General features: G+C 47.3%; 1 protein-coding gene across 1 annotated transcript; it reads right to left on the minus strand.

Moving 5' to 3' along the window:
• Positions 1 to 1,326: 1,326 nt before the first annotated feature.
• ADRA1D (adrenoceptor alpha 1D) lies at positions 1,327 to 40,326 on the minus strand. The gene is made up of 2 exons (XM_063401388.1): positions 39,054 to 40,326; positions 1,327 to 5,853 (listed from the first exon to the last, which is right to left on the minus strand). Exons 1-2 carry the CDS (start codon positions 40,018 to 40,020, stop codon positions 5,285 to 5,287), a joined length of 1,536 nt encoding a protein of 511 aa, XP_063257458.1. The 5' UTR covers positions 40,021 to 40,326; the 3' UTR covers positions 1,327 to 5,284.
• Positions 40,327 to 71,534: the final 31,208 nt, after the last annotated feature.

Genomic DNA, 71,534 nt, shown 5'->3' on the forward strand with positions numbered 1-71,534 from the left:
CTCCAGGGAGGGACCCTTAGAGGTCTGAAAGTGGAAAAAAAACCTGGAAACCTTGGCACAGGGTGGCTGAAGTTTTTTGGGAAACCTCTAGGGCAACTCCCAGTCCCAGCTACAATCCCTGTCCTGCGAAAAGATTGTAAAAGTCAGTTTATTGAGGGGGACGGTTTTCAATTTCTGAGTGGCAAAAGAAATTTCCCAGCGGGAACTGGCACACAGAGATGGCAAAATCCTTCATGTAATTTGGAACCAAACTTGACTTTTCCATTTTTTTCCCCTCATTTTTGCCCATGGGCAGGGAAGTGCAGGGTGCAGCTGCCACTGTGCAGAGGGGAGGGACACAGGGAGAGCCTGGATCATTCTGAGTCCCCTCGCTGACCATGGGAAATTCAGCAGGAATAGAAGGATGGGAAAAGTGCAATATCCCTTGAAATATCCTCCCAGCTGACAGCAATTGCTGCCTCAGGGATTTCTCAGCTCAGAGATTATACAAACGTTTTCAGCTTCCCTTGATGGGTTTATCTGTCACCAGGGCACCTAATTTCTGTTCTAACCCCCACAGACAGATGCAATATTAGTGGTGATAATTTCCACCCTTCAAAAATGAGCCAGGTGAAGAATTACCTCGCTGGGTTCATTTGGATAATTGGGCTTGATGTCACTTAGTTCTTGTACCGTGAGAGGCAGTGAACACTCATTCACTGCTTGTCTTCCCCCCAGCACTCCTGGTTTTATGGACCTCAATTCTCAGTCCTCAGAGTGCTACTTGATTTAAATGTTCCTTGGATGGAAACCATCCTGTAACTTTGGCCCTTTCTAAGTCTGTTCTACCCTTTTTGAACTGAATAATCACAAAAGCAAACAGGAGTCAAATTACACATATTCAGAAGTGCCTTTTCAAGGTAATTCTCAATCTCTTCCATTCTCCCTTTCTTCCCCCAAATTCCCCGAAGTAATTTTCACCTCTGACTGCTATCAAATATTGATCCAGTGCTTTCATGTTAGATCTCCTCTTGATTTTCCCTTTTGCCTCTTCCTTTCCAGTCTCAGATATGCATCATATAGATAAGAAACCCAGAATGGTTTGGGTTGGAGGGGATCATAAAGCCCATCCCATCCCACCCCCTGCCATGGGCAGGGACACCTTCCACTGTCCCAGGTTGCTCCAAGCCCTGTCCAGCCTGGCCTTGGGCACTTCCAGGGATCCAGGGGCAGCCACAGCTTCTCTGGGTACCCTGTGCCAGGGCCCCCTCACCCTCACAGGGAAGGATTTTTTCCTAGTATCCCATCTAAACCTGCTCTCTAGATGTAGCTGGTGCAATCCCTTTATGTCTGTGTGTCAAGAAACAGAAGAGTGTGTCCTCTTCTGACTTGCTTTTATAATTAATTCTTCCAAGTGGGACAGATTATCCTCGTGAAATGGCAAAAAAGTCTTAGAAAAATAAGCAAGAGTGGATAATTTTCATGTTTTTCTTCCTCCCTTCTTCACCCCCTATAACCCTTGTTGTAAAAATGAGACACAGCAACAATTCACAGCAACGTTTTAGACAGGTTTGTGCATGTATTTGGTACAAACAAACAAAAATATGTGCATTCTGATTCATAGAGCTTACATCAATCTGGCAGAACCCGAAACACAAAACAGAAATACTCCGGCTAATAAATACATCTGGGGATGAAAAATAAAAATCTATACATAAAAAAATTCCAATGTTCTGCTAAAGAAAATGTACACTTATATACACACTGTAAACAATAGTAATGCAACCCAGCTGCAGCCCAGCTCAGGCTGACAGGGACCTGCCTGCCCTCATGGACTTGGGAGAGTCCAGTGACACAAAAATTCCTTTTTCCACCCTCAGCTCTTAGTTCCTTGAAGCAGCAAGGTCTGACAATGCAATTGTGACATGGAGCCAGTGCAGTGAGGCGGGATCTGACGGATAACTGAGGTGCAGGGGCGTTGGGAAATGGCCTGCCTGGAAAAACTGCTGGAACAGGGCCATTCCCTCACACCCTCGTGGATCCAGGGAAATCTGTGGGATCGGGATGAATTTACCTCCTGAAAGTCAGAGCCTGTTTTTCCAAACTTGGGAGACCTTGGAAATTGAGGGATTCATGGAGAAATGCTCAATTCCAGACTCTCAGGTCATATTTCACACAAGATTTTCTTTCCTCCCTGCCAGCAAAGGGCCCTGTCTCCTCTAAAGGAAGCTCTGCATGAGCAGCCTCAGAGTCCAGTCCTGGCACTGCTTCTGATGCAAGATGCCAAATGAAAGCAGGATGAAAACCAAGCATTTTGCCTGAATGCAGCACAGCAGAGCTCAAGGCTTTCCTACAGCACCTTCCAGAGCATCTCTTGGGGCCAGATCAAATACAGTGAGGAACTGAGCCAGAATCTGGGCATTTATGTGTGTGTGTGTAAAGTGTGTGCTTAAACAGACTTTATTTTCTCCCCTCTAGGTCTGTAAAGACTTGGGATGGAGAGGCAGCAAACCTCCAGACTAATCCATTTTTCCTTCTCGAAAAGCTTTCAAGGGGCTGGAGGCTGTAAATATAAATATTTCAATACTGGAAAAAAGAAATATATAGAAAGATCAGGGAGTAGTGTAAGCAGTAATACCAGCTCATTTATGGGAATGCACTGCTTGCCAGCATTTGCTAAATCTTCATTTATAGAGGGATGTTTGCCCATTTGTAGGAGAATGCCTGGCATTTTGGGAGTGACACATTTCCATAAACACAGTGAAAGGTGTCTGTCTGTCTGTCTGGTCACGGATGCACCCATGGACTGTCCTCTCCCTGGTCCCTTCTCTGCCACATCCCCAGTGCCTCCCATCAGGATCCCAAAAACACCCAGGAAACCAACGGCAGCTGCAGTCTTCACACTACAAAATGACTTTTTGTGTCACCCCATCATCACTGTAAGGTCTCACTTCCCTTCAGAGCCAAATAAACAGGGGGAAAAAAAAAGTATTTCCCCACAGAAGTTCCCATGGGGTGTTGGGAAGTTCCCTGCTTTGGTAGGGCAGAGCTGGCAGCCTCAGGCTGGTTTTGCAGATGCTGGAGAACATGCAGGTGGTTGTGAGTCTGAGTTCAGTGTGAGGGCTGGGATTTGCTGCTGGGAGGAAGATATCTGGACAAAATCTGCTGGTATTAGTGCAACAATTGGTCCAGTTTGTCCTGCATCAAGTAAAGTGTGTTGAGACAGGGCCAACTCCAGATATCTTGTCTCAATATGCACTGCACAAAAGAGTAAAAAAATAAAAAAAGTCCATCTTCCCTCCTGTTTTGTTTTCCTTTAATCAGGAACATCAACAAATCAGAACATCAGAAAGAAAAGTGACATTCTCCTTGCTGTGCCTGGGAGCCTTTCATCTCTCTTCCTTTGGCAGCCACCCTTAGGGGGATGAGCTGGATGTGCTGCAGGCACTTCCATGAAAGGCTCCTCGTGGTTTCGAGGGGCAGTGCTGATGTGGAGCAGTTTCCACCCAGGACACGTTCAGTGCCATCTTTCCACCCCTCAGGATTTCACTTTCCTGTTCTTTAGTTCCCTGGCTTGAGGCATTTCACCTCAGATCCATCATCTGCCTCCATCTCACGTGTCTCCTGCTCATGGCTTAACCTGATAGTCGCTCTTTGGGGCTCTGTCTGAAATTTGATTAAACCACTCTGGATTTTCAAACCAGTGCCTGCAATCCATGGCCAGGTGGAGTTTGGGTGACCATTTCCTGAGCTGCCAGGTCAAGGTGGGCTGGCCATGGCTTCAGCTCCTTGAGTTTCCTGGAGGAGGCCGTGGTGCCCTCCTGAGGGGTGCTCACACTCTGGGACTGTGAGCAGCGAAAAAACCCCACTTTAATTGTCATTACTTTTGATACAACCAAGGCCATTGTTGGCAGCCACCAAAAGTTTGATGTGTCAAGCATGAGGGAAGTCCCTTGGGAGAAGGATCATGAGTGTGACCCTGACTGGGGAGAAGATCCCTCTGCTTGAGGGAGCTCCAGCTGCACCTCAGCTCCCCTTTGGACTCTGTGGGCAGTAGAAATGCAAACTTCCAAACTCACCATCCTACCTTTACTGAGCCACAGCACAGGCTGGCTGAGGACCCACACTACAGAATCACAGAACCATTAAGGCTGGAAAAGACCTCTTGGATCATGGAATCCAACCATTAACCCAGCACCACCCCATTCACCATTAAACCATCTCCTCAGGTGCCACATTCGCATGACTTCTGAACACTTCCAGGGATGGTGACTCCACCACTGCCCTGGGAAGCCTGGTCCAGTGCCTGACCACCTTTTGAGCGAAGAAATTCTTCCTAACATCCAGTCTAAATCTTCCCTAGCACAACTTGAGACCATTTCCTGTTGTCCCTAGTGAAGCCCCATGAATGCATTTTTATCCTGCGATTTTTGAGAAAAACTACGAGAGCAAAGAAGAGGACAGGGAAGTTTGGGGACAACTGACACCAAAAGGAGCTGGTTTCTCTGTGTCACAGGTGGATGTTCACTGAAGCAAGGTGGGTTGCAAAGGTTTCACTGGAAAGTGAAATGCGAAATGCTTCACAGGATGGACTTAGAGGAGAGAGACCTGCACACCCCTTGGCAACAGGGCACACATCTGGAATACTCCTCTGGCCTAAAACCAGGTGATGTGGAAGGGCCAACACTGTGGCCACTGCAGAGATGATGACTGAGAGCCGGGATCCCTCCACCTTGCTTGGGAATACCCCACTCTGCTCTCCCTCCAAAGCCAAGCCCTTGTCTGGATGTCCTGTTCAGGACCTACAAGCTCCCAACCCACCCACGTGAAGGATCAGCTGCCAGCTACTGCTTGGCAGTGTCCTTCCTGGATGCTGCCTCTGGATGGAGACATGACCACGTGTACTAAGGCAGGTTGGCAACTTTGGGGAATCAATCTTTCCATTAGATTTCACTGTGGTGTTTTTAAGGCAAAGGAGACATCCTGGTTTCCTTTAATTGCACAGCTTCCAAAGCCAAAGACAACCATCCACCAGAGGAGACAGCTCTTGCCCTAAGGTTGTATCCACACCTTCTCCTCCTGCTGTGGCTTGTTAGAATGGGATATGCCATTGGCTCGAATCTGAGGAACCCATAATCCCACAGAAGGGGCTGAGCTCCGCGTGGGGGATGCTTGGATAACCTTTAGGCAACTGCATTTAATACCTGATTGCTGCTTCCAGCCTGCCTGACAGACCACAGGTGGTATCCCTCCATGTTTCTGCTGGATACCTCTAAAGAAACCATCGACAGCTGCCCCAGAGGCTTCAAATATCTGTTTCTCTCAGCCCACAGCAGTCTGTTAAGTCATGGGTTTGGTAGTCGATGGTTTCCGTGAAATCGTGAGGGATCCCGATCGAGACAGACTCCACCTCTGTCTTGTAGGTGGCTGTCACCCCCCCTTTGCTGGAGCCACCCCGTATTTTGTTAGAAAGGCTGTTCATCTTCTCCTTCAGCTGGGTGGATGCTGGTTTCTGGAAAGGCGTGAGCATTTTCCAGCCCTTGAAGCTGAGCGTTCGCCTCTTACTGGCTCTCTCCTGGAAGGAGGAGTTAAATATGAAGGAGCTGTTCAGGGTGTTAATCCGGGGCCGTAGGTCTGTCTCTGAGTCCTGCACCGAGCTGTTGATGGAGGCTCCTCTCCAGTGGTGGTCGTAGACCCTCCAGATGGGCCGGCGCCGCCGGTGGCACTGGCACTTGAGCAGCCGGATGAACGCGCGCTTGAACTCCTTGCTGGAGCACGGGTAGATGATGGGGTTCACGCAGCTGTTGAAGTACCCCAGCCAGAAGATGATCTTGAAGACGATTTCGGAGGGCTTCAGAGAGGGGAAGAAAGAACCTTGGGAGAGATGGGAAGGAATATGGTTAGAGTAAGGTGATAGGGGTGGTGTGGAGACATTTGAACCCCTCAGGGGAATCCCCAGGGCTTCACCCTGGACGAATACACCAGAGATTCTCCCCACCTGGGCTGAAAGAAAAGATTTCCCCCATGGTGCCTGGCAACATGATGTGATCTACTGTCACAGATGACACGAAAAGAACCACACGAGGACACGCAGGTGTGCAGAGCAGGAAAATGGCCGAGTTTATTACAAAACTCAATTTTGTACATTTCTAATGGGGCCTGTGGATTGGAGGATGGAATTCCACCTCTCAAACCGTATTGGTCAAGCCAACTGTCAATCAACTTTCTCTTCCTACCTAAAAATATGTAAACAGTGAAAGACAGCAAAATATGGCCATTGTTTATAGTGCAAACTGTGAGAAAGTAAGAATTCTGACTCCAATATAAAGAACATTACAGAAGGCTTGGAAAAGTCTTCAAAACCAGTGACAATCGACTTCATCTTTTCTTTGCCCATATGTCCCTAATTCCCATGGTTTCCCCTTTCCCTGTTTCCCCACTGGTTGTGGTATCCCTGGTGGCCTGCCCCGTGTCCCCTGTAGGGCACTGCCCTTTGCCCTGCCCTTGTAACTCTCCTTGCTCTCAGACCGCTGGTTCCTGATCCCACACTTAACCCTGGGCACAATTTTGATCCTGGTTTTTTGTCCCTGATCCCTTCAGCGTGGTGAATAAACCCTGTCTGGAATTCATCACACAGAAGGCCCTTCCTGTCTCTGCTGCGCTCTCTGTGGGGTGTGTGTGTGTGCACACTGGAAATGGCTGCTCCTGTGGCCTACCCCAGCGGCTTCTGAAGGAGACACTTCGAGAAGGTTCCAGCATTTCTCCATCCTGCCTCGCTGCTGCAGGGTGCTGTCAATCCAGTCTGGAAGAGGTGAGATGTGTAGAAAAGGCTGATGGTGTGGGGGTGGTGGTGAGACCCTGGACCTTGTTTCTTAGATAAATTGTGTCTCCTCACTCCTGGAACTGTCCCAGGCCAGCTTGGATGGGATGTGGAGCAACCCGGGATAGTGGAATGTGACTTTCAGGTAATTTACTGCCTACAGACTTACAGAATTCAGCATAAAAGTATGGCCACAGCCCTGTCAGCTGCACTGAGAGAAGAGCAACACCCCTTCACCTCCTCCTCTTGTGTATTTTGGGTCATCAGTGTCACACCCCCTTTGTTCAGATTCTGTGGTGATGCTGAGGGCGCTGTTAAAGTGGGCTCAGATAATATCCACTGCCCCAAAGCTTGCCCGTGATACTTTAAAACACTTTTGTCCATCCAGTCCCTCCTTAGGGTTTTGCAGTTTCCCAGTGGCTTTCTTGGTGAAAAAGCTGGAGAGATTTTTTTTTTGAGCCAGAAGATGTCAGTGTTGCTCCCACATGGCCTCAGAACAGCATTCCCCACTTGGATCTGAAATAACTTTCTGACTCAGCCTTAATTTCTTTTAATTTTAGCTCCAGATGACAAATCATGCCACCATGTGACTGAGTGTTAATTTGTATTTTAGTAAATAACATTAGCTCCAGATATCATTATTATTTTCCCCTGCGCTCCTAAGCCTGGTGTCAAAACAGTAAAACAGGTGCCAGGAGCCAGAAATCCCTGACTGAAACTACCTAAAATCTCCTTAGGCTGTTTGCTGAAGGAAAACCACCCTTCAGGAAACTCAGAGAACTGGTTCCAGCAAAACTTTCGTACGCCTATCCCTAAAAAGTGGAGAAATTTCAGCCAGACTCAACATTAGGTACGTGGGCAGCTCCATCACGGGCGTGTGGGAGAAGGCAGACAGATCCCAGCATTTTATGGTGGCTGGGCAGGCAAAGCAGCTTGAATTTCTGCTGAAGGCCCACCCAAGGCAGGCAGGAGCTCAGGCTGGCTGCCAGTGGTGCTGAGGGGGGCATGGAATAAGCACAGTGAGCACGACTGACATCTCTGTGCTGGGGAGACTCAGGGCCTTCCTGGAAATGAGGACATTTGCAGCTTAATGGGCAGCTGCTGGTGGTGCAGCCAGTGGCTGTGAATGGAGCAGTGATCATGGAATCATGGAATGGGTTTGGGTTGGAAGGGACCTGAAAGGTCATCTCGTCCCAAACCCCTTGCCATGGGCAGGGACACCTCCCACTGTCCCAAGTGGCTCCAAGCCCTCTCCAACCCAGCCTTGGACACTTCCAGGGATCCAGGGGCTTCCACAGCTTCTCTGGGCACCCTGTGCCAGGGTCTCCTCACCCTCACAGGGAACAATTCCTTCCCAATATCCTATGTAACCCTGACCTCTGTCAGTCTGAATCCGTTCCCCCTTGTCCTGTCACTCCATGCCCTCACCAGATATTGTCTCTCCATCTTCCCTGTCAGCCCTGTTAACGCAGGGGTCAGTTTTAGATTAAAGGAGTTTATTCTCCTGGGGACAGTGCTGAGATTTACAGGTTGGCTCTTGGCTGCTGGAATCACCAGTTTTGATTTTAACCCCATCAGAAACACCTCCCCAGGTGACAGCCAGGAGCTTTGAACCACCTCAGTGGTGCTGGGGTCATCCCCCTTTCTCACAGTGCCCCCAGCCCACCCCCCTGGATCTACAGAAACCATGGATGTGTCAGGAAATGGGACCTAGGAAGATGAAAGACTTCATCCAACCTGCAGTCCTGCTTGTTCCCTTGTCAGGGAGAGGTTTCTTGCCTCAGTTTCCCCACAGAGAAAGGGTTAATTACCCTGAACTCTTCACAGTGTTGCTGTGAACCCTGTTTGCAGCGTGCTCTGGGTTCTCAGAGGAGCTGCAGCTCTGAAGCATTTTTTAGCTTCAAGAGAGAGCAAAAGAAAACAAAAAACTATGGTAACAAAGCAAATAAAAGAAGGGTCTCTTTTTAAATTCGACTGGTAATTACTGCTTGAGCCAGGCTACTTAAGAGATTGGTGCTTGCCTAAACAGCCTGATGGTTGCTAAAATAATAACTTCTATCTGGTGTTTAGCAGTCCAGGGCACAATGCAGTTTCTGAACTACATGCTTTGTCTTTTGCATCCAGATAGAAAACACAAATTGAAAAGGAAAAGAAGCTATGAATTCTCTGAATTTCCACTCTGGCTGTTTTTCACCCAGAGAGAACCTTGTGTACACACGAAGACAAGGGGCCCATTACCATCCTCATTACCATGCAAATAAGCGTGCCCCTTGGAAGGGACGTGTCCTGAGTGCAGCCACGGTTTCCTCATTTCCTCGCCCTGGGAGGAACAGAACTGGGCAGGGAGTCCCCAGAACAGCTCCTCTGCACATGCTGGAGCATCAGAATCTCCTGATGGGCACTGGGAGGCTGCACATAAGAGGATTTGAGAGGTCTTTTTTAGGGAATGTGTAAAAAATTGAATCAGTCAGGTTTTGCTTTCATATATTCGAATATGCAAGAACACTTTGAGCGTTTTTGGGCTAGGCTTTGTAACCTTTCCTATATAAATAACTGAAAGTCATTATTGAGCAAAAGACACTTGAAAAGCTCTGTGAGGGACACAGAAAGATGTATCCAAGGTGCAGAAATACAGAATGTGAGTAAAAGATCAGGAATAGCAGCACAGAGTGATGCACCAGCACTTCAGTCTGTTATCTCGGTGTAAGGGCAGTTTTTGGTGATCTGGGCCCAAGAGCATCAAGGCCAGTACAGGGCAACGTCAAAGAACAGGAAACAATTTCTGTAGGATCTGTGTCACAGTCCAGCAGGAAACCTGGTCTTGTTTGAAGAGGAGCTTCTGCTGTGCACTCCAAATCAGCCCTCTGGGCACCTCTCCTGGGCATCCAGCTCAACCCCTCATGGGGTGAGGAGAGAGTGATATCCACCTTAGGGACATCCATCAGAATTTAAAATACTAATGCTGAGGTCTCAACACTCTGTTTGGGGACTTTATTCCTTCCATCATTTTATAAAAGATCATCCCACATCTTGCAAAATCTGAATCTGACAGAGCTGGGCCAGGGCAACGGCTGTATGTCCTGTTGTAACCCTAAGTAATTATCTTCAGGACCATTCAGAAATTAAGAAAGCTGCAGATGAGCTTAGAAAAAGCCTGTTTGCACCTTGCAAAGTGACTGAAGTTAAAGACTAAACATCATCTGAAGACTGAACTTCAATTTTTTGGTGATGCAAAAATCGTGCCAACAAAGTATGTGCTCATACTTTCTTTTTTCTTTTTAATTTATTACTTGTTAATGTCACCCTGCTCATATTTTGGGAAAACCAGGCAGGTAGAAATATGGAGCCATGGGCATGCTTCCCAAAACGGTGACGTTCTGTGGTGGGTGGCAGTGGATGCAATCTGCCCTCCATGTATCCGAACACATATCCCTTTTTTTTTTTTAGGTTGTTGGAGCTAACACAATCTCATGATCTTTCCTTGCCTGCCCTTCTCCACCCTGCCCTCCCCATGACTCATGGAAGGTGATATCACTTGGATTGTTTGGAGAGTTGCTGGTCCCAGTGTTCAGCGCTCCAAAAAGGCAAAACAAGGGAAAAAAAAAGGACAAATGCACCAATGCAAATGGAGCCAGTCCAATCTAAATTCTGGCCCTAGCTCCCAGTGTACAGCCAGAATTCATGAGCAGGCTTAGTTGGCAAGGGCATCTTTGCTCTAAAAGGTCCCTGCTTTGCAGCATGTCCTGGACAGTCCATGGTGCAGGAATGCTGCAGACGTGGGAGCAGGTGGGCAAAACAAAGGGACAAAGTCATGTCCCAGTGCTGCCCCAACCTGGAAATGCAAGGACCAGCAGGACTGTTCAACACTGATAAAGGTGTTGCTGTCGCTTGGTGTGGGCTTTGGATCAGGAATAGGCTTGCAAAAAAGTGACTTTTGGAGAGTTGGATCTTACAGGTGTCATCACAGGAGAGGAAAGGGGAAACCTTCCACAGGAGGTGGCAGGTGAACAGCTAAGAGGGGGACAAAGTTCATCTCACAGCAGTCTGCTCAGCTGTGGATGTCCCTGCAAGCAAGAGGTAACAATTGATTGGCCAAACTCATGGAAAATTAAAACAAAAACCAAAACAACCCAACAACAAAAAAACAACAACATGTGAACAACTCTGGTTTTGAGTTAGGAAGCTCCAGAAATCCGTATGTGGGATTAGGACTGTGGTGGGGACAGGTGTGCCATCACCTGAGCTTCTCCTGGATGTGGCCTCAAAGGTTCAGGAGGGGATTGAGGACTGCCTCGGGAGGTATCAGAGCAGCAAGTCAAAAGAATTACAACTGGTAGGGAAAAAACTGCTCACTGTGGGTCCTCCTGGCCAAAGGCAGACAGAGAATCATGGAGTGATTTGGGTTGGGAGGGATCATAAAGCCCATTTCATTCCACACCTCCCACTATCCCAGGGTGCTCCAAGCCCTGTCCAGCCTGGCCTTGGGCACTTCCAGGGATTCAGGGGCAGCCACACCTTCTATGGGCAGCCTGTGCCAGGGCCTGCCCACCCTCATATTCAAAAACCTTTTCCTTGTATCCAACCTAAATTGACCCTCACTGTCTTCCTTCTTTTTTTCTGACTCTCACAAAGTAAATCAATTAAATAAATAATCATGAGCTGCCCCTTTCTGCTCAATACCCAGCTTGTGTCTTTCCTTGCCAGCTCCTTCCCAGGGCCCTTGATGCAGCTGCTGAGCTGTGGGAGAACGGGCTGGATTTCAGCAAGGACTTCTCCCAGTGTGTGGGACTCAGATTCCGACGGGTCTTTCCTGACCTTCCCCTCTGTTCTCTATCAACCACCTCCACTGGGTATTTGTAGGCACACCAGGGTCCCTAGAGGGTTAACACCTCCTTGGTGTGTCTTGGAGTGATCAGGGAGTTCACTGCCCTCCTAGGATGGATCCAAGAGCTGCTTGGCCTGGGGAGGAGGACAGCATGTTCACAGCCACTCAAGCGTTTTCCCTGGAGGACGATGGCATTGGGATATCGGGTGGAATTCCTCAGGCCTGTCAGCCCTCCAGCCAACCCCATAAACAATGTCACAGATAAGCAGCAGCTTCCCAATGAGAGCCCCAACGGGCTGCCTGCGTGTCTCTCTGCTGCCTGTGTGGCCAACTCCTGTCCCTGGTCTGGCCCAAAGGGAAGCAGGGAGAAGCCACCTCTCCCCTGACCACTGCTGACCTTCTAGGCAGTGTTTTGTCCCAGGTCATGGTTGGAGGGATACTCCTGGAGAGCCCCTGGCCCTGCCAAAGCCCGTGGTGGGGTGTGCAAACCTGGTGTGTGGGTCCTGGTGGGGAGAGAGGGAAGCTTTAGGTGTGATGGAGATCAGGGAAACTTTTGTCTGGCAGTGGTGGGGAGATTGCAAAGGGAGGAGACACCGGTCAAGGAATGTCAAAACACCAACACTCTCGAGCAGGGTCTCAGATTTGAGCTCTGAGGGTGGTTTGTGTGTCAGCAAGAGAAGGATACTGAATCAGAGGCTTGTTCTGGTCATTCACTGTCAAATTCACGGCCTCCAAATCTGTCTCCCAACATTTAGGAGTATGGTCCTAGTGATGTCCCCAAAACTTTTCTCTAAGGTGCTGCACATCAGTAGGAGCTTGAACACAATTGCCCTTTACTCCCCTCAAATACTGGAGATCTTGTCAGAGTAACCCAGGGAATTTGGACCCCTGGTGGAAGTCATTGATGTGAGGATATTTATGAGACATCAAATTACCTGAAAAGTGTGGCTCTTGTGTGAATCACCTGAGGGAGTTGAGGCACCTGAGCAGGCTCCTCTTACAGGCAGTGGTTTAGAGGGCAGGTTTTGTGGTGAGAGTGATCCACCTCATCCTGAGTGTAACTCACCGGGCAGATGGATCACACCAGGTTTCAGGTGACTGGACTCAGACTCCTGGCTCATGGGCAACCACATCACGGGCATCCAAGGTTATCCTGATGGATTTCACCCTGAATCTCATGATCATCTGGTGGTCTGGTGCTCTCTGAGAAGTTGCCAAAGCTTCCCATGCCCCAGTTTCTCCCCTGTGCAGGATAGGATTTTGATCGCGGGAAGAATTTCACCAGTGGAAGGTGAAGTGAAAAGCCACACAGGTTCACCTACACTGTTCCCTGACAGAAACTTCACAAGCAATTTCAAGAATTGTGAATAGTGCTAGTTTGCTTAGCGTGGTCCAGCCAGAGCCCTCCAGATGAATTTGTTCCATGGAACAATCCAGAGCCCCTCCTCAAAAGAACATAAAGAATTGACTTTGCATCCCCCCCAACACTGCCCCAGCAGATTCTGCTCCCTTAACCACCTCCAGATGCCCTGGTGCCACATCACAGTGCAGGGAATGCATGGAATCTGCTCCACACTGCAGATCAAGGCTGGTGGGCTGCCCCACAGCACCCCCTGCTCTCCAGAGATCCTCAACTTCACAAGACAGGAATTGTGTGGTTGGACCATGGGGCACAAGACAGGCTTTGGGCAAGATCCTATGAAGTATTCACTCTGCTCTCCTCTTGCTCTGCAGCTCTTGATCATAAACTGGTTTTGTTTTTCCCTCTTTTTTTTTCCTTTTTTTGATAGTATAGCTGCTTTTATTTAGTTTGATTCCTGAGCAAGTTGTAGCTAAACTTGTAATTTGCTGGATATTATTGGGAATGTGCTTTTGTGATATGATTAGAGACAGGTGAGGGAGCCCAAAGAAGTTTCAATCATACAATTAGGGAATTGTCTGGATTGGAAGGGACCTGAAAGATCATTTAAGTTCCATTCCCTGCCATTAGCAGGGGCACCTTCCACTATCCCAGGCTGCTCCAAACCCTGTCCAACCTGGCCTTGGACACTGCCAGGGATGGAGCATCCAGAGCTTCTCTGGGCAACCTCTGCCAAGGCCTCACCACCCTCAGAGGGAAGAATTTTTTTTTTTTAATACCTAAGTTAAACCTACTTTCTTTCAATGTGAGTCCATCTCCCTTTTCCTGTCACTCCATCATTTTGTAAATTGTCTCTTTCCATCATTCTCACAGGCTCCCTTCAGGTGCTGGAAGGCCACAATTAGGTCACTCCAAAGCCTTCTCTTTTCCAGGCTAAATAACCCAAATCCTCTAATATCCCATCTTGGGAGAGCACTGACCCTTCATCTGGGGTCAGAAAGCTGAAATCATCATCAGCAAACCCCCAGAAGGTCATTTCATCCATTGCATCCTCCTTCCAAAAGCCTGGATGTCCCATGCACAAAACCCTCTTGCCCTGCAAGGAATACACCACATCCCATCTTTTATGAGGCATCTCTAAAGAAGAAAGTCATCTTTTAAACAAAGGAATAACTCGGGAACTGTGTCCTGCTGCTGCAGAGGTGTTGATACCAAGGCCTGTAAGGAGAAGCTGTACCTGCAGCACACAGTGGGTACCACCAAAAGAAGCCCTGAGTGGTGCATCTTGTCTGGATTTCTCCAAGGTTTTCCACACGGTTTTCCACAGTCTCCTGGAGAAACTGATGCACTTTGGTCTGGAAAAGTGATCTGTGAGGTGGGTGGGGAACTGCTGACAGGGCACACCCAGGGAAGGGTGGTAAAAAGCTTATTCCCAAACAGGCAACCTCTCACCAGTGGCATCGATATCGCTCCCAACACTGCTCAGTATCTCTGGATGATGGGATCAGGTGCATCCTGATGGATTTTCTTGATGACACCAAACAGAGTCAGGAAGTGGATGCCTCAGGAGAGGGGGCCACCCTGCAGGAAAATCTGCATCAACATGAGCATCACCAGCAGAGATGGAGAAGGAATTGTGCCACTCTACTCTTTGTGCTCAGTTTTGGTCCCTGCCAGGCAAAAGAGATGTGGGCAGGCTGGAGAAGGTCCAGAGAGTGGCCAGGAAGATGATCCAAGCATGGGGCAGCTGCCATGAGAGGAAAAGCTGAGAGAATTGCTAAGTTCTTGGGAAAAGAAGGCTGAGGGGGGTGGTTTATCACTGTGTAGTTACAAAGAAATTGTGGCTCTCTTTTTACAAGGAGTCACCTGGAAAAGATGAGGGGTTGTGGGTACATGAGGATATTATTCCTGGGGATATTCCTATTGCACACCATTTTCCCCCATGACAACAATCTGCCATCAGAATAATTTACCCAGGGAAGTGGTGGATTCCACTTTTAAGATTCAGCTGGACATGATGCTGGCCCATCTTGTGCAGATTGTGCTTCTGCCAAGAATAGTTAGACCAGATGGTCCTTCAAGTTCCTTCTAACCTCAGTTTATTGAGGTGTTCTGTGATTCCATGAGTTTTTCCTGCTTCTTGATTTTTAACAGCTCTGTGGACTCTACTTAGGCAGGACTAGGCAGAAGAAAGGGAGAGAAATTCTGAAACCAGACCTAGGCTTGGATACTGCAAACCAAACTCTGTAACAAATCTTTTAAATGGTTAAGGCAATGCTTTCATGACAGCATCAAAGAATGGTTTGGGTTGGAAGGGACCTTGAAGACCATCTAATTCCAACCCATACCATTAATTCACTTCAGCAGTGCCCTGGAATGGCCTTTTTAGCTGCTTGGTTCATCCTCCAAGAAGGCAGCCTAGGCAGCAGATTCAGGACACAGATAGTGCTGAATTAAGCATAGTCAACAGGAAGATGGACTTTGAAATTAATCACAAAATTAAAAGGAAGACAAAGTCGTAGGCGTTTGACATCTGACTTTTAGTACAGACTCCCTTAAAGGTAATATTTTTGCAGTGTTCCTCATGCTTGGGAAAGATATAAGTGTGTCCAACTGCCTGTTCCTTGATTCACAAATAATAGCCTCCAGCCCCAGGGGGAACCTTAAAACAAATCTTAGAATCATGAGACTCAGCAAAAGGACATAAATAAAATTAGGAAAAAAAAAAAAAAAAAGACAAGATTGACCAGACTGACAAATCCAAAGGGAGATATCAGGAAGGTTCTTATTTACCAGATGCAAATGAAGAAAAAACCAAGTCTCCTGAGAGAAGGAAGAAGTCAGGGCAACCGAGCTGCATGTCAAGAGCTCTTGTCCTGCTGTCTGAGCAGGAAGGAGACTGGAATCCATGTGCTGATGTTGGAACCAGCACGGCTGAGATCCGTGCCGGGATGGTTCACCAGAGGAAACACGCTTGGGGCAGCCTTTAAAAAGAAAATTTCCATCTGGCTCGGGATCTGAACGAGCACAATGGCCTTGTGGGGTTGCTAAGCTCCCTCCAGAGCAGTGCAGAGCTCGCTCAGAGAGGAGCATTCCTGTTCTCCAGAGGGGCTCTCTGTTCTCCAAACTGGAACATCCCGGGCTCGTGCTGTGCCTGAGCCTGGGAATCTCTTCCCTGAGCACACCTCGGGGAATGGCCAGCTTGGGGAAGGAAAACATTTACAGACAACCTGACTTGCTGCCATCTCAGCAGGAATAAACCATAGGTAGAATATCTCATAAGCAAAATATCCAACCATAGGCATTGATTTGACAGGGACAGTGATAAGACGAGGGGAAATGTTCTTGAACTGAAAGAGGAGGGATTTAGATGAGTTACCAGGAAGAAATTCTTTGCTCAGAAGGTGGGGAGGCTCTGGAACCACTTGCTCTGAGAAGCTGTGGCTGCTCCTTCACTGGAAGTGTCCAAGGCCAGGTTGGACAGGGCTTGGAGCACCCTGGGAGAGTGGAAGGTGTCCCTGCCCATGGCCAGGACTAGAGTGAGATCTTCCACATCCCTTCCAACCCAACCCATTCCATGATTTTATGACAAACTTAATCCTCAATTTTTTTTGCTGGCTGGCTCCCTTACACTCTGGTTTTCCATGAACCATTTACCAGACCTTCATGGACTGTCAAGATCTGGAGAGCACAGTTTGGGAATTACTGTTCCTGACTATTCCTTGCATTTATTGACAGTGGTACTTCGTGGTGAGCCCTCCAATTGCCTTCTGCTGTTCAACTCCTTTTAACACCTTCCTTAAACTCTCCTTTGCAAGAAACTGTTGTTCTTTGGTGTCTTCTGCAAACACGAGTCTGGCTTCCACTCACCTCCAAGATAAAATGTCCCTTTTCTACCAAGCTGCCTTCTCCACTCTGCTCAGAAACACTGGGAATGTGTATTTTTTTCCCACATTAAAAGGTAAAACTTGGGAGATCCTGTAGAAAAGGAATGGAGGGGAATGATTCTCAAGAAAGCCATCCGAGTCTTGGAAAAACCACTGTGTTTGCTGGGTCGGGCCCAAGACTACTCTTTGTTTTTCCAACTCAGAAGTTCTTTTCTCTGCACTTGGTTTTCTAAGAATGTGAACTCACCCGCCCCGTCCTGTTTACAAGCTCGTAAACATGTAGATCAGATTTGGCTGCAGGGTAGGCCTTGGAAGGGCTGAATCCTACTGGGAACACATGGCACACTATACACAGCAAGGCCAGATCTGCTCTGCACAGAGGAAAAAGGCAATTTTTCATTGGGACCAACCCAACTCCGGGAAAAAGAAAATGTACCCAGGGCAAAACGCACAAATCCTGACTTCAGTTTGAAGCTCGAGGTGAGCAGAACTCACCTGGGGGGGGTGAGTATTGCCAGGACCCCAACACAGGTGACACCACTGGTCTGGAAGGATCCTACAGTGAGCCACTGTGGAGGCTGATGGCTGGGAATTCTGGGGAGAACCCGCCAGCATTGGGAAAACTCGGAATCGAGAGGAAGTGTGGGAGCTTCCTCGGCGTGTTTCCACCGTGCCAGCCCCGAGGGCCTTTCTGTTTGTATCAGAAGTGGGCAGACAGGACGTCACTGGCCGTGGAGCCTGGCACTGCAGCCCTTGTCCCCTCCCAGCACTGCCAGCTCTGATGGATGCTGGACAGCATCCTCCAGAGAGCCGCTCCGCCGCGCCCGCTGCCGTGGCGTCACGGAGGAAAGGGTGGGAGGGAAACAAAAAAGGATGGGGGAGGTGGATATTTTCAGCTCTGATGAAAAATTGTGGCTGGTTTCGCAGGCTCAGGAGGGGTTATTCAAGACCAGGCAGCCAGCTTATTTCTTTTCAGGCTTGGAGGGGAAAATCCTCCAACGCCTGCCCTGTTTCCGCGCTCGGCTCCAAGGCACAGCCCTTTTGGCTTCAGCTTGCATGGAAAAAATCCACATTTCTCATCACTCACTTTCTCTTTCTTTGTGTTTTTCTCCTGCGATAAGAAGGGAAACTTAAAAACCCAAACCATATTTCCGTCTTTTCCCCCAACGTGGAAATATTCAGGGGAGATAGCAAAGAGTTGGTCAGTCTCTCTCCAGCCCTGAAAGACATTTTTCAGCTGATATGAAGCTCTAAACACATTTCACTTCAAAAAGAGACATTTTCCCCCCTCTCTCAGAAAACAATGGGTCAGTGGAACTGAGCTCCAAAAATATATCAGGAGTGGTGAGATAACAACATCCTCATCACTCCCAACAGTTCCTGAAGCCCTTAACTCGAAGGGATAAATTCTCCTGTTAAATGCTGCACTGATTGCCTATGAAGGACCCCTCTTAGTCCTTTCCCTCATCTCCACAGGGAAGGTCACCTCTGTCTGATGTGACCACAGAATTGTGGAATGGTTTGGGTTTGAAGGGACTTGAAAGATCATCTCATTCCAAGCCCCTGCTGTTGGCAGGGACGCCACCACTAGAGCAGGTTGCTCTCACCTGGTTATTCAGCAGTGATGCACTTAAGCCACACATTTTGACACAAGAGGCAAAAATTGGCTGCCTGATTGTCTTATCCATGGAGCTGAGCCTGGGACAAGCACAGAGACCATGCTGGAAGGACCAAGAACTGTGAGAGCAAACCAACCATCACATCACAGTGGTTTTGTATCAGCTTTACAGGCACAGGGAGTTTTAAGGAGGTATTCCAGAGGGAATGCAAAAACCATGCTGCATTTGCCTGGTTTAAATGCCTGCACAGGGCAGTGGGGTCTCTGCCGAGGAGAGAAGAGTGTCTCAAAGTGTCTCGTTATGGTAATGAGGCTCTCTCTCCACTGACATGCTTCCTGCTCCACCTCAGCCCTATTCCTATTTATATTCTAATTTCTGAACCTGAAGGGAAAGGACGAAGATTCCATCTTCGTGGCACTTTGAGTACTGCCCATGAGATTCTGTGTTCCTCTCTTGCACCTTTTCATTGGATAAACAAATCTCTTTGCTCCCATGCAAAATATTCTTGCAATATTTCTTCACTCACTGCTCAGAAATATCAGACATGGCACATGGGGTACTCTCCCTGCCATGATTCCTAATTAGCTCTTGGATATGCAAATTTTGCACGTTTACTTCTCATTCCAGGGAAGTGACTCTAGGTAGGCTTTCAAACTCTCCTTGAGAACGTGCTGCTTTTGTGGACAGCCCTTATCAAGAAAGGAATCATCCCAGGCAATTATTATCCCCTCTTTTTTCCATCATCACCAACTAGTTCCTGACTTGCCGCCTCCCTCTGGTGACTTTGATGTCTTCTTATTTCAAGGGAACAAAAAACCCCATGCCATGTATGACTGGCTGTGCTTCTGCACTTCCACCAGCAGTGCTGTCTAAAACCTGGGGAGATTCTAAAGTCTGTGGGGGTCCCAGTGGGTCCCCAGGGTGGATTCAGAAGATCTTTGAGGGGAGTTGTTCAGTCCCCTCTTTGTGTGATGAATTTAAGGCTGGATAAGGAGACTGCTCTTGCTGTGAGGCACCACTGAGCTTGCCTTCAATGCAGATCCCTTATGAACCTCCTCCAGGTATCCAAAACACTGAAAAGAGAAAATTCTCTGGCAACTGAAGCCATCTGCCTCAGCCAACACCACTGACCTGCTCCTTTGATATTATCAACCTGTTCACAATTAAATATCCTGTACTACTGGGTGAAGCACTGTGATGATCCCTAACATAGAGGTTGTGGCACAGATTTTGAAGGTTGTTACACACTGAACTCTCATTAAACTCGTGGGCATTAAGCATGAAAATATCTTCTGAACATGAGAGTTCCCAGTATCAACCCCAGTACTGCATATATTAGCAATAATGTCAGTTCTGGATCAGCAATTGTGCTCACCCTGCACAGCAGCACGTGGGAATATTTTGGTTAAATGATTCATCTGGAGGAATGTTTTTCCTTCCAGGAACAAGCTGATGACTTGCTCTTACAGTCACCTCCCTTACGGAATGGCTGTCAGGGCTGTTGGCAAAAAGACAGGTGTGATTCACCTAGGAGCAACATGTCACACAGAATTTATAATAATAACTCACTCTCAGATCATGAAATGCCAAGAATGAGAGCAGGTGAACCAGACCAAGAGAGACTGAAAAATGGAGGTTACTCATGTGGAAAATCATGTCCCTTTTCTGTGCCCACAGAGCAGAAAAGAAGCCAAGGAGACAGAAAATGCTCTCAGGAGCTCTACAAGGCAACACAGAGGTCTGGAAAACTCGACTTAGACTGTGAGATTAAAGGGTCTTGATGTATTTGAATTATCCAGGAGAAACTGAAGTGATTTGCTCACGCTTCATGGTGAAATACAGGAGAAGCTGTTTCTGATGGCAAACATATCTTTAATCTAGCCAAGAATGGCAGAAAAATTTAATGGCTTGAAGTTCTAGCTAGATAAATTTACTCTGGGAAGAAAGCAGCCATTTGTAATAGTAAAAATATAAAACAATTGGGAAAAGCATAACTGGAGGCAGGGATTCTCCATTATTTGCAGTCCTGAGTTAATGCTGAGTTCTCTTCAGGGAGAAAACTTTTCTTTGAGTTATGGGGGAGTTGAAAAAATTATTGAATGAGGTGCTTAGGGCTGCAGGAGTCTGTGAATCACTGCAGCCAGCCAGAGCAGTCCCTTCAAACCTTGAAACTCCATCCCAAAACGTGGTGGGTCTTGAATATAAAAGAGTTGTAAAGATTACCCTGACACAGAGAACTTCAGACATGATAAGGGCAAGAACTATTTAAGAAACTGCTTGTCTGCTCCAGAAACTGCTTTAATTAGGAGTAGCAGTGACCTTTATTCCCTGCTGTAAGATCTTTCCCGGTGTTCCACACGTGTGCTGTGGTGTCTGCATTTCTGTGCATTTGATTGCACTTGGAGGCACTGACACTGAGTCAAGCATGCGTGTCAGGGGGTTTAATTTGAGCTTAATGAGGGTTTTGCTTGTTGGGGATCATGTCAGCATTTAATTAATGACAATGAACTACACTGTTGATATTTGAGAGCAGTTAGTCTCTCCGTGCTCTCACGTCCAGAGTTAATATCCTTTGGTGCGCCAATAATTACCCACAGCAAACAAGGCTGGGAGGAAACAAGAACTGCAGGGACCTTTCTGAGCCCTTCCCCACAAAGAAAGCTGCTGCCACTTGCTGACACAGGTGTCAAGGTCTGCAAGGACCTTGTGAATGCCATGAGCAGAGCCCTGAGCCAGCTGTGAGACTCATTCAGGTCCCAGCAAGATTAAAGCTCAATTTTTTTGTGTGTGCTGCTGAGGAAATCAGTGTATGACATTCAGGGCACTGGGTATCTGGAAGAAATTTCACTCTTTGTTGGTGATGAGGCCCCAGCACAATTCCACAAAGCCAGTGGCCCAAATCCCCATGATTTTAATGTGATGAGATGGAGTTGTTAAGATTTGGTTCTTTTGCAGAACGTGTCAATCCATGCTCAGGAACAGAGCTACCTGGAAATCCAGGTGCGTGGTTTGGGGGGAGTTTCACTGTTTGATATTTGTTTTCTTTAAAACAAAAACAAAAACAAAAACAAAACAAAACAAAACACAAAAATCCCCCCAAAAAACCCCCAAACAACCCAACAACAAAAAAAATTAACGAAAAGTTCTGAGGAACTATGAATTAAAAAAAAAAAAAAAAAATTAATAGAACCTCCAGTGCACACTGTTGTCTAAAAGGGATTCCTTGGGAACCTGACAACTACCAGCTGACATGGAAACACTTGTGAATCCATGGAGAAAACCGTGGCAACAGTCAACCACCACTGGATGGATCTGCACTGTGGGACAGCCTGCTCTCTCCTCTTTCCCAAGATTCCACAGCCACAGAGTGCAGAAAATGCAAAGTTCTTGGCTAAGCACATTCCCATGGCTTTCCCTGGGCTGAGCCACACAGAAGTTCAGGCAATGGAAATCCCCCCCCCAATCCTTGGAATTTATGAATCTGGCTATCTGGAGTGTCCTGAAGCCCTCCAAATTAACATACTTGTAGCAGGAAGCCTTGAAGCATGAGAGAATCCTTTCTGGAGCCAGGATGCTCAGGGCTTCCAGGTTACTCCAGGCACTGGATCCAGGAGTCATTCCCGGGTTAGCCCGGAGCTGCCAAGGTTTCACTCTGATGGCTGCATGGTAAGAAAGCCATGGAAACTTGGCGTGGAAGGGCTGCCCTGGAGCTAGGAGGAGTGATTGAAGTGGAGGCTGTTCAACCTGGGATGTTTCCGCTTGGTTTTCCAACCGGCGTTTCCCAAGGGAATCCTCCTTCGCTGGCCACCACCCAGAGCAGCTGCTTGGGGATCTCGTAAATCCTGCATCAATGTTTCACTCACTTTGGGCCACTGCACCCAGGAGAGTGGCCAGTGCTTTGCAGATGTGCAGGAGGCTGAGTGCGTGCCCCAAATGTCACAACAAGGTCAAATGTGACCCGTTTGCATTTATTGCTGGCTGTGGATTGACACTGGGGAGCACTGAACCTGCTGGAATAACTCGTCAAGGAAGGAGAAAGGGAGAGGTTGCACAGATGGATCTATTCTCCATTCCCACTTTAACTTCTGCTTAATGGTTCTCTTTTCTTTTTTCGAGCTCCTTCCTCACATATATAACGCATCATTTCCCAGCAATTTAATGCAAGAGATGAAATCAATCACCTGCAGGCAGCTAAACCGCCAATTTTGGGGCTGTAAAAGCCACTTCCAGAGTTTGAAAATGCAAATAGAGGCAGGTCTGTGCTTTGCAGCAGCGTGGATGCACCAGACTTTTCAGCCCTGCACTCCTGGCTGCTGGAAAAGCCAACACTTCCTCCCCAGCGGGGCTGGATGGGGCAGCAAGTTGGCTGCTCATTTAGAGGAACAGAAATGCAGCAGGCAATTGCAAATTTAGTCTCTTACTCTTTTGGTTTCTGATGAGAAATGGAGGACAAAATCTGAGGACAAAATGCTTCTACTCAGACAATTTCAGCTTCTGTTGGAAGAAAGTTCTTCCAGTTATGGGAGATGACCAAATCATGCCTTGAAAAATGGACCTTGAAAAATGAAGGGGGCAGCCACAACTTCTCTGGGCCACGTGTGCCAGGGCCTCACCACCCTCACTCTAAAAAATTTTGCCCTTAAATCCAATCTCAGCCTACTCTCTTTTAGTTTAAAAGTGTTGCTCCTTTCCCTGACATTGCAAGCCCTGGTAAAGAGCCTATCTATATATTTCTTAAAAGCCCCTTTAGGCACTGGAAGGGGCTCTGAGCTCTCCCTGGAGTTTTCCCTTCTCCAGGTGAGCACCCCCAGCTCTCCCAGCCTGGCTCCAGAGCAGAGGGGCTCCAGCCCTGCAGCAGCTCCGTGGCCTCCTCTGGGCTCTCTCCAGCAGCTCCAGGTCCTGCTGCTGTTGGACCCCAGGGATGGGGCTGCTCTCCCTTCACCCCCCAGCCTGGGCTGACATCCTGCCCTCTCCTGGCACTGGGCTATGTAAACAAGATGAAGAAGTTGGGTGACAAAATATTCCCCTGGGTGACAAATCAGTCCAGAGTCTGAGAGAGATGGGCTCTGCCCTCAGGGAAGGAAGAGGGGTTGGACCAGCCCAGAGATTGCTCCCTGGAGGAGACCCTGGGGTGAAGGTGGTCTCTGCCCTCCTCACACCCTGGAACATCCATGATCCTTCGTTCCTTCTCCCTTGGTTCCCTCAGAGACCTCCTTGTGGGATAAAGAGGCCTGCTATCAATCAGGCCTGTGAGACAGCTGGTTATAATCTCCTCTTTGATATCCTGGCGCTGAGAAATCCCTGGATGCTCCCACTGAGAGAGAGGAAACAGCCCAAGTTCCAGGCTGGCCCCACAGACTTGGGAATCTCCCAGGTCATGAACCTGCCCCTGTTCCTGCTTTCCTGTCCCAGCTCTGGCCAACTTGGGGAGGTTTGGGTGATGCCCAGAGCACCAGAGAGGGATTTGGGGGTAACACTGGGAGGGATTTGTCCCTGTGCCTGATCCTGACCTGGTGCCATAAATTTATTGGTTGCCTCTTTCATTCACATGTTGGAGGACACAAAAACAAATTTTCATGTGGAGAAAACTCATAAAATTATTTTTGCCAAAGCAGATGAGAGAGAAAGAAAGAATTTGGAAAACAAAGGCAAATTTTCAATATTGAATATTTTCTAAGCAAAACTTTTCTTTTGGGATAGGGAGGAACACACATGTCAAAGTATTTTATATCAAAATTTGTTTACATTTAAATTTACAAATCAAACCTAATCAAAACTCAAGTGGAAATAGGACATTATGGGTCATTTTGAAAAAGAGAGTTTAATTTTCTTTTGACCCAACTCTTCCCTCACTAGATTCTAAATCTGTTGATAAAGGACCATTATCAGCCTTCTGGATCTCCCCTGGGTGCTTGCACATCCTCATTATCCAACTTTTCATTGAAAACATACACATTTTAATGCTTGAAGTCCTTCTGTGCATCTGCTGTGCAGCACTTGTGGGAGCCCCACAACCTAGCGGTGCCCAGAGGTCAAAGATTTGCACAGTCAAACTCACAAAAACAAGGCAGTGAAGTCTTTGGAGTGAGGAATCACCATTTTACAATCAGAATTCCAGCTCCTACACACATGCTCCTGGATGCAAATGCAGTCCAAATAGATTTTATTACTAGGAATAACAAATAACAAATTGTTCCCAAATGATCACATTCTTTGTTGTTTTGCTGTTTGTTTGGGTTGTTTATTTTTGTTTTCCTGTTTGTTAATGGCAACAAACAGCTCAATTTGCTTTTCATTTGTGGGCCTTTTCTGAGTGGTTTTGCAGACATTCCCAAATTTAATGGGAACATCTGCCTAGTGGGATGGGTTTTACTCCGTGCCAGTATTTGGGGGAATGGATGGCTTAGCCCTGATGTCAGTCTTGGTGTTTTCTGCTGAAATCTGCAGGGCCCAAACTCCAGTCAAAACCTGCCACAGTGTTTCTGTTTCCTGCAGGGAATGAAATGGAGAAACAAGCAACAAGGATAGCCAAGGAGAGGATGAAAACAAGGGAAAACTTGCTAGTGCTGAAACTTTTCTGAGTGGCCAGCCTAGCACCAGCAGAATTGGGATAAAAAAGACATTCAGGGTGGGGTGGAGACCAACAGCCACTCAAGGAGGAAGGATTTAACCTCGAGAAGGAAGAAAACAATCTCTGGGTACAAAGATCTCTACAGGTACCAGGGTGACAGCAGTGGTGACCCCAATGCAGACACCTAAATTCAGGGTCTTGCTTTGCAGAGCCCTTAAAAGTGCCCACAGCATTTCCTGGGTGCCTGCCAGACCCTGAAGAGGGTTTCCTCACCTCTGCCTGGCTCAATCCCTTTGTCCCTTCACAACCAAAATGATTTCCTGTGGACTCTGGCACCTTTTTCAAACGTGTGTGGTAGAACATTGTATGGTCTACATGTGGTAGCACCTTGATGACACAGTTTGGAATAAAATAAAGGTTCCTTAGTCCCCAGGCTGGAGAAGAGGGAGAGAAAGGTGTTTAGAAGGACAAGAAATAAATAAGGAGACAGAAAAATGGACTTTCCAAGACCATTTTGCTGAGGTGGTTGACCCGGTCTCCATGGGGACCATCAGGCAGTGTTGGAGGGGGAGGATGACTCACATCTGGCAGGGGAGCAGCGTTTCTTCATCCACATTTCAGCACTGCCAGATGGGGACCTCGGGGCTTCGAGGTGTGACTCCTCCAGTGACCTGGGGAGATGTTTCCAGCTGGGTTTGGAAGAAGGATCCTACGGAAAATCCCTCATGGAACAAAACAGCAGTGAAGAAGATGGGTTTATGAAATTAACCCTGTGGTACAACCCTGAGCGTGAGCTTGGGCATGGCAGGGAGCAAACATTTATTTTTTAGACACTTTTCCTTGGAGATCTCTGTGGCATGACCCAGAATTGTCCAAACCCAGTGCCAGCTTCACAGGCAGAGCACCAAACTGCATAACCTGCACAGGGGCAACTGTGGGGCTGACATTGGTCTGAATTTATGTTTCAGGCTTTGCCAGTGTCTGTGTGAAAGGCAAGTGAGCAACTTTCTCATGTTAGCTTGAGAAATCTTAAGGAGGAATTCAAACAAACTTTGGGAAGTGAGAAACCATCCGCAGGTGGTGTTTTTTTAACATATTTACTGGAAAAAACTGTTTACAAAAGAGTGTAGACTCTAAAGACCAATCATGTTTTTCGTACCGAACCACTCTATAAAAGTAGAATTTAGAAGAATAAAGTTTGCTCTCATTTTCACCATGATATCGAGAGTCATGTTGTTATTTCTGTGCTGTCCAAAAATCATAACAGGCAACCACAGGGGACATCCACCAGCACAGTCCAGGTGCTTCTCTTCTCCATCCCTTCTCCAGGTGAGAAGTGAGCTCTGTCAGGACCACGGCTAACAGGGACGTCAGGGTTGTTACCACACACAACTGCTTGCCCAGACACCCATTTTTCTGCTGGATCTTCAAGAGTTTAAGTGTAAAGTGCAAGGCTGGTCTCCCAAAGCACCCAAACCATCAGTGACCTAAATGAGGGTAAATCCAGAAGGATCAGTAGGGGAATATGGATGGTAAAGCCACCAGGAGCAATTAATTAGGTGGGATGGATTCAACAAAAAGAGGCTACAGAGGGAGAATACCTCTAAGAAGTTGCTGGCCAGAAGGGTGAAATCCAAGGAAAGAATTTAATTACTTAAGGAAGATGTCACGGACACAAACCTAATGAATTTGCAAGGAGACACGGATGTGTTCCCACTGCAAACAGTAAAATTTGCAAGAACTGGATGCAGAAAGATCCAGAATGGCCTCTCCCAAGGCACAGCAGCAGAGGTTCAGGGACAGGGACACACATGAAGCCCAAGTGATTCTGGATGGGATCACGGCTGTTCCATGGGGATCTGCAGTGGCAGTCAATCCTTTCTCCAAATGTGACAACTGCCCATGGTATTTGCCATCAGAGCCACAGAGGGGTACAGACAGGAGGACAATGAGGAAAAGGGAGAAGAAGATGAAGAGCTACAAAGGAAGAAGGCACCTGAGGGATTTCCAGTGCACTTGGTGGGATGTCAGATGTGATCACTTTTCTGCAGTGTTGCTCTCCAATGGCTGATGTGAATTCTGCTGTGAGTCACCCACCTCTGCTTTGAGCAGTAAACAGTTTTGGAGCAAATTATTTTTGTTCCATACATTAGGCTGTTAATTTAATCACCTGTGGCTTCTCTGAGTGCATGCTGAGGGGTGTGCAGCAAGAGTACACAGGGAAGGAACAGACCTTTTCCAGCTGAACGTGTGGAATTCATCCTGACAGGCTGATGGCCCCATTTAATGTAAACACTCTCCACTCAGCCCCCTTCCCTCCCTGCCTTTGACTCCAGCAGCCACAGGCACTGGGAAAGTTCTGTTTTGAATGTAAATACTTTCCCTTGCCCTGTCCTTGCAGCAGGAAAATGAAACCGCCCACATCCTCATTCCCCTGACCTTTGGGGGAAGTTCATGGATCCTTCCTGTAGGAGAGCAGCAGCCATGGGGTTGTTAAGGGATGCTAATGGATCCCAGGAAGAGTCTGAGCATCACACGTGTTATAAAATCGTGGAATTGCAGAGTGGTTTGGGTTTGAGGGACCTTAAGATCATCCAGCTCCAACCCCCTGCCATGGACAGGGACGCCTCCCAGGTTTCTCTGAGCCCCATCCAACCTGGCCTTGTGTGTTCTTTGTTCTCACATCTCAGCGTTAGCAGGGGGGCAAACACTTAAAGTTGTGGTGGGACAAGCTCTGTGTGCACCACAGTCCTGTCCAACACCTTACTGTCACTACCTGTCCTAAATGGAGAGGCCAGACTGGCAGACAAACCCACATTTTCCATCTATTGAGGAAGTCAGTGGGGTCCTGCTTTCCTGGAGCACAGGTCAAGTGATGGACACTACAGAAGAAACTGTCAGGTGAGAACAGCAAAATCACACAAATGACTTTTCTCCTCTATCTCTGCCCATCAACAAAAATTAAGCACTTCCTTGAGAGACTTTCATACATATTTCCTACTATTCCTGCACTGAAGCAAAGGTGTGCCCTTCGGTGCTTGGCAGCAAAGTGAAGGAAGCCAGGCTGGCTCCTCTCAGGCCATCTGAGCAGGCAGCAGTGACCCCTTTATTCTCATTTTCAGGACACAGCTTCAGGATCTGCCTGTGGAAATTTGGATCTGAAGGAAAGGCGCTGACATGCCAAGGTACCAAGCTGCAGGGCTCATCCTAAACTCCAGTGTATGGGATAGAGAGTGAAACGTTAGTGGGGGAGGTTACTGAGTGTATTTCACATGAGGGTGTCTGGTTTTCTTTTTCATTTCTTGGGAAAGCAATCCAGGGGGCAATCCAGGTCATCTGAAAGTAGACACTGAGGTCACCTACATGTCTTGTACCACTGGAGATAAATGCCCTGGGATGTCCCTCCTGGACACTGGATGTCCTTCTAGAAGAGCATGGGAGATTCTCTAGGTCCTGTTTTGCAACCAAAACCTCACGTGGTTTCCTCATCTCCATCAGGGATGGCACCAGGTGTATTTGAGGGTAGTAAATTGCAATCCAAGCCTGGTGAGCAGTCAAGGCTCTGTATGCATGGACAGTAATGGGAGATGAGACATCCACCATAGACAGCACCACAGACAACTCTCCTTAGAAATCTTCACCTGTGAGTCTGATCCCAGCTTCTTTGTTGACCTGCACACCAGAAATGTTTGCATTCCTTGTCCATCAGAACCATGGATGAGAGGAGAAGCACTGATTAAGGAAGGGTTCAGGGAAGAGGGCTCAGGGAGAGAAGGCGGTGGCAGGGGAGGTGATGAGATGCGATGGGAATTGTTCCCTTCTCCTGGGTGGCTTTCCCAGGAGAGCAGAAGCTCTCTGCCACTATCTGCACCTCTCCTTTGCCTAAATGCTGGCAAAACTGCAGTCTGTCTGCATGCAGATACCACGGGGTGCTCTCCTGCCTCCCACATCCATCTGGATCCACTGGTTTGAGCTGCTCCAGCCTAGAAATAACACTTGGAACAGCCCCTGACGCAGAAGAGACTGAAGCACGGGACTAATGGGCTTGTGCATCATGAAGGATGGATCAGTCTGCAAAGAGTCCAGGAGTGCTGCAACTGTGTGGCGTCACTGGAAGTGCAGCACAGCATGATTATTCCCAAATAACCCGGTTTTTGCAAGGCAGAAGAAAGGGAGAGATGCAGTATTTGGAAAATCCTGTGCTTTGCTCCTTCTTTCTCTTTCTCATTACTGAGAAGGGGGTGAGGCCCTGGCACAGGGTGCCCAGAGAAGCTGTGGCTGTTCCTGGATCCCTGGAAGTGTTCAAAGACAGATTGGACAGGGCTTGGAGAAACCTGGGCTAGTGGAAGGTGTCCCTGCCCATGGCAGGGGGTGGAATTGGATGTTATTTGGGATCCAACCCAAACCATTCTGTGATTCCATGATAATATCTGAGTGAGGAATGCACAGAAAACAAACCCTGTGATGTAAAGTCACTCTGCTTTGTTTCCCCAAATCCCCACAAGCCCGTGGCTGGTTGCCAGCTGGACTTCACACTGAATCCTCACAGCTTTCCAGATAATCCCTATGGAAGGAACCCTGGGAACAGAAAGAGCCCATGGCTGAAAAAAACTTTCCTGGTGCAGTCTGGCAAGTGTCTCTGAGAGAACTTGGCTTCAAAGGCTGAGGTTCAAAACCTGGAGCTGCTCTGAACCCAAGTCCTCTGCTCTCAAACCAGGACAAGGGGCAGGTGATGGTGCCACCACTGTTTTCTGTGTGCCCCACGCTCTTCCAAATTGCATTTCTGAGAACACAGCTGGGGAGGGAATACAGGTGTCAGGTGAGAGGGCAAGAAATAACACCATCCCCTGCTTCATCTGGTGACCTTGGGGCTCCAAACTGAGCCCCTGGATGTTGGGTCAGTGCCCTTTGTGATCCTGTCATTACTCATGAGCTGTTTCTCAGTGATTTGTGAAGCTGCTCTGAAGAAACTTGAGCTGGAAAACAGCCAGGGATGAGATATGACACAAGCCCACTGTGCTGGTGACATCCTTCCCTCAGCAATGCCTGGCTCCACATCATCCCCCTGCTGCAGGGGACATTCCTGTCCCTTTCCTGGTCCTGCTGCCCTAACCCCCTCTTGCCTCATTGCCACAATGATACCCCCATTCCTCACTGTCTCTACACTACAAACCAGCAATTTTAGGCTTAGGATACGATTTTCCCTAATTCCAAACAAGTTTCTTTTTTTATCTTTTCCCCACCTAAACGCTTTCATCAAGGTCCTGCTCCTGTCTCCTGGACTGAGCTCTGGCATAGCCCTTCCAGCAAAATCTGGGGCCAGATTCTTGTGCAGTGGGGGCTGTTCCCTGCTCAGTGTTTCCACAATTGATCCTTTAACTGGAGATCTCTTGCAGGGCTGCCTTATGGCTATTTTTTTCCCCATCATGGACATTTTTTTGGAAGGTTGCTTGGTTCTTGGGTTTCTCAGCACTTGCAGTCTTGCATTGCAGGAGCCTTACAGGAGAATACAGCCAGGAGCTCTTTAATTCAGGAGATCAGACAGGGAAACCCCTGTGATTTGCTCCAGCCTCTGACTCACTGGGGGAAATGTAGATCCCATTAACCATAACAAATAAACTCCCGGACACAAGAGGAGCAAGTTTGATTCTAGGTCCTGAAACCAAGTGGCACCAACAATCCCATTTTCCTACAGCACCAGGCACACTTCTCCAGGCAGATTTGTGCTGGAAAGAGCTGGGGCCAGTCCTGTATTCCCTGTCTCCTGCTGATCTTCCTTAACTGAATGCCATCAATTTGCTCACTGTGAACAACAGGAAAGGTGGCTTGGACTTGGCTGGTGAAGGGATTTCTCCCAGCAGGAATCCCTTGTAAATGTTTCTTTTTAATTTATTTTTTTTTTCTCCCAGTTACTGGAGGGGGTAAAAATAAAAGTTGCATTTCAGGGGCCTTAATGGCTGAGCTGTGAATTGCCTCAGGTTGGAAACTGCCCAGGAGGAGGACATGCCCTCTCTTGATGGAGCTGGCACTTGGTTTTCTGCCACCAGATCTGGCGGTTCTTGGGCTTGGCTCCAAAGGCATCGGCTACGAGCCCTCTTGGAGGAGGGCTATTCATTAGCAGCAGCTAAAAACCATCTCCTGTTCCAGCCACTCCAGTTAATCCATCCCTGGGCTGATCTCACCCATAAGTTATGGTGCAGGGAGAAGCAGAGTCTTCTGTTTCCATGTGACAGCTTCATAGAGCACCAAACCAGAGAATGCAGGGCAGGCAGAAGTAGAATCAGGGAACCACAGAGCCACTGAGGCTGGAAAAACCCTCTGAGATCACAAACTCCAACCATTCCAAGTGCCACACCCACATGGCTTTTAAATCCCTCCAGGGGTGGGGATCCCACCACTGCCCAGGCTGCCTTTGCAGGTGTTTGACAACCCCTTCCATGAAGGAATTCTTCCTAAACATCATCCTAAGCAGTGAACAAAGCTGATTCATTAGAATCATAGAACCAATTCAGCAAGTTATCCCATAAGGAATGATGGAAATAAATCTTCTGCTTTGTACCTGCAAGGATAGAGACCCCAAGAATCAAACTCTGTGTTTTGTCCTGTGAAATCTTTCAGAGGTTTGTCCATCCCATGTTGTCTCACATTTGGCAGAACAAACTCAGCTTGTTACAGAGACAATAGATAATGTTTGACACCACAAACTGGATCTTTATTCCAGAAGGGTCCCATAATATCAAAAGGTGCTGTCAGCCCTACCAATACAGCACAGTAATCACAGCATGAAAAAGTCCTATTGATCCATCAGAAGATAATTCAGGTTGCTTTCCCAAGGAAATACACTTGTTTTGTCAAATATAATAAAGCCATCAAACCTAGCTTAATATAGATGAATTTACTGTTACGTGGTGTATTCTGGTATTGGTTACAAAACTCCCATTGAGGCATTTTGTAACATTTTGCTCACTGAATCCCAGTGGTTTCAAGTTTTTCAGGGTCTATTTTTTCCCTGTTTGTGGTACACTACTTACAGCAACTGCCTTGAGATGCGTCAGGACCCTGCCATATAAAAATGGACATTTGGCTTTAAATAGTTTTATTTGGTGCTTTATTTTATTGGAGGGTGGACTGGAAGCAGAATAATCCCTTACACAAGCCATGGAATATCTGGGTCCTACTCCCAATCACAGCATTGCTTTGGCCAGGCAGAAGCAGAGCAGATGTTCAAATTTGGGTGTCCAAATCATTAACTGAGGCCCAGAATGAAGCATCTGTTATAACAGCAAAAACTGCACTGAGCCCCTCTGTCCACCTCTGCCATCCACAGGTAATGGATAGGAAACATTTGGGCGCCAAATAATTGTTTCTGGCTGATTATTTCCATACAAATACAGAGTGCTTCCCTGTTTTCCTGCACCCTGGTGTCCTCTGCACTTGGGCACGTGGAGGGAATCAACACTAATTCTTTGGCTGCATAATTTACTCGTGGGCTTGTTATCCATGTGCCTACTTGTAATTCTCTCCTGTGCCCTCCTGCAGGATGGAAATGTGTTTTCCCTGGAGGGACACCCAGCTCCCAGGTTGTTTTTCTGCCGAGTTTCTCAAGACTGACACAATCCCTGCAGGTGAATCCACTGTTCCCCCAGAGCTATCCCAGTGGGCTGCACATCCCCACGTGTCCCTGTGCCTTTCCCACTGCACACATCCCTGCTGTCATACCCCAGGAATGACACTCTGGCAGGCTGCTACACAGCCCTGATGCTGTTGCAGGAACTCTGAGTGGGAAAAAGAGAATCAGAAATCACATCTGAGGGCTGCTGAACCAAAACCAAAATTTGTCAGGGAAAGCAATGGATTTCCCCTTACTTTAATGCTTTAAGAATAGTCTTGAAATGGTTCAGGAATGTTTTTGGGACAAGTGTTCTCATCTTGAGAAAGGGAGATGGGCTGGAAGATCCCTCCCTCCCTCCATCCATCCATCCATCCATCCATCCATCCATCCATCCATCCATCCATCCACCCATCCATCCATCCATCCACCCGTCCGTCCGTCCGTCCGTCCATCCATCCATCCACCCATCCACCCATTCCTCCATCCATCCGTCCCCTATAATTTAATGAATTTATGGTAATTTGGCATGAGCCCATTTGATGGGAACATCCTGTGGTTCCTCTTGCCTGGATGATGTTCAATAAATCTGACCAGAGCTTGGCACCAGCAGCTTTTGAGGCCCTGTGTCTTTGCTGGTGCTTTTAATCAATGTATGGTTTCTGTGAACCAGGACCAGCAGGGAACATGTGGCAGATGGAATAGTTCATCCCAATTGTTCTTGTTCCAGTTTGATCTGGTGCTCTGGGCCATAGATAATTATTCCAGAGCAATTTGCATTCCTTTCTCTACATCAGTTCTGCCACTTCCACCATAACTCAGAAAATTCCAGGAGATACAAGGAACTGCCCTGACAATCAAAGTAATTAAATGTACTTTTATCCTTTTACTTTCAAATCATCTTTTTTTATCAGGTTTTCCTGTGTACAACAATACTAAAGTTTGGGCTTTTCCTGGGATTGTGTCTTGTTGTAGATTTTTAGTTATTTTCTGATGTCTAACTGGGTGCTGAGCTCGCTCTGAACCTTCCTTCTATGAGGCAGAGTATAGAAATTTTCAGTCCTTCACCCACCTATCCTTTTTTTTCAGGAACTTGGGATATTAGAGCACTTTTAGCACCTTTTCAAATGTGACAGGGGTTGATGATGGGCTCCATCCAGAGCAGTGTGACCAGGTCAGGAGAGGGGACGGGGCTTGGAGCCACCTGCTCTAGTGGAAGGTGTCCCTGCCCATGGCAGGGGGTGGAATGAGATGAACTTCCAGGTCCCTCCCAACCCAAACCATTCTATGATTCTATCACAAAAGAGTTCATCAGGGGGTGAGTTCATCACAGGCACAGAGTGATAACATAAGCCCTTTTTCTATTAGGAAACCATGCTAAATGCTCTTTACCACAATAGAATTAGATTCTCCATTTCTACCGGAACAGATTTGAAATGTGCTTTCACAGTATTTTCCCCATCATTTATTTTACAAGTGGCACTTCCTGAAGTTGAGCACTGCCACGGCTCTGCAAAACACTTTGTGAAAGGGCTCCTGCCCTATGTCAAACAGCAGCTAAAAATATATTTGTGTTTTGGCTTGAAGGAGACCTTTCAGAGCCTGGCTGCTGTAGCAGCTGCCTTTCCTTAAGGGTGAAGGTGGAAAAGCCAGTTCACTTTTCTTCTGAATCACACCTGGAAATGAGCAGCAGCTTCCACTGCAAACACAGCCAGTCTCCAACCCAAGGCAAACATGAGACTGTCAGTCTGGAGGGTTTTTAGCCATGCTCAGGGATCTCTTCAGGCATTCCTTGTCTGGGTAACCTGCTGCTTGTGGATGGACAGGGAGAAGGGAGCCTTTGGTTGTGGCCTTCACCCTTGTCTGGCACTAACTACAGTCCTCATTTCTCACTACGTGTCTTTCCTTCTCACACCAGTCTTGATTTCTGACCAAATCCAAAGAATAACAAACATGGGAGCTCACCATAGGAGCTCAGACTGGAGCATTCTTAAGAAACAGAGGCACTGAAGTACATAAATCACCATCCTGGGTATCAGCTAGTGCATCCTTGATCCCAAGGGATGGCTGTTTCCTCCTAGATCCTTGTGAGGTGCTGATGGAGAAGGTTTTAACCTCCACTCCTGGGATGGTCCTTTCTGAGGACTCACACTGACTTCAGGTGCTCCCCAGTGATGGGATCAGGCCTCCATCCCTCCTCCTATTCTTATTTAATTCCTTTTGGATCAGGTTTGAGAGAGCAGGTGACTATCTACCTATAGGGGGTTCTGGTTCCCTGACCACCTGGCACAGGAGTCCTACTGCAAGGAGAAACCCAGCACCTAACTTTTAACAGGATTTGCCATTAGCAAAAGAGCCAGTGATGCCTCTGTAGAGTCACAGAACTGGTAAAGTTGAAGAAGCCCTCCAAGAACATAGAGTAAAAAAATCCAGACTAGGATATATCCCACTTTTCTGCAAATGCCAGCAGTGCAGACACCATCAGCTCATTAGTTGTGCCTGGATGTTTTTGTAGTCATAGAATCATGCTATGGTTTGGGTTGGGAGGGACCAGCAACACCACCCATGCCATGGGCAGGACAGCTTCCACCATCCCAGGGTGCTCCAAGCCCTGTCCAGCCTGGCCTTGGACACTGCCAGGGATCCAGGGGCAGCCACAGTTTCTCTGGGCACCCTGTGCCAGGGCCTGCCCACCCTCACAGGGAAGAATTTCTTCCCAATATCCCATCCATCCCTGCCCTTTGGCAGTTTCAAAACACTGCCCCTTGTCCTATCACTATCTGCCCATATAAGAAGTCCTTCTGCCTCCTTTTATGAACCTTCTTTAGGCACTGAGGACTCCCTGGAGCCTTCTCCTCTCATGGTGAGCACTCCCAGCTCTCCCAGCCTGGCTCCAGAGCAGAAGGGCACAGCCCTTGGAGCATCTCCATGGCCTGAGACAACCAAAGGGAGACGAACCCTTTGCTAAAACCAGCCTTAAACTCCTGGCCCTACATCTCAGAGAAGTCTCCTGGTAAATTCTCTTGGCAGTCGTTTGAGACCCAGAGCCACAAACCCCAGAACCACCTCCCAGCATCCCCAGACAGCAGCCCAGGAGAGCCCCAGTGCTCTCCACACTCAGCAAAGACACGACCTAAACATGAGCTGCAAACTAGGATCTCATCTCGGGTTGAACAACTCGCTGCCCAAGATCCTCATTAGCCACAGAAGCTGTTAATTGTATTTTAAATCCTGGTGATAGCATCCCGTGCTCAGGAACTGTGACCACACATCCAAGAGGGAGTTAATTACTCAGCTGATAAACAGGCTGTGGCGGTATCGGGGAGTTTGAGCTGATTGAAAGAAAAAAAAAATCATTGTAGGCTATTTGAGCACGGAGAAACGGCTCGAATTAGCATTTAGCACACACACAGCTCTTGTTATCTGGAATTTTGGGTTATTTCAGCTTTTCAGCACTGATGTGATGAATGTTACTGCTGTGTAACTACTGTGGGAGCTGCTCTGCAGAGAGTGGCAAGGGTGTGTGACAACTCAGGGACATCGAGCGTGGCACGAGTGCGAAGTTTCCGAGTGCTGAAGGACTTGTAAGTGGAGCTGAGAGTCTTTTGTCACTTGAAAAATTTAATTTTACTGAAAATTTCAATCAGCCATCAGTGAACAGTGTGACTCAACGATGGCAAATTCAAGTCAAAGAGAGAGGAAAAGAAGTCAAAACATTTGGATATTTTAAGAAGGAAATAGATCACTTATTCATTTCACTCTCATGCCATTTGAAGGCTCAAATTGAAACATCTCTGAATTTTAATACATCCCCATTTACTCTTACGTTGAAACAATACATTGCTCTTCAGTTGAAAGTTATTTTGTTTTCCACGGGAGCTTCACTTTAATTTAAAATGTGTATCAATATAATTTTCAGTTGGTCCCGAATTCTTTCACCTAAGTTTTCTAATGAAATAAACAACACCCATTTTACTTTACCACTTACAACCTTCTGTTTTAGCAGAGCTGGCCCCAGCACATTCCAGCTTGTGGATTTACAGTAAAATTTACTGATTTCTGCAAGATTCAGACCTGTCTCCTGAGCTGTAAAATCCCAGATTAGAAGTTTCTCTTCCCTTCTTGACAGCACTGAACGATTCTCAGATTTGAATAGGAAATTGTAATTAACCAAAGGGGGGCAGGGGAAATCAGAGGCAGCATATTTTGTAGTCGTAAAATAAATGAACTTTTGCTGTGTTTATATTATACATGTAATATGGCAGGAAGTAGAGATCAAAGCTGTGTTTATAGGGGACTTGGCCAGTTGTGTGCTCAGGGGATGCAAAGGGTTTCATGGGAGGCACCTAAAGAATGAAGTTTGGATTTTTAGCTGGTGGAAATCAGTGTGCCTCTTTTGACTTCTCTGATTTACATCAGCAGAGAAGCTGGCTCAAGGGTTTCAAGGCAGAACAGGTAAAACAAAATAATTTTTTTTTCTGCTGAAAAGTATTTTCCTGAGGTTCCTTCTCCAGTTCAAAGTACTGGGAGTAACTCAGAGGAACAGGATCCTGATTTCCAGCTTCATTAGCTGGAAGGTTGTCAGGTGGTTGGAACTAGACAATCTTTAAAGTCCCTTCCATCCCAAATCATTCTGTGATTTCATGATTTTAAGGTGTAAAGGTACAAATAAGGTTTGGAGCTGGTTCCTGCCCTGGTTGGCCAAGGAAGGGAGTATTAGAATGGGGCTGCTCAGAGAGCTCAGCCTTTAAGTACTGGCATCTCCCTGAGCCCCACAATTCCCAAAGTGTTCATTTGCAGGTTACACCACCTCCCCTCCATTCCCCCAATACATCTGATCACTGAAAGGGAAACTGAGGCATGGTCAAATGGGATAATTCATCCTGGGTCTTGCAGGGAGAGGAGCTCAGCACAGCCTTACTGCTCCCTGCCTGAGTTATACCATCAACTGCAACACTCCCACAGGGTGAAAAATCCTCACAGCAATGATTTCACCCCCCTGGAGAGCTGAGCCAAACCCCCCAAACACCACCCTCACCCACAGGGAGACCTGGAGCAAAGAGGCACCAGAGAGCAGCATGGTGAGAGCAGACACGCACAGCCCTGATTCACCACTCCAGGGACACCTCAGCTTTCGAGGCACCATCCATCCCAGAGGATTATCCCACTGCAGGGTGTCCCACAGCCCTGGGCTCCAGCTGCCCCTGAGGACACAGCCCAGGGAAACAGCTCCAGTGCTGGAGGGAGCTCAAAGCCTCAGCAGGTCAAAATCTGTCCTGCAGTCACGACGCTGTTCCCACTGACATTTGAGAGGCAGCCCGGAGCAAGAGGATTTGAAAAACCCTGAGAAAAGTGCAGCCCCAGCTGTAATGAATTTTTCCCTGGCCGCGGGGTTGGTGGGACACGAGTCCCCCATGGGCTGTGGGACACGTGTGTCCCAGCTGGCAGATGGAATGACAGCCCTCTCTGCTTTGCTGAGCTCTGTGCAAAGGCTGCTGCTGACACTCAGGAATTATTTTAGTCTCTTTCTTCCCAGCTCCAGGTTTAGCTGCAGCATGCCAGAGGGTTAATCAGGTCCCCTGAGCTGGGTGCCTGCTGTCGGGGTGAGGAGCACTGGCTTCCCTGCTGCTGGTGCTGTAAGGGGATGTTGCTCTGGACATCACTCATCCCCGGTGGGCTCTGTGCCTGCTCAGCCTCCCCTGCACGCAGGGGGGAGCATCCTTTTCACAACCAACTTGCCAAAACTTTAGAGCACAACTCGTGAGACAACCCTAAATGAGCACACGGGCACTCCAGCAGGGCCACAGCTCCTGGGGGTGGCGGATCAGTCCTGGAAAACCACACGGGATCTTCACCCATCACCCTTAGGGATAATACCCGGTCCTGCTCCGGCTCCCTGCACAACAACAGCAACCCGGGAAGTCAAGATTTGTGCTTCAGGCTCTGACACACTCCTTAGAGGGATAAAACCTCGCTCATCTCCTACAGAGGTGGGAGCCCTGGACCCACAGGGTCATGTTCCCAAACTGGGAGAACGAGAAGATAGGAAAACTGGAGACCACTGTGCCAAAAAAGCAGCCTGTTTGAAACAGAGCTGCTTCCTCCTTAGCCTGAACTTTGTTAGTTAAAATACTGCAAGCAGAATGAACTAATTAAAGCAATTATTATGCTGCTATTTTATTCATTTGCTATCTACTTTGATTGACTATATGACTTTGCTTAATAAATATTGAATAAGTGTTAATTAATTGAAATAATTAATCCCTGGTTTATTCACCTATCCCTCATTTCCACGCATGAGTTTTGTCCTGAAAAGTTTGTCCCAAGGAGCAGGCCCCCAGGGGTTCAGCCCCAGGCAGCAGAGCTGGGATGGGGTCACTTACCAAAAGGCAGGATGAAGAAGAAGGGGAACCAGCAGAGGATGAAAACACCCACGACGATGGCCAGAGTCTTGGCTGCCTTCTTCTCCCGGGAGAACTTGAGGAGGCGCACGGAGAGGGAGCTCCTGAAGTTGTGCCCCTTGCTCCGGGTGCTGGAGAGGGGCTCCTCCAGCACGCTGCGGCAGTGGATGCGCAGCACCACCTCCATGGACTTGTTCCTCTCCTTCTTGACCCCTGCCTCCAGGCTCCGCGTGGTCCGCCTGGCCACCACGTAAATCCTGAAGTACATCACCAGGATGACCATGAGGGGCAGGTAGAAGGAGAAGAGAGAGGAGAACAGGGCATAGCCCGGCTCCTCTGTGATGCTGCAGATGCTCTCGTCCGGCGGCGGCGGCTCCTTCCAGCCCAGCAGCGGCCCGATGGAGATGACCATGGAGGAGAGCCACACCACCACGAGGATGACCCCCGCCTTCCTCTCGGTCATGATGGTGGGGTACTTGAGGGAGTACTTGACGCCGATGTACCTGTCCACGGAGATGATGCACAGGCTCATGATGGAGGCAGAGCAGCACAGCACGTCCACGGCCGCCCAGATGTTGCAGAAGATGCGCCCGAACACCCAGAAGCCCAGCACCTCCAGGGTGGCCGAGAAGGGCAGCACGGTGGTGCTGAGCAGCAGGTCGGCGATGGCCAGGTTGACGATGAAGTAGTTGGTGACCGTCTGCAGGTGCCGGTTGCAAGCCACCGAGAGGATGACCAGGATGTTCCCCACGATGGCCGAGAGGATGAAGACGGCCAGGAAGACCCCCACGCCCACCGCCTGCACATCCAAGGCGAAAGTCAGCGTGGTGCCGTTGCCCTCGGGGGTCTCCTCCCCTTGCAGCCCCCAGGACCGGTTGGCAGCGCTCTGGCTGCCTTGTCCCGTCCGGTTCTCACTCAAGCTGCCATTGCTCAGCTCGGGGAAAGTCATTGTAGAAAAAGTCCGGGCTCCATTGAGGGCGAGGAGAAAGCGGTGCCGAGGCGCAGCTCCCCCGGCATGATCCCCGGCTGGCAGCCCCCGCCAAGACGCGCTCCGCACCTCGCTCCCCCGGCCGGGCTGGAGGGATGGACGGAGAGAGAGATGGAGGGATGGAGAGAGAGGGAGGGAGGGCAGGACGCGCTGCCCGTCGCCCCCCGCCCGCTTCACGCCGCCCGCCCGCGCTGCCCCCCGTCCCCGCTGTCCCCTCCGCTCAGCCCCGCCGGCCCGCCCGGGGGGGCAGCGCGGTCAGAGCCGCCCCGCCGCCCTCGCATGCTCCGGGGGCTGCGCTGGGCACGGCCGGCAGCGCCCGGCGGCTCCGCGGCTCCGCGCTCCGAGCGGCGGCGGCGGGAGGGGCCGGACGGGCCGGGGGCGGGCGGGAGCCCCGCGCGTCAGGTGCCGCCGGGGGAGGAGGAGGAGGAGGAGGAGGAGGAGGCAGGGCTGCTCTGCGGGACGAGGCGAGCCCGGGTAGAGTGAAACCGGCAGCGAGATGATGGAAGGGGTCCAGGCGAGGTGATGATGGAAGGGGTCCAGATGAGGTGATGATGGAGGGGGTCCAGGCACGCTCTGGGAGGAGGCAGCCCCCGGGAGGGTCTCGCAGCAGTGGGGTGCAGCCCAGGAGGGTCACTCAGACATAGGGTGTAGCCCCAGGAAGGTCACTCAGTACTGGGGTGCCGCTCTCCGTGGTCTCGCAGCAGTGGGGTGCAGCCCCCAAGAGGGGTCTCGCAGAACTGGGGTGCAGCCCCAGGAGGAACACTCAGCACTGGGGTTCAGCCTAGAAAGGGTCACTCAGGACTGGGATTCATCCCCTGGAGGATCACTCAGCTCTGGAGTGCGGTCCCAAGAGGGTCGCTCAGCATTGGGGTCTATCCCCAGGAGGGTCACTCAGCAGTGGGGTCCAGCCCAGGGAGGATCACTCAGCACTGGGGTCCATTCCCAGGAAGGGTCACTCAGCAGTGGGGTCCATCCCCAGGAGGGTCACTCAGCAGTGGGGTCCAGCCCCAGGAAGGGTCACTCAGCCCTGGGGTCCATCCCCAGGAGGGTCACTCAGCCCTGGGGTCCATCCCCAGGAGGGTCACTCAGCAGTGGGGTCCAGCCCCAGGAGGGTCACTCAGCAGTGGGGTCCATCCCCAGGAGGGTCACTCAGCAGTGGGGTCCAGCCCCAGGAGGGTCACTCAGCAGTGGGGTCCATCCCCAGGAGGGTCACTCAGCAGTGGGGTCCATCCCCAGGAGGGTCACTCAGCAGTGGGGTCCATCCCCAGGAGGGTCGCTCAGCCCTGGGGTGCAGCCCGGGGTTCGGCGCTCCCGCCCGTGGCCGCCGGAGGGCAGCAGAGCGCAGGGTTTGCGGGTCCCGGCGCTGCGGGGCCGGCGCGGGATGCGCCATCCCCCGGAGACCCCCGTGCCGGGACCCCGGTACAGCACCCCACCAGGAGGGTGTCCTACCAGCCTGGCGTGTCCTCCTCTAGCCCCAGCATCCCACCGGGAGGGTGCCTTGCCAGGCTGGCGTGTCCTCCCTTAGCCCCCGCATCCCAACAGGAGGATGCCCTGCCAGTCTGACATGCCCTTCTCCCAGCATCCCAACACAAGGATGTCCTGTGTGGCTGGCATGTCCCCCCCATCCTCAACATCCCACCAGGAGGATGCCGTGCACAGCTATCCTGTCCTCCTCAGCCTCAACATCCCACCAGGAGGATGCCGTGAACAGCTATCCTGTCCTCCCCAGCTATCCTGTCCTCCCCAGCTATCCTGTCCTCGCCAGCCTCAACATCCCACCAGGAGGATGCCGTGAACAGCTATCCTGTCCTCCTCAGCCTCAACATCCCACCAGGAGGATGCCGTGAACAGCTATCCTGTCCTCCCCAGCTATCCTGTCCTCCCCAGCTATCCTGTCCTCCCCAGCTATCCTGTCCCCCCCAGTCTCAACATCCCACCAGGAGGATGCCGTGCACAGCTATCCTGTCTCCCCCAGCTATCCTGTCCTTCCCAGTCTCAACATCCCACCAGGAGATTGCCCTGCCTGTCTGACAGTTCATCCCCAGCCCCAGCACCCCACCAGGGATGCCTTGCCAGGTTTCCTTTGTGGTCCTGCATCCAGGGCTTCCATCAAGCATCCTTCTCGTGCCAAACTCTGTTCTCTCAGTCCTGACCCCCCCAGCTCAGGCGTCCTGCTCAGGGTGCAGGCAATTCCCTCATGAGCTTCTTTCCAATGCAGAAGGGACAGTCAGGGGAAAAATGTCCCAAAACGTTTGGGGACAGCTCCATGCTCTGTGACTGAATCCTGCAGCGAGGCTTGGACACAGCAGGTTGTGACTATAACATACAGACACATATTTCTGGCTAATTTAAACAGGGCTGGGTTTTTTCCCACTGATAAAAGCAGATCCTGTTTACACTGGTTTCCTCCCCGTGACCTGCCTCCATACATTGCGATGGGGACTGACCCCGCTGGTGAACAGGGGCTTTCCCTCAGCTTCTTTCTGCTGTACACAGGAAACATTTCCTTTAGAGTGTGTTTATCTATGATTTTTCCACTTTTTTTTTCTTAAAAAAATAGTTGTTTTAAAGGGCAGGCCAAGTGGACAGAGGGATGATTGAACTGGTGCTGTCAGAGCATGGGAGATCTGTAGGTTCACTGGGTATGAGAGTGGGCAAAAATTATTATAGCTTATTTATTCCTTTATTTCCTTTGATAGTCATTGCAGGAAACGACACATTTTTGATTTTCCTCATTTCTTTCATGCACTTTTTTTCTTTTTTAAGATTTCACCCAACTTCCCTGAGCTGGGTTTTTGGCCTTGCTGAGAACAAGAAAACTTGAAAATACAAAAACATAGGAACAAATACTGCACAAGGAACATGTTCATAAGGATGGTTTTGCTTAAAATAACCCACCCAACAAACATTTAACAGCTTTTTAAATGTGAATAATAATAATAATAAATTTAAAAATGCCCAAACACCCAATACTTGAGGTCAATTTAATTTTCTTTATGTTTTGATGAAAACATGTCAGCCACCAAAATGGAGGATCGTTTCTTACTGGGATGCTAAACTCAGCATGGGAAGATCTCATCCCATGGAATTTTGTAGCCCTATCTTTGCAGCAACACAGATTGCTGTGGAGATAAATATATCTCATCTAATCTATCCAGTGACACCCAGAGATAAAGAAAACATGTGCCTCTCTCCAAAGTGAAGGCTTGACTGAAGCTTCTCATGTACAGCGGGATTTTAACCATGTAGGAAGAAAAGAGAGGTTCACTGGGATGAAGATTCTGCATCTGCCCTGCTCCTGCCCTCCCTGGGTGAGCTCTCCTCCTCTCCTGATGTCTCCAAACACAACTTGTCCCTGTTGCTGAGAGGTTTGAGCTGGCATGGGGCCTGCAGGGTTTGAATGGGGGGCAAGGATGGGATGGGACAGCTGAAGGGGCAATTTTGGGTGGGGGTGAGAGCCTGGGGGCTGCCACGTCTGCCCCAAGCACACAAGAAACCCTGGAGGTTGCACTGATGCCTTTGCCCTCCCCACCAGGCAAGGGAGAGATCACACCCTGTGCTGTCACTGCAGCTCAGCTAAAGCACATCCTGTCAGTCACCTCCTTGCTCTTCATCTGTCTCCTTGTTTCTCTCCAAATCAGGGCCATTATGGTTAATTTAAACTAATGAGGAACAGGTTTGTACTGATGCGCTTAAACCCAAATAAAAGTGTTGAGGTAGGTCTGCATGGAGGAATTTGAAATAAACACACAGAGAGATGTCTGAGCACCTGGGATCTTGCCAGTCTGGAGGTACAGCTCTTTCCTCTTGATGCTTTCCCTCCTTTTTACCCTTTTGGGGCAGAGCTTGTCCTGGGATTTAGGTGGTGCCATTTGGTGATGTGAACAGGGCTCTTTAAATAGACAAAAAGACACACACACACCTGGTGAACAGTGTTTGTCACACTGCAATGTGTGTTGTGTTACATGTTATGTTACATGTTATGTAATTACATGAAATAAATCTTGGAAAAGAAAGGCAATTTTTTGGTTTAAAGCACCAGAGCTTAAAGGATTTTGATCAACATTTGCAAACACTCTGGGGTTTATACCAAGGAGAGTGGTGCTCTGGGTGGGAGGTGTTCCTGCCCATGGCAGGGGGTTGGAAATAAATGATCTTTAAGGTCCTTTCCAACTCAAACCATGGTTCTGTGACTCTACCCTTGCTCTGCAAAGGAAAATTATCTGTGGTGCATCTGCCTGCAGCATTCCATGGATCCAGAGCTGGGAGAAATGAATCCTGCTCATGGCCAATGCAGAACAGTGGCAAATTCATAATATTTAAGTGTTTATAAAGGTGGGTTTGCCTTGCCTTGGACAGGACATCCAAAAATCCTCTGGAAAGCCAAGTCTTCACTGCTTGTCCCTCTGAAGTCATGTCCAGCTCTGCTGGCTCCTGTGCTGCTCCCAGGTCTTCAAGCATCTTAAAAATGAGCTAAAAGTGATTGCAAGGGATGATTCAAACCTGTTCTGCTGCACCTTTTGTTTCCAAACACAAGGGCTCTGGAGAAATTTGAGATCTGGACAATATCTGGGAGATGCAGTGGGCAAAACCTGGACTGGGCAATTGCTGCAGAGCATTAGAAATGTGGGGAATTTTGATTTTAATTGTGAATGAGGGGTGGGTTGTCCACCTTTGTTGGTGTTGTGATGTTATTCTTTTTCAACCCAAATGATTCTAAGAAGTTCTTTTGACTTTGTTGGGGTGAATTCTTTTTGTTGATGTAAGTGAAGTTTTCTGTGATGAATGCAGGTCTTGTTGGTGTTTTTGTGTTCTTGCAAATTTATTTAAGTCTAGAAAAAGTCAGGCTATGCTGTGAATGTTTATGGCTTAATAAATGAGGCAAGAAGGAGAAGGAAATAGCTTTTGTTAACTCAATCATAAAGGTGGGGGAAAAGAAACTTTGAGCATCTTCTTTGATACCTACCTAAACCTGCTCAGACATGGATTACAGTTCCCTTTTCCTTTGCCTTCCTGCTCCCACAGACCATCCCAGCCACTATCACATCTTACTACATTTACTATTTTTTCCCAATTTTCTCCTTTTCATGTGAACTGCTCTGGGTATGGTTTGGTTTTTAACTGTTTGCTCCTCTACTCAAGTGCTGTGACCCCAGAGCACACATGGGAAGGACCATGGAGATCTGGTCCAAGCCCCTTTCCTGGAGATGGATTTGTCTTTTCCAAAACTTCCCTTCATGGTGGCTTTCTCCTCCTTCACTGGACTCCCTGTCCTCTTGGTTGGAAGGTTTCTGGTGTGGTCTAAACTTTCTTTGCTCCTTGCCAGCTGATGCAGAGAGCAATTCATCACCTTCCTCTTACAGGTTTTTAATTTAATTTTGGAGCAACTGACTAAAATGGAAAATTAATAACAGAATGGTTTGGGTTGGAAAGGGCTTCAAAGATCGTCTCATCCCAAACTCCCTGCCATGGGCAGGGACACCTTCCACTGTCCCAGGTTGCTCCAAGCCCTGTCCAACCTGGCCTTGGACACTTCCAGGGATCCAGGGGCAGCCACAGCTGCTCTGGGCACCCTGTGCCAGGGCCTGCCCACCCTCCCAGGGAACAATTCCTGCCCAATATCCCATCCATCCCTGCCCTCTGGCAGTGGAAGCCATTCCCTGTGTCCTGTCCCTCCATCCCTTGTCCCCAGTCCCTCTCCAGCTCCCTTGGAGCCCCTTTAGGCACTGGAAGGGGCTCTGAGCCTCTTCAGGCTGAAGGATCCCAAATCTCTCAGTCTGTTTCCATAGCAGGGGTGGTCCAGCCCTTGGAGAATCTCCGTGGCCCCCTTTGGACCCCCTGCCACAATCCCACATCTTTCCTGTGCAGAGGAGCCCGGAGCTGGATGCAGCACTGCAGGTGGGGTCTCAGTGCCCTCCCTTGGGAAGAGAATTATCCAACACACAAATTCCTTTCTGACCATGCTCTTAGTGCAGAGGAGGTGCTTTGGCAGATCCCTGCTGTGATTTACAGTGAACTCCCTGAGAAATAGAAATTATTTTGGGTTCCTGGATGCAAGAGCTGGCATGGCAAGTGGAGGAGTGAGGCTGAGCCTGTCCAAACTCTGAAATAAAGGGGGATAAAATGAAGTGGCAAAGCACCTTTAAGGGCATAAAGTGAGGTGGTGAAGCATCTTCCAGAGCATCAGCCACGAGTGCCCATGGACACACAAGGAATGTGGGCACTCAGGAGGTGCAGGACTCCACCCCACATCTCAATTCCCGGCCTGGTGCAGTGGGCAGGAGCCCAGGAGAGGGGCTGGAGTTGTTGTGTGGAAGGGGAAGGGCTCTGAGTGCCACGCTGCTGTCTGGGAGGCCCAGGCAGGTGGGGTGGGCAGATAGAACAAGCAGATAAAGGATGGTTTATAGGGCTGGTGAGACATGTTTGTTATTTCAGTGGGAATGTTGATGTGTTCAAAATGAAGCATTCCTCAGGGATGTTCCTTCTTTTGCCTTTTGCTCTGTTAAAAGCCATATAATAAAACACTCCAATACCAGGCAGAGCATTTTAGATCCACATGGCAAAACACTTTTTTTTTTTTGTTCAGGGAGGAATGAGCAAAACATGAGGCCAATTATTCCAGAATTACTGGAAGAATTAGCAATTAGCAGAAAAATTCTAATGATGATGTAAAAAGGGCAGTCGCTGATGTATAGAATGAAATAAATAACAGCATAAAAGATAAATCACAGCAGAACCAAATATATAAATAAAAATGCTACAAAAGGTCAAAACTGCAACAAAGAATTGCTCTGTTATCACAGAAAAATATTTCTGTTGGCAGTTTTGTTTCTTTGCAAAATTTCACTTCACCGAAATGTCAGCGTTTATTTGCCATTAGTGTATATTTTCCTACCAGTCAGAAATCCAGACCATCAGCTGCTTCAAATGGCAGGTATGGAATCAGCCCTGAACCAAAGCCCCTCTGATTTGTCACCGCCTGCCTCTCATGGTTGATTCTTTGGCTCATAAATAAAAGCCTGAGAAATGATTTTTGGAAAAGGACACCAAACTAGGACTTCACAGAACCACAGAATGTCCTGAGCTGGAAGGGCCCCACCAGGATCACTGATCCAGCTCCTGGCCCTGCACAGACACCCCAACAACCCCACCCTGTCCCTGGGAGCGCTGTCCAAACCCTCCTGGAGCTCTGGCAGATTTGGGGCCATGCCCATTCCCTGGAGAGCCTGGGCAGTGCCCAGCACCCTCTGGGGGAAGAATCTTTTCCTAAAATCCAGCCTAAACCTTTCCTGACACAGCTCCAGCCCTTCCCTGGGTGCTGTCACTGTCCCAGGGAGCAGAAAGCAGAGCTGTCCCTCAGGAGGAGCTGCAGACCCTGATGAGTGTCACCTCCATCTCCTCTTCTCCAGGCTAAACCAGCCAAGGGACCTCAACCACTCCTGGTATGGCCCCTCCAGACCCTTCACCACCTTCACAGCCCTCTTTTGGACACTCTCTAATAGCTTTATATCCTTCTTGCATGACCCAACAAGAAGCTGTCACGACATCGTTCCATCCTGGCAGTCCTAAGATAACCAGAAAATCCAAAGTGTCATTGTCCAACAGCTGATCTAGTGATGGACGGGGAGCTGGGTAGAGAAATGGAGATGTTGGGAGGAGAGGAGGATTTGCAAAGAGGGTCCTGAGTGTTTGGCTTGAGGCCTTGCCTTTATTCACCAGGAGCAGGGGACACTTGCAGGGTACCAGGGTGATGCTGGGTGGCCAAGAGGTTGCTCTGTTGGCAGAGGTGGGGCAAAAAGGTGAATTGGCCACTTGTGTTAAAGCAGGAGGGTGCTTTAGGAACAAGGTAATTATCTTGATTCTGATAAAGCCCAACAGAGTTAAGTTTTTTTGTAATTCTCTTTTTATGGCACATAAATACAAAGATAAATAAATATGTACCATTTCTATAAGTTCAAGTTACATTGTCATTTTTTCCAGGGGCTTGTTTGCTTTCTTAAGGGAAAACAGGGAGCTTGCAGGCTTCCACACTTCAATTTAACACAAGTAAGTACAAGCAAATATTAAGACATGGCACAAAAATGAGCAGCATAGGCTCAGACTAAAATTGGACTGCAAACTGGGTGGTGTTCCTCAACTTTGCCTTCAGTTGGAATTAACCAGAGTCACTTTAAGAACTACGTTGTGACAGACTAAAAAGATCTGGGTTCAATTTGTGTGAGGCTTGGGGTTGTTTTTAATAAGCCACCTAAAACACTAAAGGATGAAGAATAAATTTCAGACTCATTTTTTTTCTGTGGCATTAAGGGAGTTCACTCCCTGACCGGGCTGCACAGCTCATGTCCACCTTGGGTTAAGAGTCAATTCAATAAAATGTGTGCTGGGAGCTGATGGCCTGAGGGCAAGGACACATGGTGGAGGTGCAGCCGTGACATGAGGGTGGCTCCCTGTGAGGACAATTTCTCTTGCACTGATGTCTTCAGCCACCAGCTTTGTGTGTCTCCCACTCCCTGGTGGTGGTTCCTCTGTTTTTTTTTCTCCTGATCAAATGGAATCCATTGCAGAGTGGAATCCTGTGGCAGCACTGACAGCAGGAGGAGAACATCTCCTTATCCCTGTTTCAGCACTTTGTTGATCAGCTCAGCCTCCCCTGACATTCCCATGGAAGTCAGAAATGCATTTGTGTGTTTTTTTTTTAACTTGAACCCTGATGTTCTGAAAATCTCCCTATTAATCCAACAAGAAATGCCCCCTTGAGTGATGTTAATGTTGCTTAGTCTGGGAATATCATTTCCAATAAAGAGATTGCACCTGAGCAAATATCCAGATTTGAGATGTATTTGAATAATGCCTCTAGCTGCTGGTCCAAATATTGAATCTGCTGCAACCCACAGAGCTGAAAGAAGAATGAGTTTAGCAACAGGCATAGCAATGGCCATGTGAAAGCATTAGCCAGAGGTTTGCTTTTAGCAGGGCACACGTGGGATTTCCTTGCCCTCTTCCCCCTGGCTCTCAAGTAACTCCAGGGCTGAATTTCAGCTTCAGAAGCCAGAAGGGCACAAGAGATTTGTCCTGGCCAGTAAAAGCAGAACCACTTTACAGAGGGCTCTCTAGTCTGGAGGTGAACGGGTCAGAGGAGGCCCATTACGAGACATTTTGCTGAAGGAATGACCTGACTGCAGTGGCTCTGGTATTTGGATGGCAGCATCAGTCCCTTGTTAGCTGTTCCCAAGTGATCCTGGGCTGCTCTGTCATTGCAGCCAGTGAACTTGGCCTTCCAGGGCAGGGCTTTCTGCTGGCAAGAGGAGAAGGGGCAGGGGAGAGAGAAAAACCTGCCTGGGGCTCCAGAGCTTGGAGGAGCAGCTGCTTTGGGAGCCAGGGGCTGCATGCAGATGTGTTTTCCACGTGAATGGCCATCCAAGGATGTAGCAAGGATGCCCTTGCAAAGCTTAAATGAGGTGTCTTGAGTCAGACTTCCCAGGGTAAGGATGGCTCTCCAGATTTCTTCACTGGTGGTTTTGCGTTTTGGTACAAGTCCTGTTCCCTGGATGAACTTTGATGGGGTTTGGGAATTGTCCACGTGGTTCCTAAATCCAATGGAAGTTCTTTACCAATGGCTGCTGGGCAGGGACATGGCCACCTCCTCCTCCTCCTCCTCTTTTTTGCTGTTCCAAGGGGCCTTGGGCAGCACTGTTGGGTGCACTTTTAAACACAAAGTTGAAACTTTTCAAGCAACCACCTGGTGATTGTAGCATACACCTTATTTTCTGACGTACCAGGGAAATCCAAACCCCCAAAGTGGGATCAGACCTCCCACTGGTGAGGAGATAACCTCGTTTACTGAGTGTGCCTTTCAAATTACACATTCCACGTGGAAGGAGGGGGTTGGAAAGAAATTTCAGAAATATTTTGCATATTTTCCCACAGTTAAAGACAGAGAAACAAAGGTATTAACCAAGATCCTTCAGGGAAAGGAGCCAAATTTTCTGCTTCTAAATTTAGATTTCCTGGGCCACCATGGTCCCTGCTGAGCCTGGCTCAGCTGCCCCTCAAGGCTGCAGGTTGTGAAGTCTGAGGGAGCTGAACTTTGCTCTGAGGATATTTTGACAACACCAATGTGCAAAGAGTCATCATTCAACAGAGACCATCTTTGCCTGGGGGTATCCCATGTACCTCCCTCTTTTTCCTTTCCAAGCATTTCCTTGGAAGTCATCAAGGCTGGGGTTGGAAGGGACCTTAAAAATCATCTCAGGGCATTTGGTAAGGTCCTGATTTCTTCTGGTGATTAATCCATAGGGTTTCTCAAGAGAAATCCAGGTCTGACATGTAGATCAGGAGCAAACTCCCAGAAGGACCTATCCAAATGAATCCTTCTAGTCTTGGTGATCGGGGATCTTGAGATCTAATGAGTCAATCAGACAAAAGATGTGATCCCCAAAGACTCATGGAAAATGCTTTGGAGAAGACAATGAATAATCTGCTTGCATCAGTAAAAAGCTGAATCAGGTCAAAGAATCAGTCATCATTAAAAATGTCATCATTAAAAATGCCATCATTATTTTTAGTAGGGACTAGAATAAAAATATAGAGTGAGGAAAAGAATTAAAACACATTTCTGGAAAAATGTGTGCTATCAGCAGCTTGACAGCCAGTGGGAGAAAAAGGTACAGATTAGAGGCAGAAGCCTGGGAAGTGAGGCAGGGACAAATTAGTAAGAGTGTGCTGAAAAACAGTAGGAACCCAAGACATCTTTTCCCAGCTTCTGGGCTGGAGCAGCAGCTGATTGCAGGCCACGATGCAGGAGGGAAGAGGGAAGTGCAGTAATCTGATACAGATGTCCCAGCAGCGAGTGAATCCTTGGTTTTGACAGCAGTTCTCTGGAATTCAGGAAATTACTGTGGTTAGATGCTGATGCTTTCTCCTGCTTTGCTTTGCTTCCAGGATGAGGGAAAATAAAACATGAAAAATGAAGACAGATGTTATGGAAAGCTGAGAGGCTGGTCATGGAGTTTGTTTTTCCTTCCTGATGTTTGAAGCTGCGTTTGCTGGAGAAAGTGTGAGGAGCAAATGTTTGCTTTAAGTTCTATTTGTTTATGAAGAACATAACAGCCAATTCCTAGAGCCAACACAGACCAGAATTCAGCTCCTCACCATCCAGGAATGCTTCCTCATTTCAGATAATTCCATGTACTGGGTTTACATTAACAGAGTGTTGAGGGGTCAGGAGAGAGGGTGAACGTGAGCAAAATTAGCATTATTAGCTTGTTGAACCCTGGGAAAATAATTTGTTCAGGAGGGCTCCAACACCCAGTTGTGTATTTTCAGCACAACAATATATGGAAATCTCTTTGTAGAACAGTGGCCCACCTCTGGTCACTTCTTATTTTGTGGAACAGTTGGGTGCAGTACTGTACTGGTGAGAAATTCTGGATTTTTCTGCACAGTGGACAAGTCTTGACAGTGATGGCAGTGGCACAGCTGCCAAATTATGATTATCTAAGGTTGGATGTTCTTTTGGCTGCAGATTAGCTGTTAAAGCAAAAATCATCCAGAATTGCCAAGAAATGCATTAAAGGAGAGCAAAAGGGCTGGTGAGGATACCAGAGACAGAAGACAAATAGCAGAAGTTGTGGATGATCCAACCTTGGAAGTGTTCTAGGCCAGGCTGGGCTTTGGAGCAACCTGGTCTAGTGGAAGATTTCCCTGCCCATGGCAGGGGTGTGGAATGAGATGGTCTTGAAGGATCCTTCCAAACCAATTTTTTTAATGATTCTCTGATTCTGTGATATCAACTCTGCCTCCAGCTGCAGGAGGAGAATGCACCTGGATACTCTGGTGAGAGTTTAGGTGGTAAATACAGAGCAGAGGATATAGGTGTGTGACCTGCTCTGCTCTTGGGTTCTTTCCCAGGCTGTTGCCACTGCCAAAGAAAATTCCCCAGACTTTTTTTGTCATCCCAGCAAGGCCACTCTTCCTGTTCATACTGGGGAAAGAGGAGGATTGAGGCTGTGGCATGAGAGGATTTCACTAATCTTGTCCCTCCACAATTTCCCATGAAAATGGAATCATGAAATTGTTGGAGGAAAACCAGAGATACAACAACTTGCTACAGTTACAACAATCCTGCTACAATGAGCAGCAGGACTCAGGTAACATGTAGAGAAGACTTCTGGTCTCCTGAATTTCCACCAGGTTTCAGGGAATCCTAAGGGTTGGAAAAAGTCTCCATAACTGAGTCCAAACCTTGAGCAAACTCTCCCTTGCCAACCAGGCTGGAGCATTGGGTGCCACCGCTCATTTCTCATTTCCATGGATGCTGCAAGCAGCCACCACCTTCCTGGGCACCCTGTTCTACCCTTTCTGGGAAGAAATTCCTCCTGAATTTATCTTCTTTTAATGGTATTGATGCAACGAATCTTAAAAACAAAGACGGCAAAGTTTTGCCAAAGTTGGCAAAAATTAGATTAAAAACCCCACCATGTTCATAGCCCAGGTAATATGAATAGTTCCATGGGCATTGGCTAGTTCTTAAAAAGTAATGAGCTGGATTCATGAAGGAAAAACTAATTTGGATTTTTTTTACAGCAGCTTGAAGACCTGAAGCTGAATGTGGTGAGAACAGTGTGATACATCCAGCTGGGGCAATGGCTTCAGGTGTGTCAGTTCAGGGACTGAAGGAATTATCTCCTGTCACACAAGACACCCCAAAATGCCACTAGCTCTTGGCTCTGTAATAGGTAATTCCATAAATACCTTGAATTTCTATGAACCAGCCCAGAGCTCAATAGGGTAAAACAACAAACACCATGAAAATTAGCAGTGGAAAAGAAAACACAGACCACTGTGGCACCCCATAAATCAGGAAATTCGGAGCCAAAAGCAGTGGTAGACTGAGGGGATGGGCTGCAGGATGTGCCTTGTTCTCATGCCATGCTCTGGCTCTCCCTGGCTCTGTACAAGGCAGACAATTTTAAAGTCAGCTCCGGGAGCATCCCCAGTGGAGAGCCCTTCTCAACAAAATGCACATTTTTGATGCCTCCCTGCCACGAGGGTGAACCCCAGTGTCACCTCAGCAGTGTCCTGTCAGGACTGATGTGTGTCACTCCCTTGTGCTGCCCCTTCCATCCCCTGATCTACTCCAAACAACAGCTGGGGACAAGAGTGATGGGCTCAGTGTGTGCCAGGGCTGGCAGGGAGGGAGGTGGCCCTGCCATGGAAGCTCTCCTGGCCCCGTGGCAGGCTCAGGGGGTGCTCAGCTCTGTGAGCCAGGATGAGGGATGGGAATCTGGGACAGTCTCCTGGGAAGCAGACTGACAGATCTGTCCCAAGACTAAAATGAAGGGTCTAAAGCTCTTATCTGAAGCCTGCCTCGGTCCTCTTTGCTTTTCTGGCCGTGAGTGTTGTATTTTCCCATAAAGACTGGTTCAGGATCACCAGACTGGTTAGTTAATGACCTGGAATAATTTCATAAGAGATGAACCCGGACTGGGATTCAGCCAAGACACATAAACGGTTCAATTACCTGATTAGAGGATGAGCTTAAGCCAATTTGCAAGCAAAAACAAGGTCTGTGGGATTTAAGTCAGTTCTTATCATGGTCATCAGCTCAGGACAAGAAATGTAAGAGAGATGAATCCTCCTGTGGTTGGCAGAGATTAGAAAATGTGTTGTTTCCTCCTCATATGACACGCTTAATTCCTAAGTATCTGCTGGACAGCTTGGGTGGATTCTTGCACTGCTGACTTTCCCAAAGCAAGGTTACATCCTTCCAAACAATGTGCTCAAAGCAGCGTGCTCCTGGTAGGGAAAGCTGCACAGCAGAGGGATTTGCTTGATTGGAGCTTCTCTCCAGAAACTGGGCTGGCTCCTCGGTGGCAGATCCCGATGATGGTCATGGAATTGATGTGTGGAGCCACAGCAGGATGTGCCAGGGTGTGATACAAACTCACATTACTGGCACGTTCATCCAAATGCTCTTACACAAGCTGAGCAGTGCTGGCTCATTAATTTTGTACATTTTGTATTGTATTCTTGCCTCCAAGTCTTGGCAATCACCTTGAATCATTATGGACACTCCACTCAAAGAATATTATTTTAGCGAGATGCATTCATATCAAGGAGAAGAAAGGAGCATGGTTCACCTAAAACGCTCAGAAAACTTCAGGATTTTATCAAAATTCACAGGCAGTGTCTCTTTTCTTAACAAAAATGGTGCTGAAGCCCTGGCACAGGGTGCCCAGAGAAGCTGTGGCTGTCCCTGGATCCCTGGAAGTGTCCAAGGCCAGGCTGGACAGGGCTTGGAGCACCCTGGGACAGTGGAAGGTGTCCCTGCCCATGGCAGGGGTGGCACTGGATGGGCTTTAAATTCTCCTCCAACCCAAACCTTTCTGTGTTTCCATGACATCTTCATCAAGTGCCAAAACCACCTTCCAGCTGTCAGTGTGAAAAGCAGCTTTGAATCCATTTCTGGAAAATCGGCTGAATTAATCACAGCGATACCTGTTGGTAATGAAAGGAATTCTTTGACATGTCTGGAGAGGAGAGTGCAGCAGGGTGTGTAAAAAACCTGGAAAACTCTGGACATTAATAAACCCTAATTTTTGATGGGCAGCTAAAAAAATAAACCCGGCCAACCAACAAAATCTAAACAAAGAAAAAAGATGTTATGACTTTTAATAGAAGGGGTAGAAACAGAGTGAGAACACGAAGAAAGAGGAGAGTCTGGATGAAACTAAATCAGCATGGATGAGCCTTAGGGAAAAAGGGCAAGATATTGATGATGGTCTTCAGCAAAATGCATTTAATTAAATGGAAGAAGTTAAGACCCAGAAGGGAACTTTTTAAGCTGAAAAATTGTGGAGAACTGGCAATGCCTTAGGAAATTTCTGTTAAAGGAAGATGTACAGACTATTGCAACACGGAAAATGGCTCAAGGAAGTTGTAAGAAACCTACTTGTCAGAATCAACTTTACTGAAAAGAAACAATAAATCAGACTAAAATGGCAGTAAATAATTTCTTTCTTGAATTTTTTTGATTTTTTTTTTTTTTTAACAAGAAGGTGTTTCAAAGCAACTGGACTTGACAATTTATTGGAGTGTATTGTGTTATTGGAGGTAACTGGAATATCCCACAGAGCTATGGAAGTGATCTTTGGGAATGTGGGGTGGGGCTGAGGTGGGAAAAGAGTTACAGGGTGCCAGTCTTTGGAAAGAAGAATTGAGTGAATCAGCATCATTCCAATTTTCAGAATAATCTTGAAATAAATCATCAGACTGTAAGTGTGAAGAAGACAACAGAGGGATGAATAACAGCCAAAACCTTAATTTTTTTAAAAGAATAACATATGCTAAAGAATTTTAATTTCTTTTTTTTTTTTTTTTTTTTTTGACAAAACAGTAGGCCTGGAGGATTGTTAAAAAAAACCCATAGATATTAGATATGACTTAAGGTCTGGACATTTTACTGAATAGTGTCCTAAGCAATTTTGAGACTTAAAGATTAGATAATGCTGCTATTTATTGTATTGGAATTTGACTGAAAAATAGCAAAGCATTCATAACTATTCTCTGAGAAGTATCAGACCACAATGATGTATTAAGAAACAAAAGCAAAAATCTCTGTAGGGCAGGTACCAGTCAGCAATTTTTATTAATGAATTAGAAATTCTACAAACTGATCACATTTGCTATCCATGTGCACAGGCAGAAGAACAAGACTGAAATCCAAAATTGTCTGGATTGGGAAAATCATCTGGAAAATAATAAAGTCAAGTTCAATAAGGCCAAATGTAAAATTCTAACCCCAGGAGGAATAATCAGCTGGGTGATGCAGGAGAATGGATGAGTGACAGCAGCACACGAGGAACATTTGTCAGGAATTCTCACTGCTGTGAAAGAGGAAAGGGCCCTGCAGAGATGGGAATGCACCAGGCTGTAAATAAAAATCAATCAGGTCCACAACAACTGTTTTTCTCTCTTAAACCATTTTAATATGACATAACACTCTTGTGTGTAATCATATCGCTGCGAATCTACTGGAAATTATTTAAATATTTTTGATTTTTCAGGGTTTGGTGTGTTCTTATTACCTCTCATTACACTTTTAATTTGGATAGTAACAAAAAAAAAGGAGCCAAGAGAGACAATGGGAAGGTTTTCTAATGATGTGGTTGATTTTGGCACTCCTGGTACCTTTGGTCTACAGAAAATTTCTGGTTTGTGATGAGCTCCTCTGTTAATTCAGGGAGGAGATGGCAGGGGGGTGTTGATGGTAAGGGGTAACACAAGAGCAAATTTTGGCTGGCCAGCTGCTCTCCCAAATTCTGGGGGGTGAATTTACACCTCTCTACAAAAAGATCACCAACAGCTCAAGGTGAACAGGGATTTAGAGTTTAGTCACTGTGGCACATTCACTTGATCACATTTCTTGGGAATGAAGATGTCTGGCCAACACACTGGTATTGGTTGTGAGGGTTCACCTGGAATTTCACAGAACAATAACATCAAATTTCAGGTTGGAAGGAGCCTCCAGAGACCACCCAATCCAACACCCTGCTCAAAGCAGGTTTCACTAGCCCAGGTTGCTCAGGGCCATGCCCAGATGGCTCTGGAACACCCCCATGGAAAGATTATTGCATTTATCAACTCTGTTTTTCCAGTTTTTCCCAGAGGGGGTGAAGGGGTGAATATCGAGATCGTTTCAATCCTATGAGAACCCCCAAAGCCAAAAAATTCAAACCATACAAGCTAAAGATGCTGAAAAGAATGAATTGCAAGTGCAGAATAATTAAAGAAAATTTAAAAAAAAAATAAAAAAAAGATGGGAAGGGAGAGGGAAAGAGTTAATCCCTCTTCTGCACAGATTCAATGTGTACAGACAAAGAGATAACAGGGTGCTAATGTCCCAAGTCCTGGCCTGTTTGGATTGGCAGGCACGGCAGAACTAAGCCGGCTATAGTTAGATCTTGTTCCTGCATGTCCAGACAGCTCCGTAAAAACGCAGGAATTTGAGGAGGGGTGAATCCTGCCAGCTCTCACCCAGACGTGTGGAACTGCTGAGCCCAGCACCGCTGCCTCGGTGAGGAAAAGCTCTCAAGACACCCAGATTTGTCTGGGAGCTTTGCTCAGCATCCTTTCCAAGGAGCATCCCATTCCCAGACCCCTTGGAAACCTCACCTGGCATTAATTCCATTTGTATTCACAAATTCTGTAAATTATAGGAGTCACATGGACTGATAGGGGCTGTTATTTTTCATACTCCATGGTCAGAAATAACGAGTCTGCTCATGGGCCAGAAGGCATGATTTCCCATTTGGAAGAATTTAAAGAATTAATTGTTTGGCAGAACAAATGTACTTGTAAAATTAAGCGTCAGAACACATTTTGCCCTTTGATTCCCTCTAAAATTCTCAGATAAACCAACTTAACCCAGATACACAAATCACACACATCAGCTGTCTAGCAGGGAAAAAGGAATGCTATGCCTAAATACTCTGGATTTTAAGGGAGATGAAGCAACCTGAGTTGTCTGAAATAGTTTTTGATCCACAAACAATTTAAAAATGTTTTAAGTAATTTATTTTCTTGGTGGTTTTTACAGGTTTTTCCATGGTTATTGAAAATTTTGTGCCTGGGATTCAGGGGGAGTTGGTCAAGAATCTCATACATACACTTCTAATCTTGGAATCCAGAAAATATCATGAAAACTTGGCAGAACCTGAATTCAGAAAGAATCATTCCTGCTTTCCACTGCTGTGATGAAAATCCCAGCAAAGCATGTAAGGAGGATTTATGTACATACCTATATATATTTATGTATTCATTGAAAAAAAAATGGGTTTGGGTTGATTGATTTACAATAGATTGCTTCAAGCAAAATAGCTTTTTGAGAAACTCTGAACCAAAAAGGCAGAAGAGGAACTGGAATTCACTGAGATCAAGAACTCTGGCAGCCACATCACATTTTGGGAACATTAAATATTCCCAAGACAAAAAGCAGCTTTTTTTTTTCTGGGATGTGTCACCATCTGATGTATCAGCTACAGCAGATATATCTATACATATATGGAGAGGGACTTTTTACAAGAGCATGGAGAGAGAGGACAAGGAGGAATGGGTTCAAAACGAAAGAGAGCGGGTTTAGATGGGATGTTGGGAAGAAATCCTTCCCTGTGAGGGTGGGCAGGCTCTGGCACAGGGTGCCCAGAGAAGCTGTGGCTGCCCCTGGATCCCTGGCAGTGTCCAAGACCAGGGCTTGGAGCAGCCTGGGATAGTGGAAGGTGACCCTGCCATGGCAAAGGTTTGGAACTGGATGATCTTTAAGGTCTTTTCCAACCAAAACCACCCCATAATTCTCTGATTCTATGGTGTCTAAGAGCAGAGAACGTTTCCAAGCGTGGCAGTGATGATAAAAGCTCTCCCAGGCTGTTGATTTGCTGGTGCTTCCCTAACCTGGCCAGTGCTGCAGGAGGTGACACGCTGCCTTTTGCTTTCACTGGTGAAATAATTGCTTGATCAATAAGGAGCCAGCACAGTGGTGGCTGTGCTCAGACACAGATCAGAGGCTTTTCTCACAGCTCACACCAACCAGAGGGGTGAATAAGGCACTGAGGGATGAAGCACTTGCACTGATGTCGCTGTTTGCCGTGCTGAAATGACCACACGGAGTCTTGGAGCTTTGGAGAAATCCAGAGCAGGGGCAAAAGCCCTGATTTGTTTATTTCATCCATTATATACTCTTAGAAAGGTGACCGTGGATTGGAGGATGGAATTCTCACCTCTCAACCACATTGGTCAAGCAGGCTGTCAACCAACACTCTCATCAAGAAGAATGCAAAAACAATGACAATATTTACAAAAACATCTCTTGTTTACCTGAACAGAGCGTGAGAAGTGAAAGCTTCTACTTTAATATGAGCACTCAGAAAACTGGGAAAACTCATGGTGACACACTGTGATTTTAATATGGTAATTCTGGATTTTGTTTGCATAATCACCCCGTGCCAGCCCTGCTGCACTGACAGGGACAGAGCTCGCAGCAGCACCAGCAGAAAGCTGCTGGAGTTCCTGCAGCAAAACATTTGTGGTGGGTAAAACCCTGTCCAGACATGGGCCATGCTGAAAACCTCAGAGCACTGAGTCAGGACACACAAAAGAGTGAAGCACATTCTTCTGAGGCCTTTCTGCTTTACCCCAGGGTTGGTATTGGGGGTATTTTTAGTGCTGATGGAGATGTTGAGTTTGTAACAGAGTGGAAGGTTGGTGGAGAAAGTGAAGTCAAATTAAAATAAAAGATGATGGTCTGGGTTTCTGTAGTGGCAGTGAGGCTCTTTAGAACATGAGGAGTTAAAAAAAAACATTCTATAAGAATCCAGAAATCTCAGCAGCCCCTAGAGCTGGATAGAGGAGACAGGGAAAGGCAGAGGGTATTGAAAACCAACACAAAACATAAATCTGTGCTTGCATTGGTGCAGCTGAAGAACTGGGAGGAGGGAGAAGATGAGACCAAGTTCTGGTCTGCCAGGTGAAGAACAAGGTGAGAACAGTCAGAGTGTCTCTTACACCTGACCTCATAATTTTGCACAATTTGGGATGTTTTCTGTGAGGGGAAGGAAAAAAATGCCTTTGTATGTGTTAAAGGAGTTATAGTGGAGTTTTTTACAAAGAAGTTACAAGGCTCACTCAGAAAATAAAACTGTAGGCAGTTAACAGTCTGGAAAATTCAAAAGAGCTGCAAAAACATGTTTGATTGTTCAGCAAACAAAAGGATGGAGAATAAAAAGTGAGAACAAGCTGCTTCTTTTAGTGCAGTCTGCCTCGCATTGTTGGGTCCCTTATAAGCTATAAATAAACTGCACATCTTTGTAGAGATCATTTTGTGTAACTGAAAACCAATAGAGATGGTAAAAATACACATAATTGGAATTACAGCAACAGGAATGGGACCTGTGGTGGTCAGGGCAGATGGTCTGGAGCACTGGGGCTGTGATTTATGAACCTGACCCACAGAAACTCCAAGGCAGAAGTGCCTGTGAAGTGCCAACACACTGGATTATGTTCACTAATTCCTTTCAGTTCCTAAACTGGGGTCCAGCAGAGGGGAAACTGAGGCCCAGGTTGCTTCAAAGGCTTTTTTTTTGTTTTTTTTTTCTCAGAATCAAATCATAGAATCACAGATTCATAAAACTGGTAAGGCTGTAAGAACCTGAAGTTCATCAAGTCCAGCCCTCAACCCAGCACCACCACCTTTTTCACTACTGAGCCACATCCTCCTGTGGCATCCACACCTTTTTCAGCAATTCCAGGGATGGTGACTCCATCAAATCTGTGACTATTTCTTATATTGCCACCTCACTTTGTTGTCAATTCCTCTGGCAAACAGAGTAAAACAGGAATATTATTAATAAAAACTAAATGCTAAAATTTAAATGTTAAATTTATTTAGCTTGGGTTTTTAGGGGTTTTTTTTTTGGTTTTTTTTTTTAAATGTTTTTAGAAGAATGACTCTGCAGAAGATTTGTGGATCTGCCAGAACTGGTGAAGTTTCACCCAGCATCTGGCACCCTGAGAGCACTTTTGGCACCCTACAGCTTCCAGAAAGGGATTAATTCCTGTGCTGATTGGTGGCTTTGGGATGGACCAAGAGGAGAGATGTCAACACCACTTTAACTCTTAAACCTCACCAAAATGATATGGTCTGGAGGCTGCAGCAGGTAGAAGGAAGTCACCAAGGTTTTGTACATCCCTCCTGCTTGCAAAGAACTTCTGTGGATTGTTATTTCTCCACAGGTGCATGGTTTAATCTGGTAAACTGTAATCACACCACTATTAATTATACATAACGATTCAGTCAGGCAAAGTGAAACCTGGCCACAAGGGAAATATTAGAGGTGATGTGCTTATTTTTGATGTGCATATTAATCTGCTATCTTTAAATCTAAGGAACATTGTTTGACTGGAAAAACACTCATTACTAAAATTAGGCTGAAAGTTATAAGGCAGAAGAGATGCTGAATGATCTCATGTGGCAACAGTGATTTACAAACATTCATTATTAAAAAGAGAAGGAGGTTGTGTTTCAGTACTTTAATTATTCTGCAGGCAGTATCTGATTCGGTTGTATTAATCTCCTGTTTGCTTGTTTTCTTGACCTGTGTGAATGGCACAGGAATTTATTAGCATTTGTCATTTACATCCATTTATCAGGGGTGTCAAGGTGATGGAGCAAGTGAGGTAACAGTGCTTGGAGGGGAAGAGAGGATAATCACTGCTTTAGCAGAGTGTATTTAAGGGAGTGAAAGCACTCCAAAGTTTTTCAATTGTGTTTAACTTGTCCAAAACTCTGCAGCATTTCTCAGACTTCAGTGTGACATCGAGCCAATGACTCTCCTAGTGCTGAAAACAGGTTCATGTTAATGAGAAATTAGGCAAAATAAAGCATATATTTGCTGACTTCAAATTGTGCGAAGTTCCCCCAAAGACAAATAAGATAAGGGTGTGATCCTAAATATTTTAGGAATCCTGTGGCATCGTGCTTGGCTTAGTCCAAAGGGATATAACCATCCTCCTTATCTGAGCACCCCTTTCTGGGCAGATTTGAGATAACCCTCATGGCTCTGCTCTCCAAGGAGGGAGCTGTGCCTAATCCACTGCAAAATCTGTGTCCTTTGCTAATAATCTGACAGGCTGAGCCAGCTCTGAAACTTGGAGCACCATTAATAGTCAACCATGGATTTATGGGTGTTAAGAGGAGATGGAAATGTGCTGAGGCCATGGAGTCAGAGGGCAGAGAGTGTCACAGTCCAGCAGAGAACAGCTGAGCTCCCATCTGAGCACTTCAGTGTCACCCAATCGCTGCTAAATAGCCAAATCCATGGGAGTAATTTGCAGAAAAAAACCCCTGCCTTTTGTGTAATGATAGCCTGGAGAAGGGGCTGGAGATGCAGGAGGTCACAGATCACTCAGAGAGCCCAATGTCAGCACTCAGATGCCTTCAAAAAAGCATAATTTATTTATCAGATTGACAAAGACCGCAAGAAAAAGGGCACATGAGCAACAATAAGATGCCAGCCAGCATAATAGTTATAGCATTTTAATAAGACTTTTGCTCAAAAACTTGAAAGAGTACGAAAGTTTAAAAGATCTAAAGGGCTGCTGGCAAGAGCCACATGCCTGGAAGGTGAGTGCCTGACTTTTAACTCCCTCTGTGTCAGCCAATTCTTCAAGCAGCTCTTGAAAGGGCACAGCAGAAGAAACTCAGTGGAGTGTGCAGTGACCTGTTTATAGAGTCACACAGTGACAGAATGGTTTAGGTTGGATGGGAACATAAATATAATCTCATTCCAACCCCCTGCCATGGGCAGGGGCACTTTCCACTACCCCAGGGTGCTGCAAGCCCTGTCCAACCTGGCCTTGGCCACTTCCAGGGATCCAGGGGCAGCCACAGCTTCTCTGGGCACCCTGTGCCAGGGCCTGCCCACCCTCACAGGGAATAAATTCTTCCTGTTATCTAATCTAAACCCACTCTATTTCAGTGTGAAGCCACTTAAAATTTAGGTTGAAGATGCAGAACCTCTCATGAGCTCTCTTAGTAAATCCAGACTTAATTTAAAAATGAGACAACTCCTACCCTGTGTGGAGTGGAAGGGGGAGTCGGGGCTCTTGCTGGGCTTCCAGCTGGGAAGACACACAGAAGTCTCATATTCCCCATGAGGTGGGACTCATGGAAGAAACAGCATCACTCAGGCGTGCTGTGCTCTGTTTTCAAGTTATCCTCTTGATGCTGACGAGCCTGGCAACAATTTTCATCAGCAGCAGTGCAGATGGGCTTTGAATAAATCAGGTTCACTTCCCTGAGGAGCTCCAGAGTAAGTACTGGAACCAATATCATGGAGCAGCTGAGCACCAGGACATGTTATTCACACACTGGAACCTGTCTGGGAGGAGTTCACCCATGTAGCACTTCCAGAAGAGTCCAAAGCAGTGAGATTTGATGGAAGTGTCTGGGCTGCAGCAGCCCTGAGCAGACCCCTGTGGGGACAATCACTGGTTACATTAAAAAGCTGGGAGAACCGTGGTGTGCCACAAACACTGAGCTGTACCCAGCAGCTCTTTTCCTCTGGAAAATGAGGCTGATTATTCAGATACACTGATAATCAATACCCTTGGGTGCCCCCGAAATAGTTTCAATCAGCCAGTCCTGTGAAAGCTCTGATGGGGATCCAAAGCTTTTGTCCTCTCCATCAGCAATCCCAGTTCTCCATCACAACTGTCCCTCCAGTGCTTTAAACTTTCACAGCAAAATGGGGGAATGGCCAGGCAACAAAAATGCCCCCAAAACTTATAACCTGTACATAGCTAAACTTATAATCTTTCCCCAAAATTTATATCCTATATATAGCTAAACTTATAAACTTTCCATATAAGCTTGGAAAGTCATGTTAAATTTCACTTAAGCAAAATCCTAACAGTATTTTAGTATGCATTTGGGTAAATCCTGAAAGGGGTAAATAAAGGGTAGAACCTGCAGGAAACTATTTGATATCTGTGTTTTATCATGCCAGAGAAAGCAGGTAGGGGTTCATGCAAGTCCCCACTGGGGTTCTTACATATGATGGGATGGACACTTCCAGGGGGCAGTGCTTGCACCCCAGTTCATTTTCAGCCTTTCCTGCTGGGCAAGAGCCTCCTCACTCCTAAAGGAGAAAAATAAAGAGAGAAAAACCTCAATCAGGTCAAAAAGCTTCATTGCTCTGGGTCTTCAATCTCTACCCTTTTGCAGGGAGGTGGCACTTTGAGATGGGCATGATCTCACCTGGGCTGGGGGCTGAGGAGGACGCTGAGCTGGCTGCATGGTCTGGAAGATGTGGTGGGATTTCACACTCTGTGACCCCAGAGGTCCCTTCCTTCCTGGAGTTCCCAAGAGACCACCCTGGCCTCCTTTCCCTTTTCTCCCACATCACCTTCCACCTCCATCACTGTCTGCACAGGCAGAGGTGCCCAAAATTCAGCTCATCCCAGCTCTGAACATGCAGAGATTGGATCCACCAAGGTTCTTGGGAGTCTGTGCTGCACCTTCTGCCTCCAGCACCTCTCTCCTTCAGTACAAAAGTGGAGAGAGATCTTTTCTCATTAATTTCTTTGTTTGATTCTCTGCAAAAGCCTTGTGTTTGCTTTTCCAAGAGTCAGAATCATTCCCAAACCTAGTTTCAAATAAATGTCTGATCACAGGCGAAGTCACATCTTGGGAGTTTTCTCTGTGAAAAGCAGAAATTTAGGGAGGGACCAAGGAAGAAAAGCAGGACAAAAGATAGAAATGGCATTTATAAAGTCACCACTGACTTGCTTTTTCTTGCTGCCTCTGAGTAAGAGTCATCTGCAGAATGCCTTAGAGCAGCTTGCTTTAGTAATGCTGTTTTTTATTTTTATTTATGTTGATCTGCTGTGGATGTTTTAAAATCAGTGGTTCTCAAAACATTTTTTTAAGTAAGTAAGGCACAGTTCCTTCCCTCATTTAACAGCTGGTGAAGTAAATTGCCCCACTCATGTATTTTATGCCATTGTCAGAGCTGGAAATAGAACTGAGTCTCTTGTGCACTGCTCTGCCCACTCTGCTTCACTGTCTGAGAAAGGAAAAACATACTTTAATCCCCCAGAACGCTTTATAAATAAATTCTCCATAATACATTGGCATAAAAATGATTATTTTTCCATGCTGGAAAAGCCCTTCTGCCACTGGGTGATTAACAATGCCATAGTCCCACGTAAAGAACCTTTACCTCATGCAATGATGTCCACGTCCTGCCAGGGCAGGGACTCGTCCAGCAGAGCTGCAGCCCTGGAGGTGGCAGCAGAATTTGGGCAGGACAGCTTGAAAACGAGCTTATTTTTATACATCTGCACAGAGCCCAGGGGAGAGGGCTGCTGGCCCAAAGTGGTCACAGGGAACATTTCACAGACCATAAAACTGTGAGGGATCATTGCACCTCTCCCCCAGGGGTTCCTCTGCAGCACAGGCTGAGGGATGGATTTTGGCACTGGGGTGTTCCCTGCTCTTGGGCTGTGTGGCTCAGCAGTCCAGTGGCCCAGTTTATTGCATTTTCAGCCTGCTGCTGGCAGATATCCGAGGGCGGCTTGGCTGCTGATTTCACACTTGATAATGCCTGACCAACCCAACGGGCTGTGCAGGGAGCAGCGAAGAAAATCAGCCTGAAATTTGGGTGTAAAAGGCGGCTTTGCTTCACTTCAGAGAAGGGCTCAGGAGCAGGTGAAGCAGGGCACGGGGCACAGCCCATCCCCATCCTAAACACCCTTGGGTTTGCTTTAAAGCTCCAGTGGCCTCCTGTTTACTCTGCCTGCAACTGCAGCCCTGTCAATGATTATAAATAACTCGAACAAAGCGACGCTTTCAACGCTTCCAGTTTTCTGTCAACAGCCTCTTCCAAACTCAACAGGATTTTCTCCCAGCAGAGCCATTGGGTTTATTGGTGTTTGCATTATTCCTCCTCTCTTGGCCACGACGAGAAAATAAAGACAATATGTGGTTTCGCTTTGCTGTTTTGCCTCTCTCGCTTCAGTGGTCTCCAGAGGTAGAAATGAGATGTGTGAAATCCCCCAGGACAAGCTCTGCTCTCCACCAGCACCTCGTCAATCCTAAATGGCAAATCCTGCCTTTGTCATTTGGGGCTGACCATGTTTTTACAACCGAGGTTTTAGAGTGGTTTTAGAGGTTTGAGGTTTTGGAGTTAATTAATAAAAAACTCCTCGCTGAAGGGCCCATTGCCAGCACAAGCTGCAGACAGCCAGGACTTGTTCCAGCCCCCAGGACATGGCTAATCCATGCCTGTGCACCCCTGGAGTGTTTCAGGAGTGCCATGCTGCAGAATGATTCCCATCTGATGTCCCCAAACAACCCCAGGAGGAGCCTTCAGCCCTGGCTCACCATCCTGTACACCCTGGGTGTGATTTCAGCCTGTGCTGGTGCTTTCCTAGACAGCACAATTTCAGGGGATGCCATCTGCCAAGGATCATTCCCAAAAGGCAGGACAACAGAAAAGGCAATCCTGTTTGGGGAGAAAAAACAAGGTGTGAACTCAATGTGTGCCTTGCAGCTAGAAAACAAGCTCTGAGTCTTTTTCTTTTTCACTTTATATGTCAAAAAGCAGAGAATTAATGTGTGAAATCTCTGTTCCTTGTTCACTACTGAGGCAGCAATTGGCACCTGTGGGCAAGTGGGTGCTCAGCAGTGGCTGGTCACATTTTGGCTGGAAATTTGTTGGACTTCATGGCTCTCAGCTCATCCCTTGGCATCTCCAAGCTGGGATGTGCAGGACAGAGCACAGAAAAGGTAAAAAAAGCCTCACAACTCAGTTCTGGAAAAGGGCACACCATCCACTGGGGCAGTTACAGCAGCATTTACTATTTTAAGGGTATTGGCTTATTCAGCAATAAATTCACAGGCTGCTCCTGCACCTCAGTTCACCCAGAAGCAAAAGGGAGCTGATCCCAGGGTGCAAGGACTGTGCATGGAGACCAGAATTGTTCTGCTTTGGGAGCTCTCCAGAATGGTTTTATTGATTTTCTGCATCCTGTGGCAAATGTTTAGCACAGCTCCTGAGTGTTTGAAGTCCTTTCATGCTTGGAGGAAAGTGTGACTGCAGGAGTCCCATCCAGAGCAGAACAGAAAGGGCTTGAAAACCATTCACCAAAAAAAAAAAAATTGCCAATTTTGGAAATGAAACCTTTTATTTTATCTCCTTGAGTTTTTAATTTGCCAGACAAGTGGGAGAGAAGTGCTGAGAAAGACAGCAGCATGAATAACAAGGCAAAGATAAAAGCCACACTCTTTGCCCACTAGTGTTTTAATTTCTCTTAGCCTTTAGCTCACATTACACTGCCTGCAGCATTTCGCCATTCTGGGCTGAAAAGGAACAGCAGAAAATAAAAGCTCTTTTTGTCTTGTAGGAGCCATACTGGGTATGGGTTTGGAGAGCATCTTGCTCAGGGGGACACAAAGAGGGAGCCCAGATTTTGTCCTTGTCCTTTGAGTGGAGAATATCTGAAGTGAAACAAGCTGCAGACTCCCCCATTCTCATCACAGAGGCACTGGGGATCATTCCCAACCAACATTTTAATATGAATTTTATCTTTAATGTGCTATAATATCTTTCAGGCTTTCCCCTGCTGGTCAAATTTGGTTAATACTTTCAAAATGGGTAAAATTTCTTTAGGGTTGACACAGGAAGAAGGAACACACACACAGCATGACTGTACAGCCTGATTTCCTGAGGAGAACAGGCTTAAAAGGAAGCTCAGAGTGCTTTATTCCTCAGTTTCCCTACTCCACAGGGCTGCTGTAAGTTTTCTATTTTCTAGAGCAGTGAACAGAAACTCCCATGTCACCATAAACCAACACCATTAAAACTGAGTAGGTTTTATTTGTTCATTTGGCAGATGAGTGGTATCCTCACCGGAGCTATTCTGCTTCATATGTCTGCGAGATGTTTTCATAATTACTGAACATCTGCCCTGTCACAGGTCTGGGGACTTCACAGAGCCCTGAAAAAGTTTTGCCACAGTGTCTGAGGCTCCAAAAAAACCCACTTCAAACATGCCATTGGTCTAACTTTCAGTGTTATTTGTGAGAATTTGTTTTAAGCCTCTGGTCCTTGTAATTTCTGGAGTCATCACAGCAAGTGGGTGGATCCCTGGTGTGATGAGCTCATTTTTAGCTGAGATCTGCTCGTGTCCTTCCTTCCCTTTCCTCTGCAGAAAGTCCCTTACTCCTTGCATGCACTTCAATTCCCTCCAAATATGGACAATTAATCACTATTAGCAGTGCTTTGGAAGTGGTGAGAAACAGATGCAAGACAAGGGGGAACGGCTCCACACTGGCACAGATTTTGGAATAGATTTTGGGAAGAAAGTCTTCCCTGTGAGGGCAGTGAGACCGTGGCACAGATTTTGGAATAGATTTTGGGAGGAAAGTCTTCCCTGTGAGGGCAGTGAGACCCTGGCACAGATTTTGGAATAGATTTTGGGAAGAAGTCTTCCCTGTGAGGGCAGTGAGACCCTGGCACAGATTTTGGAATAGATTTTGGGAGGAAAGTCTTCCCTGTGAGGGCAGTAAGACCCTGGCACAGGTTGCCAAGGCCAGCTGTGGCTGCTGATGCACTGAAAGCTCATCAAAAATTGTATTTCTGTGCAGCTAAATGCCAAGAGGTGAAGCTGCTCCTGTCCCCAAAGCAGTTTCCAAAGCTAGAGCCTCACACCAAGAGGAAGCAGAATCCTGCTGGAGGTTGTGACAGAGGTAACCTGGGAAGCAGAACTCTTAATAAAGCAAACTGGCTTTGTGCTGCCAAAATTCTTACCTGGATGGGGAGAGAAATCCCCTCATCGTGTCCAGAGCTGGGAGAGGGACCAGAAAGAGGGAGTGGGGAGAGGGAAGGACCTGGCCTTTGGAAGAGAGAGGAAGAGAAACTGAAGAGGGCGTTTTTTCCAAGCCGTTTTGGGAGAGATTGATAGAAAAGGTGAGGTGTCACTATCAAATACTGGTGATGCTCTGAATGCAGCTGGAAGGGCAGGAATGATGGGGCCAGGCAGGCTGGGGAGTGGAAGCAGGCAGGAATTCTGTCCCTCTGTCCAGGTGGGGTGACTGACCCAGTCCTGGGGATTCCCACACGCCCCAGCCCATGGCCTGGATGTTTTACAGTTAGAAAGATTGGCTTTATTTCTAACCAAAATCTGCTTTTCTGCACAGGAAGCTAATTAATTTCTGCCCTGTCCCAAAAGGTATTTCCTAAACACAAAGACATTTTCTTTTTTATATCCAGTTTTGTTTTCAAGTTTTATTTTTTTTTTAAAGCTGGGTAGACCATTATATCCTCCCTTCAATCTTCTTATTTTTAGACTAAAAAAGCTTTCTCTTCTTTCTCAGCAATTCATTAAAGTGACTTTTTAAAACACCTGCCACTCTTGCTGAACCCTGCTGTTCCTCCAATTCATTTCTGACTTGAAGAGAACTCTCCTGGCTGGATGTGAGATTTCAGATAAAACTTCACCCTTTTCTAAGAAATAAGAATTAATTTCTTTTCATATCTAACTCAATTTTTTAAAAGACCAAGAAGGGTTTTTTCTTTTTTCTTTTTTCTTTTTTTTTTTTCTTTTTTTGGCAACAGTGTGTAAAGAAATGGAAAGGAGACACAGAGAAGAAGAATTCTTTTCACAAGTCAACCTGTCACCTGTGGCTCCTCTCACTGCAAGGTGCTGTGGATGCCCAACACTCACACAGCTTCAGAAAGAAAGGGAATAGAATTATGGAAGAAAAAACTAACTGGGGAAATGTTCACTCAGGGTTATCCCAGTATGACACTTGTCCTGCCTGAGGAAGCTGCATCCTCACATGCCTGACTCATTCTCAGCCAGGTCCCTTCCTCCACTGACTGAGAAATTGTGATTCCATTTTTGGAATAAATAATACCAGTTTTGGAGGTAAATTCAATCATCCATCAGGCATGGTTCCTTTTTTGAGGGATGTTATCTTCAGGTGTTCCTGTGGTTTGTTTGGATTATTTTCAGGGTGATGAAGCTGAGCTGGGAAGAGGAGAAGGACAAAAAGCAGGATGAATGTCCTGTGCCACAGAGCGTCTGCTGCCCTCTGCCCTGTGCCTGCAGCCCAGCTTCTTTTTAATGCAGGAATTCTCCTGCACAGAGGTGAGCAGTGACTCTCAGTCCTCCAAAATCCACCCACCCCAGGAATCCAGGTGGAGATGAATGGTTTCTTGCTCTGGCTGCTGACAGAGCAGCTGGGTGAGGCAGCGTCCTCCACTCTTGCCAGAAAGGCTCAGCTCTTTGGATTTGTCAGTCCAGCAGATGCAGTGTTCTTCTTCTCAATAATTTATCACTTTTCTGTCCCCAGGTACTTAAAGGGGCTCAAAGAGGGCTGGAAAGGGAGTTTTGAAGAACACATGGAATGACAGGACAAGGGGGAATGGCTTCAAGCTTGGAGAGGGAAGATTTAGGTTAAGTAAATAAATTCTTCCCTGTGAGGGTGGGCAGGCCCTGGCACAGGGTGCCCAGAGCAGCTGTGGCTGCCCCTGGATCCCTGGCAGTGTCCAAGGCCAGGCTGGACAGGGCTTGGAGCACCCTGGGACAGTGGAAGGTGTCCCTGCCATGGCAGGGGTGGGGCTGGATGATCTTTGAGGTCCCTTCCCACCCAAACCATTCCATGATTCTGTGACCTTTAAGGTGGTTCCTCATCTGGGGTCTCTGCTTCTCATGGGGTGCTGTGGCACAGGCAAAGGGCAACAAGGAGCAGCATTTTCCCCCCATTCAGAGTTTGCAATGTGCATTTTCTTCCCATGCAGCCTCACACACCAGCTCTGTTGCCTTGTGGTCTCTCCTTTGCAGCTCAAAGAGAAGTGGTTCCTACCTGCCTTTTAGGAATGGGGATTATTTTAATACCTTACAGACACTCCAACTTTACACTGAACTGATGCAACTCATGGCAGGTGGCACTGGAGGGAAATTCACTGTTCCAGCAGCAAAATATCTGATGCAGAGGGAGCAAGAAAAGCACTTCTTCATGAAAGGAGATGGCATTTGTGTTACAAGGTAAAAATGAAACAGTGATGGGGAGAGCAAGGAGCAAACACAGATCTGACAGCAGGCAGCCCATGAAAATCAGCACAGGCTGTAAATGACAGTCCAAAGGAAATTGGAATCTGAGTCCCAGAGCTGTCATTTCTGCTGGGGGTTTTTCACACCACCGAGGGAAAAGCAGAGTGCTTGGTGTTTCTCACAGTGGGTAAAAGCCAGGGCTTGTCCACTGAGGACAAGAGATGCAGGAGTGCAGCTGCTCCATGGGAGTTGTGCTGCTGCAGGGGGAAGAAATGCACCATCCCCTGCAATGTTCTGGGTAGGTAAAGGTATTTGAATTAACAGTTCAGCTGGGGGTTGTGCTGATTTGGGTAATTCTCTTCTGTAAGCTCTGGTTTTTTGTAAGTTCCACTTTCTGTGAGTTCTCAACACTTCTCTTGGTTTGCAGGCACCTCAGAGCTTTCTGCTGAGTAGCACATCCCCAAACAGCAAACTTCAGCTGGCTGACAATGGTTTTGATTTCTTAATTACTTTTCACGGGCTGTGAGGCAGTCCAAAGACCACGCTCCCCTCTGGGATTTGTAGACAACAGCCTGAAGGCAGCTGATAAGTTTATTAAAGATTCTGCTGTTACTTTGAAGCCCTGGAGCCTCTATTAATATCCCAACGACACCGCGTGTGTGCGCAGGGGGAGGAAATTGTCCCTCCCTCGTCACCTACCCCTGAATAAATCCAGAGGGACTCTGGTGCTGCTCGTGTCCCCGTGGAGGATGGGGCATTGCAGCAGGAGCTGGTGCAGTTTTGGGATTACACAACTGCTCAGCCCCATCAGCCTGGCTGGTGGCAGAGGAAGTGTGTGATTGTTTACCCCAAACCTGCAG

The sequence above is a fragment of the Prinia subflava genome, chromosome 7 (assembly GCF_021018805.1).
Source record: "Prinia subflava isolate CZ2003 ecotype Zambia chromosome 7, Cam_Psub_1.2, whole genome shotgun sequence".
NCBI lineage: Eukaryota > Metazoa > Chordata > Aves > Passeriformes > Cisticolidae > Prinia > Prinia subflava.

Bases quoted from the DNA above. Each gene is read 5' to 3' on its own strand.
- ADRA1D (XM_063401388.1), bottom strand. From the start codon at position 40,020: ATGACTTTCCCCGAGCTGAGCAATGGCAGCTTGAGTGAGAACCGGACG. The intron at 5,854-39,053 runs GTAAGTGACCCC...ATCTCTCCCAAG, and splicing joins CTTCTTCATCCTGCCTTTTG to GTTCTTTCTTCCCCTCTCTG.